Source organism: Cucurbita moschata, unplaced genomic scaffold (assembly GCF_002738365.1).
Source record: "Cucurbita moschata cultivar Rifu unplaced genomic scaffold, Cmos_1.0 Cmo_Scf00013, whole genome shotgun sequence".
NCBI classification, from domain to species: Eukaryota; Viridiplantae; Streptophyta; class Magnoliopsida; order Cucurbitales; family Cucurbitaceae; genus Cucurbita; species Cucurbita moschata.
Genome location: NW_019268529.1, coordinates 2610916 through 2681360, shown reverse-complemented (window position 1 = coordinate 2681360; position 70445 = coordinate 2610916). Strand labels below are relative to the sequence as shown.

At 36.8% G+C, this 70445-nt stretch overlaps 9 protein-coding genes and 1 pseudogene across 10 annotated transcripts; 1 reads left to right on the top strand and 9 right to left on the bottom strand.

The window, feature by feature from the left end:
- Window positions 1-4489: 4489 nt before the first annotated feature.
- On the bottom strand, window positions 4490-6211 carry LOC111451020 (benzyl alcohol O-benzoyltransferase-like). The gene is made up of 2 exons (XM_023091249.1): window positions 5594-6211; window positions 4490-5514 (listed from the first exon to the last, which is right to left on the bottom strand). Exons 1-2 carry the CDS (start codon window positions 6161-6163, stop codon window positions 4585-4587), a joined length of 1500 nt encoding a protein of 499 aa, XP_022947017.1. The 5' UTR covers window positions 6164-6211; the 3' UTR covers window positions 4490-4584.
- A 5465-nt stretch (window positions 6212-11676) lies between these two features.
- On the bottom strand, window positions 11677-13140 carry LOC111451613 (benzyl alcohol O-benzoyltransferase-like). Its single transcript, XM_023092086.1, has 2 exons — window positions 12691-13140; window positions 11677-12612 (listed from the first exon to the last, which is right to left on the bottom strand). Exons 1-2 carry the CDS (start codon window positions 13138-13140, stop codon window positions 11677-11679), a joined length of 1386 nt encoding a protein of 461 aa, XP_022947854.1.
- Window positions 13141-24704: 11564 nt separating this feature from the next.
- LOC111451647 lies at window positions 24705-26248 on the bottom strand (annotated as a pseudogene).
- Window positions 26249-30544: 4296 nt separating this feature from the next.
- Window positions 30545-37157, bottom strand: LOC111451250 (SUMO-conjugating enzyme SCE1-like). The gene is made up of 5 exons (XM_023091596.1): window positions 36801-37157; window positions 36624-36707; window positions 31647-31799; window positions 31449-31562; window positions 30545-30906 (listed from the first exon to the last, which is right to left on the bottom strand). The coding sequence occupies exons 1-5, from the start codon at window positions 36867-36869 to the stop codon at window positions 30844-30846; spliced, it is 483 nt and encodes a 160-aa protein (XP_022947364.1). The 5' UTR covers window positions 36870-37157; the 3' UTR covers window positions 30545-30843.
- Window positions 37158-39244: 2087 nt separating this feature from the next.
- On the bottom strand, window positions 39245-39895 carry LOC111451612 (E3 ubiquitin-protein ligase MBR2-like). Its single transcript, XM_023092085.1, has one exon. The coding sequence runs from the start codon at window positions 39893-39895 to the stop codon at window positions 39245-39247; it is 651 nt and encodes a 216-aa protein (XP_022947853.1).
- A 3103-nt stretch (window positions 39896-42998) lies between these two features.
- LOC111451249 (probable 2-oxoglutarate-dependent dioxygenase At3g50210) lies at window positions 42999-47398 on the top strand. The gene is made up of 12 exons (XM_023091595.1): window positions 42999-43180; window positions 43271-43386; window positions 45335-45453; window positions 45532-45595; window positions 45709-45776; window positions 45922-45980; window positions 46067-46232; window positions 46359-46378; window positions 46473-46519; window positions 46630-46710; window positions 46784-46873; window positions 46950-47398. The coding sequence occupies exons 1-12, from the start codon at window positions 43147-43149 to the stop codon at window positions 47073-47075; spliced, it is 990 nt and encodes a 329-aa protein (XP_022947363.1). The 5' UTR covers window positions 42999-43146; the 3' UTR covers window positions 47076-47398.
- A 467-nt stretch (window positions 47399-47865) lies between these two features.
- LOC111451248 (tRNA-dihydrouridine(16/17) synthase [NAD(P)(+)]-like) lies at window positions 47866-51743 on the bottom strand. Its single transcript, XM_023091593.1, has 3 exons — window positions 51199-51743; window positions 50999-51105; window positions 47866-48844 (listed from the first exon to the last, which is right to left on the bottom strand). Exons 1-3 carry the CDS (start codon window positions 51619-51621, stop codon window positions 48112-48114), a joined length of 1263 nt encoding a protein of 420 aa, XP_022947361.1. The 5' UTR covers window positions 51622-51743; the 3' UTR covers window positions 47866-48111.
- Window positions 51744-54514: 2771 nt separating this feature from the next.
- On the bottom strand, window positions 54515-55937 carry LOC111451003 (probable WRKY transcription factor 15). 2 transcript variants are annotated; one of them, XM_023091218.1, is made up of 3 exons: window positions 55330-55937; window positions 55015-55143; window positions 54515-54918 (listed from the first exon to the last, which is right to left on the bottom strand). In XM_023091218.1, the coding sequence occupies exons 1-3, from the start codon at window positions 55878-55880 to the stop codon at window positions 54759-54761; spliced, it is 840 nt and encodes a 279-aa protein (XP_022946986.1). In that variant the 5' UTR covers window positions 55881-55937; the 3' UTR covers window positions 54515-54758. The 2 variants fall into 2 exon arrangements, with proteins under 2 accessions (XP_022946986.1, XP_022946987.1); XM_023091219.1 differs by having other exon boundaries at window positions 55015-55140; window positions 55330-55936.
- Window positions 55938-60725: 4788 nt separating this feature from the next.
- Window positions 60726-61967, bottom strand: LOC111451572. Its single transcript, XM_023092045.1, has 2 exons — window positions 61851-61967; window positions 60726-61058 (listed from the first exon to the last, which is right to left on the bottom strand). The coding sequence occupies exons 1-2, from the start codon at window positions 61869-61871 to the stop codon at window positions 60831-60833; spliced, it is 249 nt and encodes an 82-aa protein (XP_022947813.1). The 5' UTR covers window positions 61872-61967; the 3' UTR covers window positions 60726-60830.
- Window positions 61968-65274: 3307 nt separating this feature from the next.
- Window positions 65275-68454, bottom strand: LOC111451570 (probable LRR receptor-like serine/threonine-protein kinase At4g37250). The gene is made up of 2 exons (XM_023092044.1): window positions 66552-68454; window positions 65275-66103 (listed from the first exon to the last, which is right to left on the bottom strand). Exons 1-2 carry the CDS (start codon window positions 68131-68133, stop codon window positions 65418-65420), a joined length of 2268 nt encoding a protein of 755 aa, XP_022947812.1. The 5' UTR covers window positions 68134-68454; the 3' UTR covers window positions 65275-65417.
- Between the last annotated feature and the right edge of the window lie 1991 nt (window positions 68455-70445).

Sequence of the window (70445 nt, the reverse complement as noted above, 5' to 3'; positions counted from 1 at the left end):
TCCCACATCGGCTAATTTAGGGAATGATCATGAATTTATAAGTGAGGAATACTAACTCTATTGGAATGAAACCTTTTGGGGAAGCCCAAAGCAAAGCTATGAGAGCTTATGCTCAAAGTGGACAATATCATACCATTGAGAAGAGTCGTGGAAGAGATGATCTACAAAATAAAGGAAACGGCATACAAGTGTAATACTTATTACACATATTCTAATGCTTCTTCTAATGTTTATTGGGTTATGGACATGCAGAATGTCATGGTCATGTTTGTTGAAAGCGTGTTGTCTATAGCCACATGTCAGACGTGCTAGTCATGCTTGTCCAGGACGTTTGTCTATGACATATGCCTGTTCCAAACCCTTTTTACATGGTTTAATCTTATATAGGTTTTTACTATATTATGTTGTGTCAATACGTAGGTAGGACGTTTGTCTATGACATATGCCTGTTCCAAACCCTTTTTACATGGTTTAATCTTATATAGGTTTTTACTATATTATGTTGTGTCAATACGTAGGTGTATGATTGTTCACCAAAATTATGTCTACATCCGTAAGGACTAAAATGTTCCAAAATGTAGCGAGATATGACTAGTTGTCACTTCTTTCCTATCCAAGTTATATGCTATCAAATGTCGTCATTGTTACCTAATCACTTTTAAATTGTAACATTACTTTCTTTTAGATTGTTTTTAACGTATTTGTATAAACTAGAAGAAAAAGAATGAAATAACATAAAATAAGAAAATAAATGAATCATCTGCCACCACAAATTTATGGTGTAAAACTATCTAGATATTTTAGACTTTATCAATAAAAATATCTAGATATTTTATAAATAAAAATATTTAGATGATTGGAAAGTAAAGGTTTTCATCGTAAGCAATTATAAGTGTACCATTATTTTACAAAGTGAAGTGTTTTCTAAGGAGAGGGGTGTCTTTATAAGTTGAGCCTTGTTACTCCATCTTTAGGGGTGTACTTGAAATTTTAGATGAACTTAGTCAATTAATTACTATTTTCATTAGTCTATCTTAGTCCTTACAATTTACGTAGAAAGAGCAAAGGTGCCCAAATCAATCTCGAGTTCTATGGTCATCTAACATATATGGATCATATCTCTCTCGATGTGACTCCATATTAATGTCTGCTACTAAAAGTTAATTAGTGCTCTTTCAATGTTGTTTAACAAACTCGCTACTTAGTACCATTTTAAACTCCCTCAATGTTACCTAATACACTCGCCCTTAAGCACAACTAAATCTCCTTCTAGCACCTTCTATTATGATATGGATCTGAAGTGGGTGACTTAACATCTGGGTAAATATTCACCGATTGAAGCCGTTCACAATTAGGGATTACAATTTATGTTGATTTATCATTTCTTAATTATTCTACTATTGTGTACATTTAATGTAATATCAAGAAAGAGAAATATAAATAGAAAAAAAGAAAAAAAATGAAAAGTCGAGAGGGGCAAAAATTTGCCCCTCCAACCACCTAAGGGGTCCAAACGAAACTCCATCCATAGTCCTGCAAAAGAGAGATAGTGAGAGAAAGGGGTAGAGAGAACCTAGAGAGAGGAGAAAGGATGAACCGCCGGAAGACTCATCGAAAACTACCGTCGGAGTCTATTCCGATGAAGATCATGATGCAAGGAGGTGAAGATCTTGCAGAGAGACTTTCTTGGAAGGGAAAAGAGAATGTGGGTGGCCGGAGTCCCATTTTTCGTCAAGAAGTCGGAAAGCCCGCAAGGTAAGGATCTTGAACGTTTTCTCAGATCTACGGTTTTCCTTTGTGAATCAAGATCTGAAATCTTGATATATTCATCTAGGAACAACTCTACGCAGGATCTGTGAAGAAGTTTGGCCGAGACCTCAACCCGAAGGCAGAGATCCGAGAGTCGTTCGAGAACGGTGAGCGAAATTCCGACCTTCTTAACTCGTCCGGTAGTTAAGCAAAAATTACGAAAAAAATACGAGGACGTAGCCCGTAACACGATCTAAAACTTTGCCGAAGGAATCATGTCGATCCAATCTACGGATCGAAAGATATGAAAATCGGAAAAGAGGGTTGTGTTTCGATTTTCAGAGGGCAGAGAAGAAAGAAGAAGAAGAAGAAAAAAAAAAAGAGTCAGTCGGCGAGCGGCGGACGGCGGCGACAGGCGCCGGACACGCGTCGACCATCGGCTGGAGCAACGCAGCTCCAGTGAGGCGTCGACACGTGTCGCCCGCAAGCCGGGCCGAACCGCGACTCGAGCCGAGCCGACTGGACCGACCGACCCGCGACTACGCGGAGGCGGGCGCGCGTGCAGCCTGCGACTGGCGCCTTCCCGCGCGCGTGGCCACGCATTCCTAGCGTGCTGCTGGAGCGTGAGCGCGCGTGGGACGGCCAATTTGGCCCGGTTGTTTTCTGTTTTCTCGATTTTTGTCCCAATTCCAGTTCTAATACTGTTTTTACGTGAATAGGGATCTAATTTAGAGAAATCAGTACTTTTGGACACCTCACGGACAAGGAAACGCTAGAAAAAGGGCACGCGTCAACCAGGTAAGTCACCACCCGGTATTTAGGAAGAATTACTTGTAGGATTCGCTTGGATTGCATGCATGCTAGTAGTTCTGCTTCAGATTAGCTCTCCATGTAAATTATTAGTCAGATTAACTGTTGTGTTTGTGTTGGGTAAATTACATGAGTGTGTTGTATGCTTTAAGCTTCCGTTGTATGTATGCATGCGTTAATTTATATTAGAATTGTGTATGCCGGGTTTCGGGTGCTTGATGGACGAATTTGCCCCATTGAGCGCGAACTTTGTGCTCTGGGTGCTTGATGGAGGTCATCGCCCCGTTGAGCCGGTGTGCCTAGTTTGCATGTATTACATACTATGGTGTTAGAAGAAGATTGCATGCCTCCTCTGTTAATTGCTAGGACCCATTTCTATGATAAGAGTAGGGAATTTCTGTTAGGAGCGATATGCCGCTCTAGACAGACTTAATTTTCCCCTAGAAACTTAGTGGTTTACCACGGCAAGAAAGTACCTAGGAGTGTTCATAAATTGCTAGCGTGAGAACGGTATCTATAACTTCGTGGGAGGACCAAGGGTTCCTGATCAGTCCTTACTGCTCTTAGCCATTTCGCATGGGAAATGTGTCCCCACGTCGTACAGCCCATTAGCTGCATGGGAACGGGTTGGGTCGCGCCCCCCATAGGAGGACTATATGGGCATAGGGGTATTCAGCACACCCCTAGGCTAGATACCATGTAGTCTTAGATAGCCATGTAGAGGTAGCGTCTCATAGATAGATACCGACCATATCAGCTTGGCATAAGGAACCTCTAGGTGACTAATGAAAGGACGATGAACCGGTGAAACCCAAGGGGCAAGCCTCAAGAGACTAAGGTTAGAACCCGACGTCCTAGAACCGAATTAGGAAACCATGGGAGTTCTGTTAAATTAAGATGCGAAGAGAGCCTACAAGTAGGTGGCTTACTGAGTATAATTTTTATACTCATCCCGTTCTCCTTTATTTTTCTCCGGTGTTCGCTGGCTGCTGGTCGGGGTAGAGGAGCGTTCGAGAGCTGTACAGTCACAGAGGGGGTCGTTTCGGAGCGTCAGTTCCTTTTCGGTCTTTTAGAGTCTTTTGTATTTCATTTTATATTTGCAATTTCTTTGGTAAAAATTAACAAACAAAATTTCTCTCTTTTGTTTTAATTCAAAGTATTTTTATCTTTTTACTTTGATTTTCTTTTCTTTTATTTTCCTTTTGTTTGTTTTCGATTTCGTCTTTTTGGTCACGATTCGATTTTTCGAAGCCTCGAAAATCGGGTCGTGACATTTACATCGGGTTATTTCCCCATTTATGATCATCGAGTTATTTTCCCATTTATGATCATGAATATAGACGCATACATTATTATAATGATGATGATCATCATGTCTTGCATGATATTCGAGGGTTTGTTGACTTTCGGACATCTGGCTGCAAACAATTAGCCTGATTATGATAGGTTTAGGAGGTGCGAACAGTCTGAGGATTCACGCTTGCATGTGTAGGTCGTGTGTAAAGAAGTACTATATATCTAATTTTGTTCGAACTAGAGGTCACCTCTATAATAGTTTTAACGATAGGTCCCAAACATAAGTTGGATGTGTTTGCATTTCCTGACTCCAATAGTGGGATCACTTACTGAGTATTTCTTAATATACTCAAGCCGTATGCTACTTTTATTTCATGTAAAGGCAAGACACCCATATACGACATTGACGACGTTGCAAGTCAAGATCATGACACATGTATAAGATAGTGATATTTTATTTCTTAGACTTTACGTTAGGGTGTTTTTACCTTTCGTATTTTATTTGATTTATTCAATATTTAAATGTGTTCCTTTAAAAACTTTTTAAAACATATAAATCAATGGCAATATTCTACGATGATGTTTTAATGTTTATTTCCGCATAACATATCATATTATGATCATGGTTGCAGTATCAAACCAAATAATAGTTCAATATTATAACCAAATTATATATTACATAGCTACAAAATACAACCTTAAATTACAACATAACAAATTAAGATACTTTCATGTTTGTTTCTGACAAGTGTAGGAGTTTTTGGCTTCATTTGTTGGTATCATCTTGAACAAATCCTCAAGTTCTAACACAAATCTTTCCATAGCTGGAGCAGGCAACGAGAAAGGCACCACAATTCCCTCTTCCCCTTTGTTGTTCTTGAAACGCATATAAAAGCATGTCAAACCAGGGACTGTTGCAGCCCCTCCCATGGCAGGTCCTCCAAAAATGGCATTTCCCCATCCAAAATCAACCTCATCCATCCTAGCTTTTCTCACATCTGACACCGCGAGCGATCTCACTGCAGTTACGTTCGGTCGTCCTTTGATTACCATAAGATCTGCCACGGACTTCATGTACTCCTCCGTTCCCTCATTCTTAGCCTTCCTAACCAATTCTACAGCATAGCCTAATGGGTTCATGCAAAGATCACCTGCAGTGGCGAGCGCTGCAGGGCAAGAAAATGCATTGCCATAATATCCTAAGGGTAAAGATTTTGACTTGGTGCGTAAATTCACAGCGCAAAGCAAGCGCATTTCTTCATTTGGGTCGGGTTGAAGGGCTTTTGTACGAGTGCGCCAAAGGCAAGCTGTGATGAGGTCGAAGGAAGAGCAACAATGGAGGTGAGTGGGTAAGGTTTTGCGAATGCCAGAGATATCACTGGGACGAAAGATGGCCGAGCGATGAGCCATGTCCTTGAGAGGGACGACGATGCCTTCGGTATCAACAACCTGGTCGTATTCATGGTGGTTATGAGTGATTGTGGGAGGGTCCCTTGCAATTAAGAGAGCTCTTTGCCATACAGGAAGAATAGATGGTGCTACGGAACCTCGAGCTATTTCAGCTACGGCATTCATGAATTGAAACATACCAAAAGCATCAGCCATCGTATGATTTAAGCGAATGGCAAGGATGAAACCGCCACATTTAAGTCGTGTCACCTACATTGACCAGTCGTGCCACCTCCATGAATATTCAAATAATTTTTCAAAGTAAAAGAACACATGAACCTATACATACTTGAAAGAGACACAGTGGACAGTCAATGATCCCATCTGAATTTGGAACGTTGTACAAAACATCCTCCAAACATGCAAATGGAGGGTAAATTGCATCGCCGAACTGTTCCAAAGTAGCATCTGCATCTGCTTCAATAAATAAGACACCTTCGCCTGTACATTCAACAAATAGCTTCCGTCCCGGCCCTTCCCTCAATCTGCCTGCAAAAGGGTAGTAAAATACCAACGTTTCTGCAAGTGCCTTTCGGATCACATCCACGGGATCTCTTCCATCCGCGCCTGGATTATGTGGATAGAAAAATATCATTGGAACTTGAAATCTGAAGCCTTGTTGATCATCGATATCTGAAAGTTGTTTAAACACATATGGTGTCGGTTTTGCTGGAGCAACCAATTCCGGTTGACATCTTCGTACCTGGAACACAAAATCATTCTTAGACGACATAGCCATTAGAAAGAAACGAGTGAGTAAGAACTCTTGTTTGAGAGCGTTAATATTTTGAGCGGTGGGAGGGAAATTGTTGTATTTATAGCAAAAGGACGTATGATTAAAAAGTAGGTGTCCTTTCATGGTTCAAGGCGGTTAGTTGTTTCCAAATTGAAAGTCTCTTCAAATATGTTCACGTGTAAAATAAAAAACCTTGTTTAAATTTTTTTTTTTTTTTGTTTATTTTTTATTTAAACAGTTAAAATTATAAATTTAATTCATATAACTCTTAAAATTTTATTAAATTCATGGAATCAATTAAATTTAAAATTCAAAATTTAGAATTTTATTGACCATAAATTTATATTTACTAGATAATTTATATTTATTTTTAGAATATTTAAAATTTTCATTAGAAAAAAAAAATTATAATAGATGTTTAATAAATTATTAAATATTTGGGTCATCAGGTAAGAACTTTAAGCTCTACCAATAAAAAAAATAGTAGGAATAAATATACAAAAATATTCCATAAGTAATTAGCTTCCATTCTCGATTGTATTTATTTGTTGAGTAAACATGTTCCACAATTATCGTGGGAACACAAGTGGATAAGAACAGTTGAAAGGGACCTAAAATACAAATACGTGTTACCAAGTGGTTCTATGGTCCCTCCCATCTCTCTTTCTAAAATCATGATTTTTTTAATAAATTTCATGATTTTGGATAATCAAGATAACCCATCAAAATCGTCTGAAGTTGAAGCTAGCTTGAACTCGTGTGTCTTCTAAATTAGGGGTGTTTTATCCTATTACGTACGATTAGTCAGCATTGTCGTAATTTTTTTGGGGTGATAATAGAAAAGTTGACAAATAAATCACCCTTTAAGCAAACTCTCATCTTGGACGAGCACATGACTTTTTTTTGCAATGAACAACCTTGATTTTAGCATTAGATTAATCAACACGTAATTATGGTATGACCCTATGATTGGCCTCGACTAGGTATAACTCTATGTCCGGCCTTCAACCATGTCTTGCTTCTGCCTTCAAAAACATTACCTTCCGTTGTCGTTATGACCCATAATTGGGTTTGACCCTATGGTTAGTAATGATATTTTTAACACTCTCCCTCACCACTAATTCTCATTCAACGCATCATGTTGAGCTGACATTGAAGGCCATCATATTTACCATTATTCAACCATTTTTAAACAAATCTACCACTTGATCATCCATCTTTTTTCTTCCAGCTTTCTCTCTAATTAAATAATTAAATGGTAGTGCACCTCCACACGATTTGTTCTAGCAAGAAATAGATTTTTTTACTAGGCAAACCACATATTAGTTGTCACAATGAAGTGGGATTGGATAGTCAATTTTCTGGTGCAAATCATCCATTAAGAGTTTTAGCCACGTTGTTTCAAGCGTTGCTCTATACTCTATTTCTATAGTTGCAATGATATTGTTGGTTGTTTTTGCTGCACCAAGAAATTATTCCAAAACCAAACTTAAACACATATTCCGTGGTTAAACTTTTGGTATCGTGATCTCTTACATAGTCAGCATCACAGTATCCAACTAGCTTGCAATCTAATATCATAATCGATTGTACTTTTGACGTATCTTAGGATTTGTTGAGCCGCATTCATATGAGGCTTCTTTGGACTTTGCATGCACCAACTAATGATACTAACTACATTCTTAAAGCCCTTTGGTTGAGTCATGTAGATCTCCCCGTCCAACTTTTCGTGCAAGAAAGCATTCTTTACATCCATCTGCCATAATTTCTAATATTTACGTGCCACGAGCACTAGTGGAACCTCATACGGTAGTGATTTTTGCATTGGACTAAACATTTTATCATAATCTAGTTGATATTATTGAGCGAACCCTCGAGTTAAAAGTTGACCTTTGTATTTCTCGATTCATCCATTCGGAGGACGCTTTAATTTGTAAACCCACTTGCAAAAGATGGATTTGACATCTCCTAATCTTGACATTAGTTTCTAGTTTTGATTTTGCTTTAAGGCTACAATTTTTTCCTCCATCGTCTTTTGCCAACCCGAGTTTCGTGGTGTTTCTCCATGTCTCTAACTTTTTAACTTCGTTTTCTCTAATAACTGTATTGACATACGTAGAATTTGACGTTCGGATTCTTTGTGATCATCGAAGTTGTTAATTTGTCATTTTTGCACCGAGTTCACTTTGTTGAGTCACTTCTTGCTCACCAATATTAATATCATTTGGATCTTCAGGTGCATCAACACATGACTAAATGTGTGCAGATGGCTCTCCTGTCTTCTATTGTAGAATTTCTTTAATGTTGTTGTATGGTAAGACTTTCTTCTCTGAGAACTACCATGTTTTTGTTGTGCCACTCTGATCGTGAGGCATGTGGGTTGAGCACCCTGAATCATTAATCCAATCATTCTCTTGTAAGCTCACATACTATCACCGTGAGTGCTAGCTCGTCTTCTTCTAAGACACCTAGTACATTTGCATCTCGTTCATCTTCCATCTTCTTTTCGGAGATTGCCACATTCCTTTTTACTGATTTTTTCTTGGACATGTAACTTTTTACAATTGTAGCAGATGCCTTCAAATCTCTTTCATTGAGAACTCCTATTCGTTCTTCTGAGCTCTCCCATGTATTGTTCCTTGTTGACATCTTCCTTTGTCACTATTTATGTATCCACATAGCTTATTATTGCTCCAACTCTTACTTGTGTAGAGCGCTTCTTTACTTTAGTGTGATGTTTCTCATTTCCTTAGTCATAGCTTCTCAGCAAACTAACAAATTTTTCAAACTACAGGAGTGATGGTTGAGGGAGCCATCCTGAGCGACAGTAACTAAGCATCTACTAAGAAAAATGTTAAAAAATACCCTTAAATTTTTAAAATAGTATTGAAGCTTCTAAAGTTTAGTTAATACCTTTATTTTTTTTTTTTTTAAATGTGAAAAGATCTACCATGTGTATATGGTCGAAACTTTAGGAAGATGGAAGATGATCCATAAGATATAGATAGATAAAAATAATTTTTTAAGACTTTTTTTTTTTAAAAAAAAGTTAAGGATATTAATGTTATTTTTAAAAGTCCATATGTATATACAATATTTAAGGAGTTTTTTTTTTATTTTTAACCAGACTTAAGAGTATTAATGAAAGTTTTTAAAGATTAAGGATATTTTTTAAACAAAACATCAATTAGTTCCATCCAAAATTAATGATTTAATGAAACTTTTAAGCACGGTAGTGATAAGAGATATATACTTTTTAAAAAGGTACCAACTGTAAATATATTTTTTTAATTTCTTTTAAAATTTAAAAGCATTATAAATTTTTTAAAAAATTTAAGAGTATTTTTTTTACATTTTTTTAAGTTGCACTTTTTTACACTTTTTACACTTTTTAAGTTAATATATATATATATATTATTATTTATTTATTAATATAGCGTTTTAAAAGAATTTAAATTCTTTCTATTAGAATCTTAATTTAGTATATTTTCAACCGATTGAAGTAAAGTAAGGTTTTGAAGGGTAATTTACATAATTCATATTTATATATAGTTTCAATTAAAATTTTATGACTTTTTTATGTTTGTTTCAAATTCGTACCTATTATTAACTCATTTCAATTTAGTCCTTACCATTTTAAAAGAGTTTAAATTTGATAAAAAAAAATTAAAAAAAAGTTCAATAAATCATAGTTAGGGCTAAAATTCAATTGATCGATTCTAAACCAACCCATCGCACACCAAAATAATAAGGCTCCAATACAATCAAGCCTAAGCCGAAGCTCAATCTCACATATAGAGTATGCTTAAACTCATGAGGGGTAGACTATAACAACTCAAAACATAAGGCTTTTTAAAAGAAGCGTTTCAGTCCACAAATCATATATATATGAGAGAAAGTGTCAAAGGATCATATATGTAGTTTTATTTTTAGTTCCATCCAAATAGTTTCATTACTGAGATATTGTCCCTTCTTATACAAGTTATGTGTGATCTTTGTTTGCGTTTTTGGTACAATTATATCACTATGGATAATAGTTTAATATATTATCAAATTATAGATTACATGCTTCACAATACAACTATCAAAGCTGTTGTTGTGACACGGCGTACACGCCCATATAAGCTCTGCAAAAATTAAGGTGAGCTTTCGATCTTTTGACCTAATAACATCTTGACTTGGGTCAAATATTTGAGCTCATAAACGAGTTTTTGTTTGACTCTTAATTATTCTATATCACTTTAGGTATGATCTTGTTATCCAAAATCAACCATATAAAATTTAAATTGAAAAATAGTGTCTTAAATTGTTTAAAATAAAAATGTAATTGATTCGTAGAATTACATTTAAACTAGAAGAAAAAAAAAATGAAATAACATAAAATAAGAAAATAAATGAATCGTGTGGTGAAGAAAGAAAGTGATAAAACTGAGCGATCACATGGAAGTTGACGTGATGGGACATGAATTTAATTATGGGTGAGAGTGTACAAAATAATGTCCTTTCGGAACTATGTGGAAGATTGGTGTCCAATATTGTTCAAATAATTAAAACGTGGAAGAAAATTTGAGTTCAATAATTGTATGAATCTATTATTTATGTATTTTTAAAAATAAAAATATTTAGATGTTCTGGTAACTCGAAACTTAGCCAATTAATTACTATTTTCATTAGTCCATCTTAGTCTTTACGCGATTTGCGTAGGACGAGCAAAGGTGCCCAATTCAATCTGGAGTTCTATGGTCATCTAACATATATGGATCAAATTTCTGACAACGTGACTCTATATTAATGTCTACTACTTAAAGACTAGTTGGTGCTTAACTTAAGTATCATTTTAAACTCCCTCAATATTACTTGACACACTTGCCACGAAGTATAATTAGGGATTACAATTTATGTTGTTTTATTGTTTCTTAATTATTTTATTATTGTGTATGTTTACATTGGGTTGCTTACACATTTATGATGATGAATACGGACGCTTACATTATTATAACAATGATGATCATCATGCCTTGCATGATATTCAAGGATTTGCTGACTTTCGGACGTCTGGCTACGGACAAGTAGCCTGACTATGATGGGTTCAGGTGTGCGAAGCCCCTGAAAACTCACGCTCATCATCATAAATGAGTATATTAAAAAATACTCAGCAAGTGACCCCACTATCAGGGGTATTGAATGAAAACACATACAACTCATGTTTTGGGACCTATAGTTAAAACCATCATAGATGTGGTCTCTAATTCGGATAAATTAGATGGGTAGTACTTATTTGATTTATTTCGTAAAGTCAAGTCACACTTGTATGTTAGTGGTGACGTTGCAAGTCAAGATCATGACACATGCATAGGAAAGGAGTGATATTTTATTTCAGAGACTTTATGTTAGTATAGGGTGTTTTTACGTTTAGTATTTTATTTGATTTATTTAATATTTCGATGGTTCCTTTAAAAACTTTTTGAAACATGTAAATCCATGACAATGTTCTACGATGATATTTTTTAATTTTTAGGAGAAATGTAGGATCCTTACAATATATCAAACTAGATAATAGTTCAATATATTACCAAATTATACATAACCATAAATTATAACATAACATATTATGATACTTGCATATTTTTTTCCGATTACAAAGCAGATGAAATGAACTTACGTTGAGAGTTTTTCGCTTCATTTGTTGATATCGTCTTAAACAAATCCTCAAGTTCTAACACAAATCTTTCCATAGCTGGAGCAGGCAAGGATAAGGGCACCACAATTCCCTCTTCCCCTTTGTTGTTCTTGAAACGTATATAAAAGCTTGTCAAACCAGGGACTGTTGCAGCCCCTCCCATGGCAGGTCCTCCAAAAATGGCATTTCCCCATCCAAAATCAACCTCATCCATCCTAATTTTCCTCGCATCCGACACCGCCAACGATCTCACCGCAGTTAAGTTCGGTCGTCCTTTGATTACCATAAGATCTGCCACCGACTTCATGTACTCTTCTGTTACCTCATTCTTAGCCTTCCTAACCAATTCTACCGCATAGCTTAATGAGTTCATGCGAAGCTCACCTGCAGTGGCGAGCACTGCAGGGCAAGCAAATGCATTGCCATAATATCCTAAGGGTAAAGATTTTGATTTGGTGCGTAAATTCACAACGCAAAGCAAGCGCATTTCTTCATTTGAGTCGGGTTGAAGGGCTATTGTACGAGTGCGCCAAAGGCAAGCTGTGATGAGGTCGAAGGAAGTGCAACAATGGAGGTGAGCGGGTAAGGTTTTGCGGATGGCAGAGATATCACTCGGACGGAAGATTACCGAGCGATGAGCCATGTCCTTGAGAGGGACGACGTTGCCTTTGGTATCAACAACTTGGTCGTATTCATGGTGGTTATGAGTGATTGTGGGAGGGTCTCTTGCATTTAAGAGAGCTCTTTGCCACACAGGAAGAATAGATGGTGCTACGGCACTGCGGGCTATTTCAGCTATGGCATTCATGAATTGAAACATACCAAAAGCATCGGTTATCGTATGATTTAAGCGAAAGGCAAGGATGAAACCGCCACATTTAAGTCGTGTCACCTACATTGACCAATCATGTCACCTCCATAAATATTCATATAATTTTTCAAGTAAAAGAACACATCGACCTATACATACTTGAAAGAGCCACAATGGACAGTCAATGATCCCATCTGAATCTGGAACGTTGTATAAAACATCCTCCAAACATGCAAATGGAGGGTAAATTGCATCGCCGAACTGTTCCAAAGTAGCATCTGCGTCTGCTTCAATAAATAAGACACCTTCACCTGTACATTCAACAAATAGCTTCCGTCCCGGCCCTTCCCTCAATCTACCTGCAAAAGGGTAGTAAAATACCAAGGTCTCTGCAAGTGCCTTTCGGATCACATCCACGGGATCTCTTCCATCCATGCTTGGATTATGTGGATAGAAAAATATTCCTGGAATTTGAAATCTGAAACCTTCTTGATCATCTATGTCTGAAAGTTTTTTAAATTCATAGGGTGTAGGTTTTGCTGGAGCAACCAATTCTGGTTGACATCTTCGTACCTCGAACACAAAATCATTCTCAAACGACATAGCCATTAGAAAAAAAAACTTGTGAATTTGATATTGAAATATTTTGAGTGGTGGGAGGGAAATTGTAGTATTTATAGCAAAAGGACGTATGATTTTTGAGTGATGTCCTTTCATAGTTCAATATGTGAAGCATCTTTAAATATGTTCACGTGTAAAATAAAAAACATTTTTTAAATTTGATTTTTGTGTTTATTTTGTATTTAAACTGTTAAAATTATAAATTTAATTCATAAAACTTTTAAAATTTTATTAAATTCATGGAATCAATTAAATTTAGAATTTAGAATTTAGAATTTTATTGACCATAAATTTATATTTACTAGATAATTTATTTTTATTTTTAGAATATTTAAAATTTTCATTAGAAAAAAAAATTATAATAGAAGTTTAATAAATTATTATATATTTGGGTCATCAGCTAAGAACTTGAAGTTCTACCAATAAAAAAAAAATAGTAGGAATAAATATATAAAAATATTCCTTAAGTAGCTAGTGCCCATTCTCAATTATATTTATTTGTTGAGTAAATATGTTCCACAATATTGTGGGGGACAAGTGGATAAGAGCAGTTGAAAGTGAGAATCAATCGAGTGGTTCTATAGTTCCTCCCATCTCTCTTTCTAAATTCATGATTTTTCAATAATTTGCGATGACTTTGGATAATCAAGCTAACCCATCAAAATCGTCTGAATCGTCTGAAGCTGAAGCTAATTCGAACTTGTGTACCTTCTAAAATTAGGGGATTTTTAGCCTATTACGTGCGATTATTTTTTTTTTTATTTTTTTTTTTTGTGATAATAGAAAAGTTTACAAATAAGTCACCCTTTAAGCAAACTCTCTTCTTGGACTAGCACAAGACTTTTTTTTGCAATGAATAACTTTGATTTTAGCATTAGATTAATCAACACGTTATTACGGTATGTAATCGCTTGTGGATGTATATAATAAAATGACGTAAAATTCACAAGAATAAGTGCAAGTATAAACTATCACAAGTAGCAAGTAATAAGTAAATTATCGATTCTACCGGGAACCTATCTTTTTGGTTAATTTTATAGCTAAAATTTGAGTGAATTTTTGGGTAACATTCAAATGAGTATTGGAGATTTTAACTATTTAGACAAAACTAAAACAGAGTGTCACTGCTGTCGAAAAACAGAAAATGATGAGAAAATCAACTATAATGAGGAAGGTTCGGCTAAGAGAGATTAAATAGATAAGTTGTTGAGTTTTGTGGTAGATTTTAGTTCCTTTTAATAGATTCTCAAGCCCACTCTCGAGAGTCATGAATGATGATTATTTCTATAATCGTTGTAATTTCTATTAACAAGGCTCTAGGAGAAGAATTATTTCTAACCCTTCTATTACCCTTAAAGTCTCCTTGCTATGGAACTAGAGTATTAAAGAGGATTTCATTGCTCCCTCTCTTCTCCCAAATAAGAGAACAACTATGTATGTAAAGTAGCTAATTAAACATACATGTAAATCATTAACAACAACTCTTTAATAAACTAAAATCATACCGTCAACATATTTAAACTATATAAAACTCTCTCGCCTCCCCTATTAAGTTTAGCTCTCCATACAAACTGAATTAAATAGAGGAATCTGCATCTTCATCATGTAAAATTGATGGAATAAGGAAATAGAGAGTTATCCCGGTTTGTTGTCGTTCGTCAATGGAAGTTCTCTTCTCTTGAGCTCTCATGTCCACCTCTTTGCCCTAATCAATCCTTGTTGGTCTCTTTTTCCTTCTGTTGTCAACCGCTGCTGGATTAGGGTTTTCTTCTTCTCTGGTTTCACAGCAGTTCACTACAGCAGAAGCTGCTGCTGTGTAATTCGATTTTCTCCCCAAAAATGTGTCTCATCTCCTCTTGGTCTTCCTTTTCCTTTTATATTGAGCATGAGTTCCCTTTGGGGCTGAAAAGGAATAAGTTGTCCACTCCCTCATTGGGCGTTTAGGGCTGAAAAGGAATAAGATGTCCACATAGGTGTTCATCAATGATCCACTTGGACGGCTGATGTGGATTTATCATTTCCATGTCATCCCCCATTTGTTTCCAAATTCGCTACTCTCACATGGTTTAGCATAAATGTCTGAAATTTTACCACATAACTCAATTAAATATACAATTAAGATCGATTTATGCCAAATCATATTTTTTTCACGTTGGACCGCAATAAACGATTTCATGCTCACTAAGTAGAATAAATGGGGTTATAAATGAGAAAATGGTGAATAAGAGTGCACTATTAACTCCAAAAAGACTTAATATGACTCTACTTTTAGATAGTTATCAGTATGACCCTATGATTGGCCTCGACACCTTCAACCATGCCTTGCTTCGACCTTCAAAAACATTACCTTCAGTTGCCTTCATGACCCATAATTGGGTTTGACCCTATGGTTAGTAAGGATATTTTAACACTCTCCCTCAGCACTAATTCTCATATTCACTGTACCATGTTGAGTTGACATTGAAATCCCTCGTATTTACTATTATTCAACCATCTGCCACTTGACCATCTATTTTTTTCTTCAGACTTTCTCTTTAATTAAATAGTAGTGCACCTCTACATGATTTGTTTGAGCAAGAAATAGATTTTTTTACTAGGAAAACCACATATTGGTTGTCACGATGAAGTGGGATCGGATAGTTAATTTTCTGGTGCAAATCATCCATTAAGAGTTTCAACCACGTACTTTCCTAAGTTGCTTCAAGCACTGCTCTGTACTCTATTTCTATAGTTGCAATGATATTGTTGGTTGTTTTTGCTGCACTGAGCAATTATTTCAGAACTAAACTTGAATACATACCTAGCGGTTAAACTTTTGGTATCGTGATCTCTTGCATAGTCAGCATCACAATATCCAACTAACTTGCAATCTTTGCTTCCTTTGTACAAAATATCGTACTCAATTGTACTTTTGACATATCTTAGGATCTGTTGAGCCGCCTTCATATGAGGCTTCTTTGGACTTTGCATGCACCAACTAATGATACCAACTACATTCTTAAAGCCCTTTGGTTGGGTCATGTAGATCTCTCAGTCCAACTCTTCGTGCAAGAAAGCATTCTTTACCTCCATCTGCCATAATTTCTAATATTTACTTGCCATGAGCGCTAGTGGAACCCATACAGTAGTGATTTTCGCCACTAGACTAAACATTTCATCATAGTCTAGTTGATATTATTGAGCGAACCCTCGAGCTACAGGTTGTCCCTTGTATCTCTCGATTCATCCATTTGAAGGACGATTTAATTTGTAAACCTACTTGCAAAAGATAGGTTTGACATCTCCTAATCTTTGCATTAGTTTCTAGTTTTGATTTTGGTTTAAGGCAATAATTTTTTTCCTCCATCCTCTTTTATCAAACGGAGTTTCGTGGTATTTTAAAATTTAAGAATATTTTTTTACACTTTTTTAAGTAATTTACATAGTTCATATATATATATATAATAGGTTCAATTAAAATTTTATGCCTTTCTGGTTTTCGGTTTCAAATTCATACCTATAATCAACTCATTTCAATTTAGTCCTTATATTTTTAAAAGAATTTAAATTTGATCCAAAAAATTTTTTAAAAAAAGTTCGATAAATAATAGTTAGGGCTAAAACTCAATTGGTTGATTTAAGACCAACAAATCTCACACCGAACGAGTAAGGCCCAAATACAATCAAGCCCAAGCTCACATATAGAGTATGTTTGAACTCATGAGGGGTAGACTATAATAACTCAAAACTTAACGCTTTTTAAAAGAAGCGTTTTAGTCCACGAGTCAAATATACATATGAGAGAAAGTATCATAGGATCATACACGTATGGTTGAGTTTAGTACTTAAGATCGATAAAAAGGACCATGTCAATTTGAATAGTTCTAAAATTCTCGTCGTTTTATTTTTTAGTTCCATCCAAAAAGTTTCATATTAATGGAATATTGTCTCTTCTTATATGCTTATAATTTTTTCTTATCAAACTGGATAATAGGTCGAAGGAAGAGCAACAACCAAGGTGAGTGGGTAAGGTTTGGTGGATGATAGAGATATTAGTGGGGTAGAAAGCTTTGGTGGATGATAGAGCAACAACGATGTTGTATTTCATGGTGGTGATGAGTGATTATGGGAGGGTCATTTTTTGTAAGCTATCGTATCCATTAGTTTTTGTAGTAATTCATGGTGGTGATGAGTGATTGTAGGAGGGTCCCTTGCACGCAGAGAGCTCTTTGCCACCTTGGAAGAATTGATGGTGCAAGGCACCACAAGCTATTTCAACTATGGAATTCATGAATTGCAACAAACCAAAAGCATCGTATGATCTAAGTCGTGTCACCTACATTGGCCAATAAAAATAATCTATAAATATTCATATACTTTTTCAAAGTAAAAGGACACATCGACCTATATATACCTGAAAGAGAAACAATAGACCGTCAATGATCCCATCCGAGTCTGGAATGGTGTATAAAACGTCCTCCAAACATGCAAATGAAGGATAAATTGCATCATCAAACTGTTGCTTCAATAAATAAAACACTTTCACCTATACATTCTAACAAATATTTTTTTCTCAATTTGCGTGCAAAAGGATAGTAAAATACCAACGTCTCTGCAAGTGCCTTCCTTATCACATCCACCCGATCTCTTTCCACCCTTCTTCAATTATATGGATAGAAAAATATTGATAGAATTTGAAATTTAAAGCCTCTTGATCATCGATATTGGAAAGTTATTTAAACTCATAGGAGGTAGATTTTGCTGGAACAACTAATTCTGGTTGGCATCTTCGCACCTCGAACACAAAATCATTCTTAAACGACATAGTCATTAGAAAGAAACAATTGAGTAAGAACCGTTGTTTGACAATGCTAACGTTAAGGCACTTGGACTCCAAGGGCAGCTGGTACTTATACAAAAACTATACCAATTAATGTTCTTCCCTCAAAATGTGAGGCTATAAATTGTTTTCAAAATATTCCAATTAGTTTTTTTAATTAACTATTGAGAAATATATTAAATTCAAAATTAGCTTTATTATACATTAATTTTAAAGTTTAATAAAGTCAAAAAAAAAAATATTTTAAAAAAATTTAATGCAAACTTGTATCGACCACTAGAAATGTATGGAGAAAACAATTCACACGTTTTTTAAATGATTTTTAAATTTATTTTGGTTTGTGGATTTTAAACCTTATATCTATTTTTATAAATAATTAACGACTTAACTATTAACCATAGCTAAAATGGCTGCTTTTTAAAAGTTTAAACCATTTTAGAAATTTAATAGTAATAAAAATAAAATAAAATTCAATTTCTACGTTTTACCTCCTTTTGAATTTTTTTTTCCTTGAGTAAATAGAGTCTAATTTCAAATTAAAATTATAACATAATTTAATTTGATTTTGGGTGATGCACAAATTCGAACCAAGTGCACCTGACGTGCACGCGATTGGATTTGTTATTTGAGTGAAAGAGGTGGTAACAATGTATCGATGTAATGTTGCTAAACACATTCTGATGCTTCACCCAATGTTTGTCGGGATATGGACATGTAGAGTGTCATGGTCATGTTTGTCTAAGGCATGTTATCTATGGTCACATGTCAGACGTCCTCATCATGCTTATTCAGGACATGTTGTACATAACCAAATGCCCGTTCCAAACCTCTTTTGCATGCTTTCATCTTAGATAGGTTTTTACTATTTCATGTTAGTGTCAATACTGGGTATATGATTGGTCACCAAAATCATGTCTACACTCACCATACTAAAATGTCCCAAAATGTAATATATGGTGTTATGACTAGTTATCACTTAATCCTACCCAAGTTATATGTTATCAAAGTCGTCGTTGCCTAATCGCTTTTATCTTATAACATTGTTTTTTTTTTCAAATCGTTTTCAACGTATTTCCTTACTCACGTTTTCTAAAACATTTCTTTTAAACGTAACTCGAGACTCGAGCATACCCCGACGTTGCCCGAAAAGTTTGAATTGCTCATGGCTGACTTATTCGCTGGATAAAAACAAGTGCCGCATAATTGCAATCTGACTATCGTAAAAGTGTGATAGTGACACGGAGTACACGCCCATATAAGCTCTGCCAAAATTAAGGTGGCTTTTCAGTCTTTTGACCTAATAGCATCTTGACGTAGATCTAATACTTGAACTTATAATCTAGTTTTTTGTTTGACTCTTAATTATCCTATATCGAACCCAAATAAAAATGTAATTGAGTTGTAGCATTACATCCGTATAACCTAGAAGAAAAAAAATGAAGTAACATAAAATAAGAAAATAATTGAATCATTTGCAACCACAAATTTATGGTGAAGAATGTGATCACATGGAGTTGACATGACGGGACATGAATTAATGTCTTTTGGGTACTATGTTGAAAATTGGTGTCCAACATTGTTTAAATAATTAAAACATGGAAGAAAATTTGAGTTGACATGACGGGACATGAATTAATGTCCTTTGGGTACTATGTTGAAAATTGGTGTCCAACATTGTTTAAATAATTAAAACATGGAAGAAAATTTGAGTTTAGATATTTTAAAAATAAAAATATTTAAATATTCGGGTAACTTGAAATTTTAGGTGCACTTAGCCAGTTAATTACTATTTTCATTAGTCTATCTTAGTCCTTACGTGAATTGCGTAGGAAGAGCAAAGGTGCCCAAATCAATCTCGAGTTCTATGGTCATCTAACATATATGGATCATATCTCTGACAACGTGACTTCATATTAATGTCTAGTACTAAAGGCTAGTTGGTGCTTAACAAACTCGCTACTTAGTGTCATTTTAAACTCCCTCAATATTACTTGACACACTCGCCACTAAGCGGCTAAGTGTCACAACCTTACTATGAAGAGAGTAGGTTGTGACCCTCACGCCATGACAAGCAAAGGGGCGTCCCTCAAGAGACGCCCATCCGGCCATATGCGGGCCAACGTAGAAGAATGCCATGATGCGATCGAGGAGGACGATGCATCATCCAACACACCACCACGCAAAGTGGGCATTGAAGACATGTTGAGACACAAGCATAACAGAGACATCAGCATAGACATGAAGGACAAGATAGGCTTGTTGAAGGGCCGGGTAGGGCCCCGGGCCTTAACCTCAAAAGTCGAGGTTTCGGAAGGAATTTGGTCATGCGGTTCGGGAGTAAGTCCGTCCATATGAAATATGAATGCTCGCCAAGTTTGGTGTCAATCGGACATTGGACGGACAATGCACGACACCGTATGACACCTCACGAAAATCATGTCTACTCCTGGTAGAATGAAAATGGCTCAAAATGTACTATAGGGGGTACCATGGTGTTAGCTCTCCACCACCCCTGGGCCCTGTGGCCTAAGTGAGCTACCCTGTGGCACATACGTGTGTCACAGTGTGGGCGAGCGTGCCGAGACGAGTGTCTCGGGGCGACTTCCTTTGAAATGGGTTTTTGAAGGACAGTACCGGACGGCACGGGTGTGCCGGTATTGCGCCCCAGCCCGCGTGTCGGAGGTTGCTACATACACCCGCTATCCGGTACGGTATCCGCAAATGACTCGGCATGGGCACAGGAGGGCCTATGCCTCGATAGAACCCGGATGGATGGATGTTCGGGAAGTCCCGATGAGATGAACGACACGGGGGCCCATTTTCGATGGCATGACCGAACGAGTTATGATGAGCGACGACATCCCGAGACTCGGGATGGCGTCAAGACATATGGACCCTGTCGATGGGGATCGAGGTGGCAAGATGAGATGCGACGTTGTATTGAGAGACCTTGGCCCGAGCAGAGGCAAGGTCGAGCCGAATGCGTTGGCCTAGCGTAGAGGCAAGTCGGATGTGTCGCAGATGATTGAACATACACGCACAGGCGGCGTGTGTGGTTGAACAAGCTTGAATTCCGCACAAGCGATGTTCGATTGGCGAAGGCAAACCTCGCCTAAGGTCCGACGAAGCCACAAAGCCGGGGCGAAAAATATAATGGGGCTTAATTCCCCTTAAGGCTGGTCGTGAGCATGTATAGATCACGACGCCGCACGGTCAAGAATGTAGAACCGTGACAGTTGGTATCAGAGCCACACTTTGTGTGTCTAGTCGGGCAAGACAGTCAAGAGAAACAAACCCAAGAGTTGATCGAAGACCTTGCAAGTGTGTCAAGAGTGCCGTAATGGGCAGGACAGTTGCCGGTCAGAATTATAATCAGTTGGGGGTTGAAGCCAAGACTACCCGAAATTCATTAGTGTCGTGTGTCGACACCTCAATATGGGAAGATCTACCCGTCAAGCAAAAACCAAGCTCACCTGAGAAGAGCTTGCAGTTTCGAAGTAGACAAGACAGATGAAACAGAAAGCACCATGACGGTGCCTTCCAAAGAACCATTCACATTGGAGGAATAATGTCAGTGGTTGCAAGCAGAGAAGCCGAGAGCCAAGAAAAGACAAACGTCGGCCGAGTGCAAGAGCCGTATACAATGTGAGTCCTTATGGGGGGACGACCTTGCTGCAAAGAGGCAGCTGAGTTCGAGCGGGGAAGAGCAACATCAATAAGTCTCTCACCCCGTAAAGGTGCTCGGACGTACGAGCACACGTGTATTCCTTGAGTCACCACCTTGTGCCTAGGGTGGATGACTCCACCAACAGATGTCAAGACCAGTATCCGCTCGGGAAGTGAGCAACAAGCTGGAAGTTCACACACAACAATAGTCACACGATGTGACAAAATACAAAGAGTTGGCCGAAAGTTAGCGCCAACAACGGAAGAGACTGTCAAAGAGTTGACTTTGCTCAATAGGAGGAGTGGTCGCAACCAAAGAGTGTCGCGGCTGGGCTTGCGAGCCCCACCCCGAGGGGTGCACTAGTTTATGTGATCCAAAGAGGATGCACACACTGGGGCCAAGTTGGCCAAAATAGGGCAAAAGTGCCCTCTGAAGTCCATACTTGTCTGGTGAGTGTCTGCAAAGAGAGTCAGCCTCACCCACAACTATGGCAAACGCTGAAGAGTCACGTCTACGTTGCGAGTCTCGGTGGCCGAGTCCAAGATGGGCGAACAACAGAAATAGGTCCGAATGGGGATAGCTGTAGATAAAGGAACAAGCCTAAGTGAGGACAAGTTCACCCAACAACTGACCAAGTCAAGAGTCAGAACGTGGTGCCACCTGACAAAAGAGAAGTCAGAAGCATCCACTCGAACTTGTCCCAAGTTGGCATAAGACGTCAGCAGGGAGAGCATTATGACAAAAGATCGTCAGGTGCTCGACAATAGAAGATTTTTCTGAAGCACAACCAAATCCAGCGAGTCAAGTCGCCAACAGACAAAGAGTCGGATCATCATCGGGACGATGCCGAGATTGAGTGGGGGAGAACTTCACAATAGGTGGGGCGAACGCGCCCGAGAAAGTCATCGAGGACGATGACTAAATCAAGTAGAGGAGAATGTCACAATCCGCAATATGATTGTGACCCGAGTAAGTCATCGAGGACGATGACTAAGTTAAGTGGGGGAGAATGTCACAACCTTACTATGAAGAGAGTAGGTTGTGACCCTCACGCCATGACAAGCAAAGGGGCGTCCCTCAAGAGACGCCCATCCGGCCATATGCGGGCCAACGTAGAAGAATGCCATGATGCGATCGAGGAGGACGATGCATCATCCAACACACCACCACGCAAAGTGGGCATTGAAGACATGTTGAGACACAAGCATAACAGAGACATCAGCATAGACATGAAGGACAAGATAGGCTTGTTGAAGGGCCGGGTAGGGCCCCGGGCCTTAACCTCAAAAGTCGAGGTTTCGGAAGGAATTTGGTCATGCGGTTCGGGAGTAAGTCCGTCCATATGAAATATGAATGCTCGCCAAGTTTGGTGTCAATCGGACATTGGACGGACAATGCACGACACCGTATGACACCTCACGAAAATCATGTCTACTCCTGGTAGAATGAAAATGACTCAAAATGTACTATAGGGGGTACCATGGTGTTAGCTCTCTACCACCCCTGGGCCCTGTGGCCTAAGTGAGCTACCCTGTGGCACATACGTGTGTCACAGTGTGGGCGAGCGTGCCGAGACGAGTGTCTCGGGGCGACTTCCTTTGAAATGGGTTTTTGAAGGACAGTACCGGACGGCACGGGTGTGCCGGTATTGCGCCCCAGCCCGCGTGTCGGAGGTTGCTACATACACCCGCTATCCGGTACGGTATCCGCAAATGACTCGGCATGGGCACAGGAGGGCCTATGCCTCGATAGAACCCGGATGGATGGATGTTCGGGAAGTCCCGATGAGATGAACGACACGGGGGCCCATTCTCGATGGCATGACCGAACGAGTTATGATGAGCGACGACATCCCGAGACTCGGGATGGCGTCAAGACATATGAACCCTGTCGATGGGGATCGAGGTGGCAAGATGAGATGCGACGTTGTATTGAGAGACCTTGGCCCGAGCAGAGGCAAGGTCGAGCCGAATGGGTTGGCCTAGCGTAGAGGCAAGTCGGATGTGTCGCAGATGATGGAACATACACGCACAGGCGGCGTGTGTGGTTGAACAAGCTTGGATTCCGCACAAGCGATGTTCGATTGGCGAAGGCAAACCTCGCCTAAGGTCCGACGAAGCCACAAAGCCGGGGCGAAAAATATAATGGGGCTTAATTCCCCTTAAGGCTGGTCGTGAGCATGTATAGATCACGACGCCGCACGGTCAAGAATGTAGGACCGTGACACTAAGCACAACAGAATCTCCTTCTAGCTCCCTCGACTATGAGATAGGTTTGAAGTGGGTGACTTCACATCTTTTTATGCTAGGTAAACATTCACCAAATTGATGCAATTCACAATTAGGGATTACAATTTATATTGTTTTATTATTTCTTAATTATTTTATTGTTGTATACATTTAAATCGGATTACTTCCACATTTATGATGATGAATTCGGATGCGTACATTATTATAACGATGATGATCATCATGTCTTGCATGATATTCAAGGATTTGCTGACTTTCGGACGTCACACTACAAAAAATTATGATGGGTCAGGGGGGTGCGAACCGCCTGAAAACTCATGCTCGCACATGTTGGTCGTGTGTAAGAAAGTACTACACATCTAATTTATCCGAATTACATGCCACATCTATGATGATTTTAATTACAGGTTCCTAAATATGAGTGACATGTTTGCATTCCCTAACCCAATAGTAGTGTCACTTAGTGAGTATTTCTTAATATACTCAGCCATGTGCCACTTCTATTTCAAGAAAAGGCAAGGCACACCTCTACGTCAGCGAGGACATTGCAAGTCAAGGCCATGTCACATGCATAAGATAGTGGTATTTTAGTTTTTAGATTTTATGTTAGTAGAGGGTACCTCTAGTATGTTATTTTATTTAATTAATATTTCTATAGATTCCTTTAAATACTTTTTGAAATATGTAAATCCATGACCATGTTTTACGATGATATTTTTTTATGTTTAGCAGAAATCTAGGATCGTTACAATATCAAAGTAGATAACAGTTCAATATATTACCAAATTATAGATTACATGCTTGAAAGTACAACTATAAATTACAACATAACATAACATATTACGATACTTTCATGTTTGTTTCTCATAAGTTTTTTTTCGATTACAAAGTCGATGAAACGAACTTATTCTTTGAGTTTTTGGCTTCATTTGTTGGTATGGTCTTAAACAAATCCTCAAGTTCTAACACAAATCTTTCCATAGCTGGAGCAGGCAAGGAGAAAGGCACCACAATTCCCTCTTCCCCTTTGTTGTTCTTGAAACGCATATAAAAGCTTGTCAAACCAGGGACGGTTGCAGCCCCTCCCATGGCAGGTCCTCCAAAAATGGCATTTCCCCATCCAAAATCAACCTCATCCATCCTAGCTTTCCTCATCCGACACCGCCAACGATCTCACCGCTGTTAAGTTCGGTCGTCTTTTGATTACCATAAGATCTGCCACCGACTTCATGTACTCCTCTGTTAACTCATTCTTAACCTTCGTAACCAATTCTACAGCATAACCTAATGGATTCATGCAAAGCTTACCTGCAGTGGCAAGCGCGGCAGGGCAAGCAATTGCATTGCCATAATATCCCAAGGGTAAAGATTTTGACTTGGTGCGTAAATTCACAATGCAAAGCAAGCGCATTTCTTCATTTGGGTCAGGTTGAAGGGCTATTGTACGAGTGCGCCAAATGCAAGCCGTGATGAGGTCGAAGGAAGAGCAATAGTGGAGATGAGTGGGTAAGGTTTTGCGGATGGCAGAGATATCACTCGGACGGAAGATGACCAAGCGATGAGCCATGTCCTTGAGACGGACAAGGATGCCTTTAGTATCAACAACTTGGTCGTATTCATGGTGGTTATGAGTGATTGTATGGTGGTTATGAGTGATTGTGGGAGGGTCTCTTGCATTTAAGAGAGCTCTTTGCCACACAGGAAGAATAGATGGTACTACGGCACCTCGAGCTATTTCAGCTATGGCATTTAGGAATTGAAACATACCAAAAGCATCAGCCATCGTATGATTTAAGCGAATGGCAAGGATGAAACCGCTACATTTAAGTCGTGTCACCTACATTAACCAGTCGTGTCACCTCCATGAATATTCATATAATTTTTCAAAGTAAAAGAACACATCGAACCTATACAGACTTGAAAGAGCCACAATGGACAGTCAATGATTCCATCTGAATCTGGAACGTTGTATAAAACATCCTCCAAACATGCAAATAGAGGGTAAATTGCATCGCCAAACTGTTCCAAAGTAACATTTGCATCTGCTTCAATGAATAAGACACCTTCGCCTGTACATTCAACAAATAGCTTCCGTCCCGGCCCTTCCCTCAATCTGCCTGCAAAAAGGTAGTAAGATACCAACGTCTCTGCAAGTGCCTTTCGTATCACATCCACAGGATCTCTTCCCTCCATGCTTGGATTATGTGGATAGAAAAATATCATTGGAACTTGAAATCTGAAGCCTTGTTGATCATCGATATCTGAAAGTTGTTTAAACTCATATGGTGTCGGTTTTGCTGGAGCAACCAATTCCGGTTGACATCTTCGTACCTGGAACACAAAATCAGTCTCCGATGACATAGCGATTAGAAAGAAACAGCAACAATTGTTTGAGAGCGTTAATATTTTGAGTGGTGGGAGGGAAATTGTTGTATTTATAGCAAAATGACATGATTTAAAACCAGGTGGCCTTTCATAATTCAATATGTTTGAATTCACTTAGTTGTTTCCAAATTGAAAGTCTCTTTAAATATGTTCACGTTTAAAATAAAAAACATTTTCAAATTTTATTTTTGAATTTATTTTGTTTTTCAACTCTTAAAGTTATAAATTTAATTCATAAAACTTTCAAAATTTTATTAAATTCATGGAATTTAGAATTTTTTTTACCATACATTTATATTTACTAAATAATTTATTTTTAGAATATTTAAAATTTTCATTAGAAAAAAAAAATTAAGATATAATAGAAGTTTAATAAATTATTAAATATTTAGGTCATCAACTAACAACTTTAAATTACACCGACAAGAAAAAAAAAGTAACATCAATAAATATATAAAAATTGTTCAATAAGTATCTTGCTTCGAGACTCCGATAATATTTATTTGTTGATTAAATATGTTCCGCAATTATTGTGGAGAAACAAATCATATCTCAATGAAGAGTGCCTAGAAGAACAGCTGAAAAGGACCTCTCCCAATGAGAAACAACAGAGTGGTTCTATAGTCCCTCCCTATCTTTGTTCCTAAAATCGTGAATTTTCAATAATTTGCACGATTTTGAATGATCAACCAAAACGTATCAGAATCATCTGAAGCTAAAGTTAGATCGGGAATTGAAGGTTCTTTAGCCTATTAAGTACGATTAGTTAGCATTTCGGTGATTTTTTTAGGTGATAAAAGAAAAGTTGTCAAATAAGAAAACTCCCTTCTTTAACGAGCACGGACTTATTAAAAAAAATGATAGAGTTCCAAACTTAAATAAACATCCAAATTATTCATAAATCTAATGGAACAATATGCTTTTAATCATTGCGGTATGACAATAGGTTTGTCTTTGGGCATTTTTATTCTTAAAAAAGTTTCCTATTTGTACGAGGAATGATCTGGTATACATGTATTAAATGTTTCTTCATATAAGGTATGCTATAGAATCGACTTCGACCATATCTTATCTTTAGAAAGCCCTATCTTTTTGCAATGAACAGTCTTGATTTTAACATAAGATTAATCAACACGCTATTGCAGTATGACCCTATGATCGGCCTCAACTAAGTATAACTCTGTGTTTCGCCTTCAATCATGCCTTGCTTCAGCCTTCAAAAACATTACCTTCACTTGCCTCGTGTGACTAATAATTGGGTAAACCTATTGGACAAGTAATTATATTTTAACATTCCAGCTTAGCACTAGTTCTCATTTGTCGCATCATGTTGGGCTGACTGTGAAAACCCTCATATTAACCAATATACAACCCTTTCGTAAACAAATCTCCCACATGATCATCCGTCTTCTTCCTTCGAGACTTTCTCTCTAATTAAATGGTAGTTCACCTCCACATGATTTGTTCTAGCACGAAACATCATATATTTTACTGGGTAAATCACACATTGGTTGTCACAATGAAGTGACATCGGATAGTCAGCTTTCTGGTAAAAATCGTCCATTAAAAGTTTCAGCCACTTACTTTCTTAAGCGGCTTTAGTCGCTGCTCTATTTATTTCTGTAGTTGCAATGATATTTTTTTTTTCTTCACTAAGAAATTATTTTGGAACTCAACTTGAACACATACGCAATGGTTAAACTTCTCGTGGTCTCCTTCATAGTTAGTGTCATAATATCCAATTAGCTTACAATCTTTGCTTCTTTTGTCAAAAAAACAATGTAACATTGACATATATCAGGATCCGTTAAACTGAATCCAAATGAGAATTCTTTGGACTTTGCATGTACCAACTAATGATACCAACTATATTTTTAAAGTCCTTTGGTTGGTTCACGTACATCTCTCAGTCCAACTTATCATGCAAGAAAACATTTTTCCCATTCATTTGCCACAATTTCTAATATTTACTTGTTGCAAGCTCTAGCGAAGCCCATACGATAGTGATCTTCACCAATGGACTAAACATTTTATCATAGTCTAGTCCATATTATTTAGAGAACCCTCGAACTACAGGTTGAGCCTTGTATCTCTAGATTCATCTATTTGATAGACGCTTTATTTTGTAAACCCACCTGCAAAAGATGGGTTTCATATCTCCTAATCTTGGCACTAGTTTTCTAGGTTTGATTTTGATCTAAATCTATAATTTTTTCATCCATCACCTTTTGTTCGGCCGAAATTTTGTGGTGCTTTTCTATGAACTTTTTAACTGTCTTCTGTAATAGCTATATTGGCATTACTTAAGATTTGACGTTCAGATTCTTTCTCATCATCAAAGTTGTTACTTTGTTGTTTTCTTTTCACCGGGTTCACTTTGTTGAGTCACTTCTTGCTCACCAATGTTAATATCACTCGGAACTTCAGGTGCATCAACACTTGACCAAATATGTGCAGTTTGCTCTTCTGTCTTAAATTTTAGAATTTCTTCAATGCTCAGTATGTTAAGCTTTTCTTCTCTAAGAACTATCATGCTTCTGTTGTGCCACTTTGATCGCCAGACATGTGATTTGAGCACCCTAAATCAATGATCCAATCATTTTCATAAATGGTAAGCTCACCTACTATCACCACGAGGGTTAACTCAGTCTTCTTCTAAGGCACCTAGTACCTTTGCATCTTATTCATCCTTCATCTGTTTTTTTAGAGTTTGCCACATTCCTTTCGACGGACTTTTTCTTGGATGCATTCAAATCTCTTTCCTTGAGAACTCCTGCTCATTCTTCTAAGCTCTCACAGGTTGTATTGTTCTTTGATGACTTCTTCCTTTGTCACTATTTTTGTATCCGCGCAACTTATTGTTGCTCAAACTTTCAGTTGCGTAGAGCACTTCTTCATTAATCTTCAGTGTTATATTTCTCATTTGCTTAGTCGTGACTTCTTCGCAAGCTAGCAAATTTTCAAACTCTACAGGTGATGGTTGAGCAATCAATGTGATGTTTCTCATTTGCAAACTCTACAGGTGATGGTTGAGCAATCAATGTGATGTTTCTCATTTGCTTAGCCATGGCTTCTTCGCAAGCTAGCAAGGTTGAGCGATCAGTGTGATGTTTCTTATTTGCTTAGTCATGGCTCCTTCACAAGCTAGCAAATTTTCAAATTCTACAAGTGATAGTTGAGCGAGTCATCATTGAATAACAATAATGAAACTTTTATATTCTGATCGCAATTTGTTGATAATAGTCATTTTCATTCAAGTTTCTCCAATGATGAACTTCGAATCTAGTTCAGTAATATCCCAACAGATCGACTTGATCCTATGAAAGTACTAAGCAATTGTTATGTCATGTTGTGAGATTGATAACAACTCATCGGCTTGACCCCATAGAAGTACTAAGCAATTGTTATGTCATGTTGTGAGATTGATAACAACTCATCCGCTTGATCCCATAGAAGTACTAAGCAATTGTTATGTCATGCTATGAGATTGATAACAACTCATTCTCCAAAAATTGTAATCTTGTATCGTTCTTCGTTTAGAAAAGTGCCACGAACATGTCTCATGCTTCTTTTTGTGTCTTATTATCTCGAATGCACTCCAACATTTCTTGTTCGACAATGTCTTCAAAGCAAACATTACTCAGCCACAAGGTAAACATTACACAAGTTTCACCTATTGAAGTTCTTGTTGTAGTACGACATGCCCATACTAACCCTTTCAATCCTTCCAACATTCATTCTTCAGATATTAATTGATTCTGAGCTAGAAAAGAACATAGATGGTCATGGTTAAGATTTGGACTTGATTTCCTAAAACTTGCATTGTCAAACTTCATTCCATTGGCTGATATAAATAATAACATTAAGAATTCCAAAATGAAACAATTTAGAATGTGATATGCTCAAAACAGGTCCAACTCTCAAAACAGGTCCAACTAATCAATGTAACGTATTGTGTAGCTTCTAAAAAGCAAACCCATCTTCCAAACCACAAGTGATTCGTTTGGGCTTGCGAGCATGTAGTTGTTTGAATTTAGAACAGAGAAGTGCCACATCAATGATTTACCATGTCCAATCTCAGGGAACTCCCCCATGAGATCTTCAAAAGGCCACAACTCTTGAGCTGCTGCTCCTAGGAGTTAGAAGCATCCCAGCTTTTAACCATACCCATACCCAAACTCAAATACACTCGACATTGCCTCGTTCGATCACTCACGAGAAAATTTCAAATCTCCTACAGAAAAATGGCATTCCATACATGAGCATGTAGAATTCAATCCACAACCTAAGAGAAAACCCTTCATTCTTACATATTTTAGAGCAGGAAACCATGAGGTTCACAATATGAACACGATGCAACATCAGGCTGTTGACATGTTTACCAATAAATATCGACATACGCGGGTCTATATCTGGGAAACATGAAAGTTTCAGAGATTATGACAATTGAAATGTGCACCACATACCAACCAATCTATAAAAACAAGTCAGTTTTAAATGTTGATTTAATCAGTGGCAACTGGTTTGCTAATATCATAGTATCAAGAAGTCTAATGCGACTCAGATTCGGCTTACACCAGAGGAGGATACTGCTTGGCTTGTTGGCGAACCCTCTTCTTGTACTCAACGGCATCCTGCACAAGGACACATTCTTGCATTTAACAAAAGAAAATCATAAAGTCAGGTGGTTATCCAATTAACACCTGATTCAAGTACAAATCAAATGGTTGTAGGAACCAACATCATAACTCTCATCTAGAATAGTTAATATAAAGAATACATCAAATGTTTTCTCTTGAAAAGTGTTTTCAGACAGTTCAATCAAACCCACAAGACTATGCACAAAATCCATTTTAGATATATCTCTACATAATGAAGAGGAAATATACGAAGTAAGAGTGATAGCTAAATAATCTAATCAAGGTGAAGACAACACACCAGTAAGCGGGTCACAGGTCTACACATGAACATGTTGAATACCATTACAGAATACACAACACAACAGTAAGCGGGTCATAGGCCTACATGAACATGTTCAATACCACTACAGATTACACTTGGCCTACCTTCACAAGCAAGGATTGAGCTTCCACTTCCGTATTGAGGAAAATTATAGAGCACACGTGATCAGATTTACATTCAAAAGGAAAAAAAATGCATCTAGTGGTTGACGTACCTGGATGAAGAGATGATACCCTTCTGTCTGGGCGGGATCAGCAGGATTTGGTTGATCCAGCAAATCCTGGATTCCAACAAGAATTTGTTTAACAGTTATGGCTGGTCTCCACCCCTACACATGAACGGAGAAAGTTCAGGGGCAGATCAGGTGATATCCTGATAAACATACAGCCATAAGTTTCCATTTACTACTCACACTATCTTCATTGAGAATTGACAAGCAGACTGTTCCTGATGGGTACACGTTAGGATGGAAGAAACCCTGAGGAAATCTACACTTTGGTGGCTTACTTGGGTAGTCTTCACTGAAGTTGAGTGTAAGGGGAAAGAAACCACCCTCCCAGTCTGTCTGTAAAACAATAAGGACTATGTCAACTTTAAATAGTATAAAACTTCAGTGCATGGTAATACTGAGAAAGTCAAGAGAAAAAAGTCCACAGAACAATAGACATCAATGAAAAGAAGGTCTATTGGAAACATCTTAAAGAACAGCGAACCCAACCCGGAAATAGAGGGTTCGGTTGGATTGTGAAATTTTTCGGGTTGGGTTGGGTTAAGTTACCAATCCAACCAACCCGAACTTCTGGGTTGGGTCAAAAAAACCCCTCAACCCAACCTAACCCAACCCAGACAATGTACACCCCTACCCCTACCCCTACCCCTACCCCCTACCCCTTCCCCTAGGACTTGAAGAAATGATGAAAGCAGCTCAAAGAACAGAGGACAAAAATATGGCCAAACTTGCCAAATTTGGGTCAGGATCTGGCCCAAGTAAATTATTGAAACCCACGGAACACGTTGAAAAATCCAAGAGAAGCAACCAATCGTATTGTCTGTGTCAACTACCATTTAGCTAATAAGCCCGTGGATAACAAGGTTTCCAGAATGATACTTCCTGATATTGTATTTGAAGCAATTGTTCGAATATCTTAAGATATGATCGTGTCAAGGGCATATCGGTTGAAGTAGATTCTTCTTGAAGTGATTTTCGGAAGTAGGAAAAAAGATTAAGAGTTGAATCATACACGAAATCGGTTTATTGATATTGGATTTGATCAATGCAATGAATTGTTTCGAGCAAATTGTCAAACACGTTTAAAGTACCTATGAAAGCAATAGAAGCAAATCCTATCCACACAATTACCTGGGCAAACCCACAACCTACCCAACGTATGGAATTATGTTACATGGGGTTGACAAACACTGTACTACAGTCCCAAAAGAGAGTGGATTGTGTTACTGATGTGATGAGAAATTCTTCGTGGGGCATAAATGTAAAAGTTACAAATTAAGACTTAGTTGTAAGCCCGAAGAAGCCAAGATTGAAGAAAGAGCAAAAGGTGGATAATTTGACAAAGACAAGGGAGGAATTAATCGAGCTTTCGCAGAACACCATGATGCTCCACACCTAGTACAATCAAAGTAAAAGGCATAACCGAGAACTTTCCTACCTTGAATTGGATAGCATCGATATTATTTTGGGCATGCAATGATTACAACCTCTGGGGGGTGACTAAGGTCGACTAGAAATTATTTTGGGCATGCAATGGTTATGAACTCTAGGAGTGACCAAGGTCGACTAGAAAGCTCTCTCATACCATGGGTAGCGATGATAAAAAGGTGGTAATCCCTCTCTAACAAAAGCAAAAGTCTCATTGAAGCGTCTACATTGGTTATGAGAAAGGCAAGATGAGGAGTTTCTTGTGGGACTTCGAGCCCTCATTGCCCAAATGCAAAGGCTCGAGATAGTGGAGTCCGACCCAACCTCATCCCCACCTTGATCAATCCATTGGATGATAGATGAATACAAAGAAGTGTTCCTAGAACCTGCATATCTACCTCCCCCATGGGAACTAGATCATAAAACCAAACTGAAAAAAGGGACAAGAGCCCATTAACATGAGGCCTTATCGATACCGTTTTTGTTCAGAAAGAAGAGATCAAGAGGTTGATTAACGAGATGTTGAGGGCAAGCAACATTCGACCAAGTGTCAATCCCTATTTTAGCTTGGTGTTGTTGGTAAAGAAAAAGGATGGGAGTTGGCACTTTTGTGTCAATTATCATGTGTTTAACAATGTTATCATGCTAGATAAGTTTCCCATACTTGGGATGGAAGAATTGTTGGATGAACTACATGGATCTTAGGCATATTCAAGTTGGATTTACGCTTGAACTATCGCCAAATAAGGATGTTTGAAGATGGTAGTTCCAAAATGGCATTTCAAACACATGAAAGCCATTATGAATCCCTAATCACATCATTTGACCTCACCAATGCTCCATCAACCTTCCAAGCACTTATGAACCTAGTATTTCAACCTTTCTTACGCAAGTTTATTCTTGTAATCTATCAAGATAATCTCACTTACATTCCAAATTTGGATACTCAAATGGAACACTTGGTTGTTGTGTTGAATATTTTGCGAGAGAATTCATTGGCCACTAACCTTAAGAAATGTCAATTCACAAGGGATCGTAAGGAGTACTTGGAGCATTGGGTGTCTACTAAGGGAAATCTTATCTCAAAATTAACAACCCATCACTTTTTTCAATCACACATTATCAGCTCAAGCCCAAACTAAATCAATTTATGAGAGGGAATCGATGGCCATTGTCCTAGCAGAACAAAAATGACATCCTTACTTATTGGGTCAACGATTTGTAGTGCGCAGATACCAACAAACGCTTAAACAGTTGTAGGGGTATGGCTTTGAAAATCAGTATCGACTTGAGTTAGAAAATAAGGTCGTCAATGCTCCATGTTGAACATCACCCACATTGGACTTGGCCTTGGCCATGTTGACAACATCTGCTATACATGGTATTGAAATGGTTAGGAAAGAAGTTAATGAACTGAAGTTTTGAAACAAATTCAAGGAAGATTCGGAAAAAGACCCCACCAGTCACCCTAAATTCTCAATACACCAAGGAAACATGCTTTATAAGAATGATTTGGTTCAATCCTCAACCACTGAATTTTTACCAATTGAGTTGTATTCATTTCATGACTCCGTATAGGAGATTATTTCAAGTTCCTAAGGACCTGTAAATGGCTAATGGCAAAGTGTACTGGTCGGGCATGAAGGGACATGTAAAAAATATGTGGAGTGTCAAGTGTGCCAACGTATCTCTCACTTTATCTGGCATGACTTCTCCAACAGCTACCAAGATCTAATCAAGGGTTGGAGGATATTTCGATAAACTTAATTGAGGGTTTGCCACCGGCCAATCGCCATGACATGGTACTTGTAGTATTGAACAGATTTGAGTAAACATGCCACTTCTTAGCTTTAAATCACCCCCTACATTGCCAAACAATGGTTGCTTTGTTTGTGAAGGAGATTGTTCGTTCATACGACTTCCTCTTCTCCATTTTATCCAATCAGCAGCATGATTTTTATTAGTCACTTTTGGGCTGAATTATTCTGAGTTCAAGGTCCTCAGCTACACGTTGGAGCATAGCATACCACCCTGAGACTAACGGCCAGACCAAGATTGTTAACAAGTGTTTAAAGACATATCTTTGATGTTTTTGTAGAGAAAAACCGAAAAAGTGGCTGCAGTGTGGCTCTCATGGTCAGAATTTTAGCACAATACTACCTACAGAAGTAACACACCAACTAAGAACCAGCTAATTCTCTCTAATGACTTTGAATGGGCAGCCTTTCCTAGGATGTCAGCTTACCAACTGAACAATGAGATAAAGGAATGGAAACTTTAGGTTCAATGGAAAGGCTTACCTAGTTATGAAGCTACATGGGAAACGCTTGACATGTTTCACAACACAAAATTTCACCTTTAGGACAAGGTGTCTTTCAAGACGGTGGATACGTGAGGCCCCCAATCATGCATTTCTATGTTAGAAAGGGTAAAGATGGAACTAAACCATCCCCTAGTTAAGTGGATAGTCGTTAGTATATATTTTGGATTATGCCGAGTGTACTCTTCATACTTTTGAATAGTTGGTACAACCAGACTTGGTATGCAAGGGGAGTCCCATCCTCTCGAAAAGGTTGTTTGAATATCACTAAGCAAGCAGGATCCTTACAGTCATTTCCTACTACAATAATGAGCATGTATATCCTAGAAATTACTAATACTAGTATTTATATCTAAAAATTGAGAGATTCTCAAACGCCTATTGACCCTTGAATGAAAAAGTAGTTTCAGTGTAAAACTAAAAAAAAATGTTAAGTTTCAACCAAAGATCAGGAATAAACCGATAACAGAAAATAAATCTAAGTAGAAATCAAGTTGCGGTGGATCCATTTAGATAGACGAGAGATGCACTTCAACTAATCTTTTCACATACTCGAATCCAACAGATATAAAGCATAAAAATTTAAATGTTAATTTAGCATTGAAAACTCCCAACAATTGTTGCAAAGCAAGCTACAGCCACGTATAGCGCTAAAAATTACGCAATAGTAGACTTACTTCTACTGGCACGGGAATAAGGAATAAATAAAGAGTCCTTTCCACTTAGTAGTGGAATTTGGGAACTTATGAACTGCTACTTCCTGATGGGATTATATTACCAAATTAACTGCTTCTCGGCCTAGACAATTACTCGAGACTCCATTTCATCCGATTTTTCAATATTAACATCGTACAGCAACAAAATATTGTTATATTATATATTGAAGATGCTGGAATAGGGGCATAGGAATTTTCAGTTTGCTATCATAAGAATCTGCGTGATGGTATCAGCTGATCACCATATACTACTGAAAGAAAAAAGGCAATAATACCCAATAAACTTCGATCCTTTCATCACTGCCAGGTTCGAAAAGCTTAGTGATCAGAAATTTCATATAGGTGGCCCAAAGGATCTTGAGCCCTGAAATCAAGATAGTTTGTCATGGGAAAAGAAGGTTGTGTTTTAGCCACAATAAAAGTTGATTGCGGCTATGAGCTTCAAAAGATCAGCCAATTCATGATCCCAAGTTGAAAAGGAAATAAAAATGGATTAAGGAAGGAAAGAAGCAAAGAAACAAAGCAGATCAAATCACGAACTAAGAGGAGTTCAAAGCTTATCCTTCCTTAAAAACCAAGACAGAATTCCAGAGAGCAGAAGAAGAATTAGGGCGTGCAAGATGGAGAACAAATTCGGAATGAACTTCATAATTTCAAGAGAAAAAAAGACAATCAATCCAACAATTTCAAGCATACCCCAACTTTCCCAGGAATAATGCAATGCCAAACCATCAAATTCACCGTCCCATCAGGCAGAGTCTCCGGTTTCGCAACAAAACCCTAAAAACACAAAAATCATTAAAAAAAACAAAATCCTTCCGAAACAGAACACACAGCAAAACATGATGAAGACGAACAATAAGGAATACCCACATGCGGATGATTCTTCCGCCACGACTTCCGCTCCTCCGTCAGACGACCGCGTGCAATACCACCCGACATGCCTCTCTCTCTCTCTAGGAACTCAAAATTCCGACAACGAATCAGAAATCCAGAATCAGCGATCCGAACACAGCCAGAAGCAGAGGAAGACTCAAAAGTCTTTGGAGCCTTATAGGAACGGAGAGGGAGGAATTAGGAGCAGTCGCAGAGAGAGAGACTGCAGTTGAATCGAACGTACGGCTGAGATTGAATCGAGAGAAAGGGTAAAGGGGAAAATGGAGGCTGAAGCGGATGGAAGAACATATAAAAATTTGTCTCGATTATGTTCTGAAATTTGGATAAATATTGAGCGGAAATTAAATTGGGCGACAACCTCGCAAAAGTCAAATCAGAATCTGTCGAATTTTCTTTTCCAATTCCGAAATTTCGCTTCAGAATCACGCCAATTTTCGATTTGCCATGATGACGACGTAAGTTCTCTCCAATTTCAATTTTTTTTTTTTTCCTACAATTGCTTTTAGTTTAGTTTTGTTATAACAACTCAAGTCCATCCCTAGCCGGCATTGTCTTGTTTGTGTTCTCACTTTCAGGCTTTTCCTCAAGGTTTTTAAAACGTGTCTACTAGGAAGAGGTTTTCTCACCCTTATAAATAATGTTTTGTTCTCTCCTCCGACGGACGTAAAATCTCACAATCCACCCTTATTCAAGTTCCAACGTCCTTGTTGGAACTCGTTCCCTTCTCTAATCGATGTGAGACCCCCAATGCACCGTCCGTTGAGGCCAGCATTCTTGCTGGCACACTGCCTTGTGTCCACTCCCCTTTGGAGTTCAGTTTTCTCGCTGGCACATCGCCTAATGTCTGACTCTAATATCATTTGTAATCATCCCTAGCAAATTTTGTAGCCTTTAATATTTATTGTTGGGCTTTTATATTAAATTTTGAAAATACTAAATTAGTTTTTTTTAATTTGTAAGCTTATATTTAATAAATCTTAAAATTTTCCATTTAATTTGAATAAAATTTTAAAATATTTGATATTTTTTAAATTTAATATAGTTTGATATAAAATTGAAAGTTTATAATTATATTGGACAAAAATTGAATTTTATATAAAAATAAAATTAGTTAATTAAAAAAATATGTGTCAAGAATTTATTAAGCACAAAAGTACTCGGTCATTAATTTTCTCTTGATTTTATTTGAGCAAATTCTCAATAGTGAAAATTTTTAGTACAACACGTGCAGTGGTGATTGGATCATCAAACCTTTTGATCAGACATATAACGTCTTGATTAATTGTGACGTATACCGTCTTAATTACTTGTGTTCAACTCAAATTAACCGAACCTAGTTCATTAAATAAGCCCGATGATAATTTGATATCTCATTTTAATCATTGTTGAATATGAAAAAAAAAATATATTAAATCAAAAGTACAGAGATTATAAATTAAATAAACTCATTCACCATATTATTAATAAATTTAGGTTAAATTATAAACACGACCTTTAATATTAAAAATGAAAGAATTAACTTAATGTTATAAAATAGTCGAAGATTCTACTCTCAACTAATGTGGGATCTCACAATCCACTTTCTTAGGATCTACCATCCTTGCTAGCACATCGTCCGGTGTCTGGCTCTTATATCATTTGTAACAGTCCAAACCCACCGTTAGTAAATACTGTCCGTTTTGGCCCGTTACGTATCACCGTCAGTTTCATGGTTTTAAAATATGTTTGTTTAGGAGAAGTTTCCACACATTTATAAAAATTGGTCATTTCTTCACCGTAATTGTTTTTGGGAAAGAAGTTTCCACGCCCTTATAAAAAATGTTTGGCTATACAGATTTCGACATTCAGATAATTTAATCGACGTACGATCATACAGTTCAATATATAGTGATGTCGATGTGCGAAGCTCTAGGTCAAAGTTGAGTGTAGGTGGACGTTTAAAAACATAGTTGTCCTGCTTCCCTCAAATTCACCAACTTCTCAATTACTTTTCTCCCCTATTTTAATATTAATCCAAAAATTTTAAAATTGATAAATTTAGATAAATGATAAATTTCTAACGGATAATTATCAAAATAATTAATTATTTTTAAAATTCAAAATTAAAATATATATTAGGAAGGTTTAGATAACGTACAAAAATAAACTTAAAAAAAATAATATTCAGAGAATTAACTTCCCTTTATATTTGATATATTTTATCTTATTTTCCAGATTTGGTTAGCAGAATATTTTTTTAGGATTTTGTAGGTAGTTTGTATTATATTTAAATCATTAATGAAAATTAAACTTTTGATCACATTTATCAGACTTTCATTCTCACTCATGTTTCTTATTCTTAACATGATATCAGACCATCATTCTTAACAACATGTTTCTTGTTCTTTACATGATATCAGATCATCATTCTTAATAACATGTTATAATTTGGCTCTACACAGAGGACATGAATTGCTACATAGAAACCAGGTGAGGATGCATGATTTGTGAAACATATGACCGCATGGGATCTTAGCCACCTCCTTATCTCCGCCCTTCTCTTCATCGTAGCATTCGTAGCACACGCTGCACTCTTCTCCTCCCATCCCTTGTTTTCCGGCTGCCGATGTCGCCGCCACTCCAGCTTCCTCCAGAACCACCTTCTCCTCCACCATTACACCTCGCCGAACAGGACCTCGGCTCTCCTCCCTCCAAAACATTTGAATGTAGTCAATATCCGCTACCAATTGGAACTTCAAATCGTAGTCTACTGCAGCCCACTGTGTGACCAACGACGTGATCTTCTGAGCAATGGGGTTGCAGGATATGGAGTCGAGGTTCAAAGAGGACACCAATTCTACCAAGTAAGCATGGCAGAATAACGGATCCTCCAGCTCCCGTAGAGGCAGAGGAAACAGAGTATCCGCTATCAGAGTCGACGGAGTTTCTTCCAGGATGTCGTAGGGAAGCCCCGAATACGGCGATCGAGAGATCAGACGGCTGGAATAGCCCAGCCGGACTTGGAGGAGTTGGTCGGTGCCGTCTTTGCGGCGGAGAGAGTAGCGGAGGGTGGAGGAATTTGCAAAAAGCATTGTAATTGTGAGATTGTTGGATCGAAAAATAATAATATTAATAGGGAATTTGAAGTTTTAATTATCAAATTAGAATTTGTATTTGAAATAATTCTCAATAATTCATTTTCAACCGCTTATTTTATGGAAACTCTCAAAATTAAATATTTAATTCTTTATCTTTATTAATTTGACTTTCGTTACACTAAAATAAATCAATAAAATACAAAAAATTTTGTTATTCATTTAATTACTTTCCAAAAATACAATATTTTTTTAAACATTTCACGTGACATAAAATTGAAATTTTGACATTGTTACGTTAATATTTATTTAGTTGATCCACGTTTCAAAATGAGCGTTTTAAATTTTAGCTTTCGTCTCAATCTCAACTTGATCTTTTTGTTTTTGTTTTTTTTTTTTTTTCTCGACTAGGCATCGTAAGTCTGGTACCATCGTGTTGTCCTTCTAGGGTTTTGTACTCGAGGTATGCCCATAGTGTCACCCTTCGCACTTATTATGTAACGTTCCTACTTTTTCTTTTAAAATAAGATCGTTTAATATGTATGTTATGATTATTGTATGCGACAACTCGAGGTATGCTTTAAACGTCTCGTTTTAAATTTAATAATATCATCGTAAAAGTAACGGTTGAAAACTAGAAAAACATTTATTATCTAAGTTTAGAAATAGATGTGATCGACCTACCTTAATATAAAAATTGCGACTTAAATGCGCAAATCTAACTATTGTGACGTTTCATGGCTTCCTCAACTGACGACATTATCCGTACATGGGACCCTTACCTTTATATGGAAAAAAAATAAAACGTTAGTTGAGTATTGAAAAATACCTCAGTAAATGTCCCCACCGTGTGAATCGAGAAATGCAATCATATGAAAATATGGAACATGGTGGGACTTATTTTTCGTGACTATTCATTAGGCTCTATTTTCTGCCTTGAATATGGTTGGATGCAAGTACTTTGTTACACATTGTTCACGAACGCACGAACCCACTGAGCGTAGGGGTGTTCGTGGGTTGAGTTAGTTGGGTGGGGACATTTTTTTAACCCAACCTAATTATTGTTCGGGTTATAAAATTTTTCAAACAAAACAACCATTATTAAATATTGATCCTAACCTAACTCAACTATAATTTTTTGTGTTGGGTTGGTTCGGGTTGTTCGAGTCATTTATTTAATAACATACTCTCTTACGTGGAAATAGACATTTAAAACTTCATCATAAAATAAAACACTGTCATGGACTTACATATTTGAAAACATCTCTAAAACAACGCTACGAAATACTAAATAAAACAAATAAAACATTAAAAGTAAGAACACTCAATACTAGCCTAAGTCTAACAAAATGAAATATCACTATTCTATGCATGTGTCATGGTTTCTACTTGCGATGTCATTATCTTTACCTGAAATAGAAGTAGCCTCTTGTCTTTACCTAAAATAGAAGTAGCACATCTGTTGAGTATCTTAAGAAATACTCAGTAAGTGGCCCCACTATTTGGGTCACGGAATTCAAACACATGCAACCCATGATTAGGGATCTATCGTTAAAACCATCATAGGGGTGGCTTCTTGTATTTATAGTACTTTTCTACACACGACCCACACGTGTGAGCGTGAATCGCAGGCGGTTCGCACTCCTTGGACCCATCATAGTCGGGTTAGCTGTCCGTAGCCGGATGTCTAGAGGTCAGCAGACCCCCGAGTATCATTCAAGGCATGATGATGATTATCATCATAGTGTACGCGTCCGCACTCATCATCATAAATTGGGAAGTAAGACATAATCTCATCATCATATAACATAAAACATAAATCACACGTGCAAGGGCCACTGAGTACGTGTCATCATACACAAGTCAAGTCTTCCGACCGAGCCGATGGTAAAGCCACTTAGTTGGTTGGCCTTAGCCGACGTTCTCTCTAAAATAATCACTCGAGTTCGTTTGAATTCTGTCCCTTGAAGTTGCTCCAAGTACATTGGAAATAGTTTCCTATTAGAACGTCCATCTCGTTTCTTTAATAATTCACATTTCTAACTTCATTCAACTTAAACTTGGTAATATGACGTTATACTGACTTCAATTGCTTTAATTAAGGTCAAATTCAGCTCCGAAAAGGTAAAAATACCCTGGCCAGTGTCAAAAATGCCAAATCGAGCTAAATACACCATTTTTTAATCGAGCCACTACATGACGACGACATATAACTTTACACTTGTTCTCACGTAAAACCAAAATAATGTCAAAGTTTAGTTTAGTATTGATTAATTAGATAATCTAAGCTAAATCCAACCAATCAAATTATGTCACGTGGTGACCGAACTTAAAATAGTTAAGATCGAGATCAATTAATGAATATGAGCCAAATTTAAATATTTTTAATTTATTGAAAAAAGTTAAATTAAGCTCAAATAAATTGAATTAAATAAAAATACCTTCCGTGATTTATATTTTTACCATCGAGAAACTGTATCAAAACTTCATGGCTAATCTAGCTTTTTGAGCTTTTAAAACTTAACGAACCAACATCTCCCCTTAATCAAGGTTTGACTCCTTTTCTTTTGGAGTCTTAGTCATTATTTGACTATGTCTTCGAGGAGCCTCGACTCCTTTTCTTGTGGAGTCCTTTGTTCGACATTTGAGAATTCTATTGGCATGACTAAGTTTAGGGCACGAATCTGATACTATGTTAGACGAACACGACTCTCCACAATGGTACGATATTGTCTACTTTGAGCATAAACACTCATGACTTTGCTTTGGGCTTCCCAAAAAGTCTCGTACCAATGGAGATAGTATTTTTTTATTATAAACCCATGATCATTCCCTAAATTAGCAGACGTGGGACTTTCATCCACCAACAACGGGCGAGAGCGAATTGAGAGTTTGAGTAGTCGAGTTTCATTTGATTTGTTGTAGATTGGAGGATGGAAAAACCAACAACCCGTCATCCCTTATCCCCACACTCAAGACTAGCGAGAATAAGTTCGACATAAATTGAATGGATAAATAATTAAAAACAACAATAAAATGTAAATAATAAAATTTTAAAATATAAAGTGCAAAAAATTGTTTATTAATTGTAGAATAATTAAAAATAGCATTCAGTGGAGCAGGCGTAATTCCCCTCTCGGCGTTGTCACGACAAAAGCAGCCGTGCAGAGCCTCCGCCGTCTGTTAAGAGAAGTACCTGCGGAGCTTGAGAACAGCAAAAGTCACCTGTTCTTCTTCAATCCTTGCTCATGGCTACCGACTTCACGTCCTTTCCTATAATTGGTAATCGCACGGACGAATTCTAATTTCAAGTTTTCTGAATCATGGATTTGGTTTTGTTCTTCTAATTAACTCGAATCTTGTTTTGTTTAGATGTTGGTCCAATTATGGAAAAGAAAGATGACCCCCAAATGTGTGAGGATGCGAATGTGTTGGAAGTCGTGAAGCAATTAGATCAAGCTTGTAGACAGACTGGCTTCTTCTACGCGGTACATTTATTGTTCTCTCCCTCTCGGATTGATTTGTCACATTTTGTTGTGATTGTTAGCCATCTCTTTTTCGAAATGGATGTTCTAAGGAACTCATTCTACAAGTTCTTCGTACATGATTGAGTTGGTGTGTGAATTAATTTAGGAATCCCTTGATTCCACACAACAAAACAAGACGTTTCTTTCAAAACCCCAATAATTACTTTTGATCTTTGATTTATCTAATCTCTTGATTCAAGAAATCTATCTATTTGAGAGTGACTTTGGATTAACCAAAATCACTTATTCCGAGCATGGAAAAAATTATTTTGACCATTCCAAAACCACTCTAATAACAGTGTTGGACCTAAGAATGGACCAGGGAAATCTTCCATGGACCAAAGCGAGGTTTAATGAGGTCAGATCTTATATTTAATTTCTAAACGGCCTAAGTTGACTTGTAACTTTGCCACCATTAAATTTTCCCGAGGGAAACCTTGTTCATTAAAATCACTTGCCGTGACTTGTGAGTCAATTTGACAAGGTCTTGTGAGATACTAAAAAGGGTTATGTTGGAAACATTAGTAGGTTATCAATAAGGTTAGAGTGATAATTAGTTAGGGGTGTCTTAATTATAAATAAGGAGTGTTATTGTAACGGCCCAAGCACACCACTTGTTGTCTTTTTTGGGCTTTCCCTTTCGGGTTTTCCCGCAAGGCTTTAAAACGCGTCTGCTAGGGGAAGGTTTCCACACCCTTATAAAGGGTGTTTTGTTCTCCTCCCCAACCAATGTGCGACATCACAATCCACCCCCCTTCGGGGCCTAGCGTCCTTGCTGGCACTTGTTCCTTTCTCCAATCGATGTGGAACCGCCACCAAATCCACCCCATTCGCGGCCCAGCGTCCTTACTGGCACACTGCCTCATGTCTACCCCCCTTCGGTGAACAGCGAGAAAGCTAGCACATTGTCCGGTGTCTGGCTCTGATACCATTTGAAACGGCCCAAGCACACCGCTAGTGGATATTGTCCTCTTTGGGCTTTCCCTTTCGGGCTTCCCGTCAAGGCTTTAAAACTTGTCTGCTAGGGGAAGGTTTTCACACTCTTATAAAGGGGGTTTTGTTCTCCTCCCCAACTAATGTGGAACATCACAGTTATGTACCTTAGAAGGGGATCACATTAGTGGAGTAATAAATTGTGAGATTTTTTTTTTCTTTTTGATAATAGACAATTTCATTGATGATTGAGATTTACAAAAGGGATGTATAATCCATGGAGGTATAGCTATTGGAAGGAAAAATATTAGATAGTTTACACCAAGATATAGCTTGGAAAACAACATTGTCGAAAAGTTTTGTGTAGATATGTCTGCAAATATTCTCTAATTTCTTTCTTTCCACAGATTCCAAAAGAAAGCCATGATAAGGTTTTTCCATAATAGGGCCTTTGCATTCTTGAAAGGGTGGTACGTTAAGGCCATATCCAAAAGTTCATTTACCTCCCTAGGAAATGTGAGATGCCATCCGAGTATATTAAGAATCGTTGTCCAGAAATTCTCAACGTATGTGCATTGCATAAACAAGTGGCTTTGTGATTTGTTTTTTTTTCTTGCATAATGGACACCAATTTGGAGAAAGAGTGACGTAAGACATTCTTTTTTGAAGATCTTCACTTGTGCTTATGGCTTTATGCGCTATTATTTTTTTGAAGATGTAATCCATTGTGAGATTTGGGAGATAGTCCTATCATATTGGAAGTATTAGTAGGTTATCAATAGGCTAGCTGCATTGAGAGAAATTATCACAGGAAGTATTCTCCTTCAGTGCTAATGCCTTTTGGTATTGATGATATCCCTTCTTTTTACTTGCCTCCCATTTCTTTATGTTTCTGGCATAAATTTGTGTCTATTTTAAAAAAAGCATATATTTGTTACTATAATATTTGACAATAAAATATCTTGTGATTTATCAGAAGGGCCATGGTATTTCTGAATCCCTCCTTGGTGAGGTAAAGAAAGCAACACGCACGTTTTTCCAACATCCTTATGAAGAAAAAGTCAAGATCAAGTTGACTCCAGCTAGTGGATACAGGTTTGTTCTAGAGGATAGCAGGCTATGAGCCAAATGAAATATTCTCTTTATAATATGCATTTATAACTTTATATGCAGAGGATATCAAAGAGTGGGAGAAAACATAACCAAAGGAGTACCAGATATGCATGAAGCTATAGACGTGAGTTTGCCCTCATTTCTTGAATGAGTTGTTCATATCACTTTTGAGAAGTCATCTGTTCTTGTATTTTTGCATTGCTGAACTTCTGTGCTATCACGTTTGCAATTGGACAGTGCTATAGGGAATTTAAACCAGGGATGTATGGAACTCTTGGCAAAACTATGGAAGGGAGTAACCAATGGTAAGCATAGTTCATGCATTTCAAACATAGTTTTAAACAATTTGTCTTTAATTGCCTCTTTTGATCTATATTGTAAGAAAATGTTGGGAATTTGCGGTATTGAGATAAATTCAATCATGAAAGACATTGTTTTAATTTGTGTTAGGCCTCTTGATCCTCCCAACTTTAAGGAACTGATGGAAGAGTACATCAATCTCTGCACAGGCAAAGTTTCTTTATAAGCTTCCCTCTCCAACCCAAAAAAAATAATAAACCAAGATTTTTACTAGTGAAATTTAATGCGTTATTAGATGTTTCGAGAAATATTATGCGCGGAATTGCTTTAGCATTGGGTGGATCCCCATATGAATTCGAGGGGGATAGAGCCGGAAATTCATTTTGGGTTATGCGTCTTATTGGTTATCCGGGCGCCTCCTCTTTGAAGGCTTCTGATATCCCAGAAAATGACATTGGATGGTAATTTACAGCATTAGTGGTTTTCTGTACTTATAATGTTTCTGGCTCTAATGTTGTGTTTATTTGGCTCATCTTCTTCTTTGCTATCCCTTTGCTTTCAACTTTTCATCATTGAGCGACGTTCAGCGGGGCTCACACCGACTATGGTAAAAAGAACAGTAAAAAAGACAAATGTGTCTTTTAGATCATTAGTATCTGTTTAATCGATTGTATATTATACTAAGTGTCGGTCTTTGATAGGTCTGTTGACATTGGTTAATCAGGATGATGATATTACTGCACTTCAGGTAAAGGTCAAAACAATCATCAAAATGCTTTTGGTGTTGCTTTTTTCCTTTCCTCCATTCTTCTGCTGCTTTAGTTTTGTTTCATAAACTGATGGATAAGTTGGTGTAAGGTGAGAAACTTATCTGGAGAATGGATATCAGCTCCACCAATTCCTGGAGCTTTTGTTTGTAACATCGGCGACATGCTCGAGGTACATGATCACATCTGAATATCGTACTCTAGATTAGTCGATTATTTTCATCCATAAACTTCTGAATTTGTAGATCTACTCGAATGGGCTGTACAAGTCAACTTTACATCGAGTTATCAACAAGTCTCCAAAATATAGAGTCTGCGTCGCATTTTTCTACGAGGTCTTTCCCTCTCTCTTTCTCTTACTCTCTGTTATCCATTAATGTCTAATCAGCTTGCTATTGTTTGGAAGAGCAGACGAATTTCGACACGGCTGTGGAGCCTTTGGAAATTTGCAAGAAGAAAACAGGTGGAGAATCAAAATTCAAGAGAGCTGTTTATGGGGAGCATCTGGTTGGTAAAGTTCTCACAAATTTCGTTTGAAAGTTCAAAACTGTAACCCTCTTTGATCTGTTGTCTTTATATTTACACGTCTGTGTATTTTATGTTGGTTTATGTTGTAAACTTTCTTTTGTGTATTATAATAAAGAGAGCTTTGTGGGGAAGCATCTGGTTTGCAAATTCATTAAAATCAGTTGCTATGACTTGTGAGCCAATTGGGCATGGCATGGTGAGAGTACTAGCAAGGGTTATGTTGGGAGTATTAGTAGGTTCTCAAAAGGCTAAGTAATAATTAGCTAGGGTGTCTTGTACGAATTGTTATGTATCTTAAGAGAATCGTTTTAGTGGAATAATTCATTGTGGAATTTGGACTATTGTTATCTCGTAACTTCTCTTTGACATTCCAGGTCAAATTTATTACTCTGTTGTGTTTTTAGTCTTTGAATACCTAACAAGTCTACACCAACGAGCCTTGTAGGTTTGTTTCACTTCTGTAAGTTCGGATGACTTAATCTATCAATATTTTGAAGCTTATTTAGAAGGAAATTTTTTTGACTTGATAATGTCATTTTCGAAATGTAACAGTTAGAGCATCCATAAACATACAACGTTTGATATGAAATGGAAGTGAAGCATTTAGTTGATATCAATCGTTTCTAAACTACCAAATACCAAAATATGCCAAACAGTCTCGTCTCAATCCAAGTTCTAATCATGGTGAAAAGATGTTTATAGAAAGATTGACCTCGAATAATAAGGAGGTTAAAACACTACTACCAATCGAACTCTTTCAATACAAGAAACGTTTTTACCCAAGAATGGCGAACAAGATGGAACAAGAATAAATGAGCATAGCCAAAAATGTAGCTGTTCAATCTCTATATCGTCCTTAATCTAATCGATTAAGGCTACAATTTGCAACAATAAATACAAAATCTTATCTTCCTTGTGCAATTAAGGCTACGAGAATGATAATTTTGTGTGAATATTAGTGGTACAACAACAGAATGAATCTAGTTTTCGCAGAGAATCCTTCAAGTTAAAGACCAGTAAGCCTATCAATCAATCTGTAAAGCAGTCAACCATTGGCCAAAATTGCAGATGCAGGAGAAGAATCCTTGATATAAAGAGGAATTTTTACCTGCAACTCTCTCAAACGCTCCACCATATTATAAAGAAATTCAAAGGTGAGCTTGGATTGTGCATTGAAGTCTTCTCTAATGTGTGGATGAAGCTTGAACCAATCTCCCAACAACTTGTGCACGTGCGAACGAATTATTCGCCACGGGACGGGGTATTTTTCACAAAGCTTCAAGTAATCCACCAGCAGATCGGCTTGATCCAGGTTTCCGTCCCTGGTGCTTTCTTCACAGCCCTCTACCCATTCTGCTGTTCGAAACCCAGCAAAAAGTGCAGGATTCTCAAGAAGGGTTTCGGCTGAAAGAACGCCCTCGACCCTGGTCTCTTTCAAACAGTCGTAAACATCTTCCATGTGCCTTATATTCCCATTGGCAAGAACTGGAATTCGTACAGCATTTTTAACAGCAGTAATGGCACTCCAATTAGCCCGGAATTTCTTACCATCTTTTTCATCTCTTGTGCGGCCATGAACGGCTAAAAGAGAGCAACCAGCTTCCTCTAACATTCTTGCGTAGTTAATTGTATCCTGTAAATTTGGGAAGATTCGAATTTTACATGATACAGGAACCTCAAGATTGGAAGCCAACTTCTCTACTATTGCTTTTACAAGAGGCAAGTTATCCATTAAAAACGCCCCATAATTTCCTCGCTTGGCGATACGCTGAGGACACCTGCATGAATTAGTACAGCGCTCAATTCAAGTTCAGAAACTGTAAGTAAACAATATGGATACAATGTGTAACATATTTGGCATGCAATACATTTGGAAAAACAGGTGACATTAGATTATCCTTAATGTTGTTTCTGTTAGTTTCAGACACATAATTGAGAGGGAGAACCATGTAGAAAATAGCACAAAAGGAATAAAATAAGCGGCATGAATTTCTTTAAGAAAAGTTTCATAATTTTAATTATTTGGTTAATTATGTAAGGGCCTAAACCCACCGCTAGCAGATATTGTCCTCTTTGAGTTTTCTCTTTTAGGCTTCCCTTCAAGGTTTTTAAAACATGTCTGCTAGGGAAAAGTTTCCTCACCCTTATAAAAAATGCTTTGTTTGCCTCCCCAACCGACGTGGGAACTCACAAATTAGAAGTTATATTAAAAGCTACTTTTATCATAATAAGGGTCTACAGTGTCTTGATCTCTTAATATCAATTAGATACCCAAATCCTACTTGAATTCAATGTACTTGATTAAGTCTAATAGAATTGTAAAGCATGATAGTGGTAAATATAGTTAGTCACAAAGACGAGTACCGTGACGTATAAATACCGAAGTTTTATTTGTCAATTTTGAAACCTTTTTGAGTTCTTGAGGTACTTTCAATTTTTCTCGTGATATCTACTGATATTGAAATTTCTACCCATTAATATTATAAATTTAAAATATAATCGACATGGGTTTATGCTAACCTTCCTCTTTGGTAGTGACTTGAGAACAATGGAAAGTTATACAAGGAGGGAAGCGCCTCTCAAACTAAGGAAGACAATAGAGAAGAAATTGAAATATAATCAAGTCTCCATAATTCCTTATTGAAGTTTTTTTCTAATCCGACTTTCCAAAGCTCCCATGGCCTTGGGTCTGATAACGAACTAATTGAACCTTCCAAATATGTATAAAGTATCAATTCTACGCGAGGAGACAGAGTATGAACAAACAAAAAAGAAGAGGAAACAAAATTAAATCCAAAGCTCCCAAGCCCTATTAGGATAACATTTTGCAAGGACACCTCTTACTTTGAAGAAATTTTTGATCGACTAACGATGACTCTAGACGCCTGTTCAAAATTTGATCCCCAAAGTTTAACATTCAAAATAATCTTGCAGAAGAGGAAATTCCTTTAACCAATGAGCCCAGGCTACTCTTCTATAGAAATTCCCATGAACAGCTAAAAGAGAGCAACCAGCATAATTAATTGTATCCTGGAAATTCCTTAAACCAATGAGCCCAAGCTACTCTTTTATACAGCAATCAGCATTCTCTAACATTCCAAATCAAGAAATTCAATGGGTAATTTTCCTCAGTAATAGGAAAGCCACATTAAATAAGTTGGCAAGCTTCCTCAAATTAGGCTAGACAAAGTCAATTATTCACCTTAATACAGGCACAAGCTTTTTCATTTTCAAATTTTCCTTCAATTGCTCTCCAAAACTACACTTGGTTAGGATCTTCAACCAAGAGTGTCACACAAACCAAGAGTATAGAAATTTCTAACCAGTTACCACAAGCTATGCTCCTTGTAGCAAAACAGGGAGGATATATGTGTCTAGACTCAATATGGTTTCCTCACTGCACCCAAGGAAAACTAATAACATCACTGAACCATTGACACATCTTAACATCAAACCGATTAACAACCAAATGGATTTCAGGCTATCCCACGTAGTATCGAACCCGTCAATCAACCTATAATCAGGTATCAACTTTTCAGTCATGACGTTAGTTCACGTATATTCCTAGTTTCAAGTTAAACCGAAATACTCAGAGTTTGCAAGCCCTTATGCTAAGCAAGCAAGATAGCATTTTCCCATCGTTGGCTCTCAGTGAAACAAATTAGGATTTGACAAACATATAATGGTTTGCGAACACAATACCAATAGTCACCTTCAATTGATGTAACAAATTGAAGCTAATAATTAGAACTTGGGAACAGTTTCCCCAGTATTAATCAACAAAAAAATGTTTTGGTAAACAAATTCTGACTCCACCAATCCACGAGAAGCATAGCAGGTAAGCATTTGGCATATAAGATCATAAGGAATGCAAAAATTCGTATGAGTTGCCCAATAGAATACGAATTAGAGAGATGATTAATAGAGATTACCCAAGGTTAAGATCGACGTAATCACAATATGGCTCCACTCTTCTAGCAGCTTCCAACAAAACATCAGGATCATTGGCACAAAATTGAACAAACAATGGGCGGTCCTCCTATAAACCATTTCAAAATTTCAAAAACAAGGAAGAATGAACAGAAATACAGAAAGAAGGATAACATAAACTTGGATTGAACTTTTCATATACCTGACAAGTAGTAAATTCCACGTTCCTATACTTGTCGTTCTCGGTAAATATCCGTGAATGCAGCATAGGCGTATACGCCGCCTCGGCACCATATTTCCTGCAGAGCAAACGGAACGGTAGCTCCGAATTGTCCACCATAGGAGCTACAATCAACTTCGGCCGACCAAGCTTCGACCAATGAGCCCAGGCTCGCTCAATTCGCGACCCGCCATTCAAATATCCACTCCGCGAGACCACGAGAAGTGATGGGTCATCGGATTTACTTTCCTCTTGTTGATGTTGCTGTGGATCGGAGCAGAGAAGGTCATCGAGGTCTTGAGGAAAATCTGGTTTAAGGGTTTGGGTGACAGAGGAAGCCATGAGAGACTTATAGAGAGAAATTATGGCTTTGAGATGGAGGTTAGAAGTGGAAAGGGATCTCATAAGCTAACGATGACGATGGTTGCGCAGCCCATCGCCGCCGCCGGCTCTGTTCAGTTTTACTCAGCAAAAGACATGTATTTAGGGCTTACGGATTAGAATTAGTTTTTTCATTTTCGCACGAATTTTAAATTTTAAAATAGAGAATTATATTTAATAAAAAATACTATTTTATTTTTAAAATGCTCTTAAATTTAAAACATCCAATAATATCCTTAAAATAAAAAATAAAAAATAAAAATTTAAATAAAATTACGGATGATATATTTATTTTTTTTTAAAAAAAATCAAGAGATATAGTTATCATTTATTAAAAGAATAATTTTAAATACACTTTATTACATTTAGTATGGTACTGACTAAAGATACCGTAACACTCGAGCAACCTCTTCATTTTTTATTTCTCCATGGCAATGAGTTACAGGTTTCCTTATAGAGGCTACGATGGCATTTGGGTTGCGTTGAACCGTTTTTTGTTCGTTATTAATAAATCACAGAGTCTTGTAGACATAAATTTATGCTGAAGTTATTGATCTAAGTTGGTTTGATTTGATTAGTCTTGCAGTCCAGTTCAATTAAACTAGTTTGGTCCAAACACTTCTATGAAACGAAGGTTAATGTATTTCGATTTTTTCTTGTTTTAAGCTAGTATTGTTTTGGATAGGACTGATAGGTTGTTGACCAAGTGCTTTCTTATCGTATGCCTTTAGTAAGGACAAGAGCGTCGTGGGATCTATGTTTCATAATTTTTATTTTGCTTCTGCATTTCAAAGTTTTACTACTAGTTGAGATTTGAATTGTGAGTTTCCGCATTGGTTGGAAAGAGGAACGAAACATTCTTTATAAGGGCGTAGAAACTTCTCCCTAGTAGACGCGTTTTAAAACCGTGAGACTGACAACGATATGTAACAGAGCGAAGCGGACAATATCTACTAACAGTGGGCTTGAGCTGTTATCGAATTTATTTTTAAAATTTTACTATGAAACAACTTGTGATTTCTTGGTTTAATAATACATTTTGAAAGTTTACTTTCCATTTGTATTTCTGAAGTTTCTAACGAGGGACACCAAACAAACTTGATTGTTTCTTTCGTTATACATAAACATGTTTATAAACTTTTTATACTTCATTTTCTCAAGATTTAAAACGACGATAACATGCATTTAGTACATATTCTTCGTTATATGGATATAAAATATTATTAACACACTTACGTTTACAAACACCTATTTAGCTCGAATTTTATCTTCACAATAATGCATATTTGCTTTATCCCATAATATTTTTTTTATTAAGTCAAAGTGATATGAATTCAACTACTGACCCTTTGCATGTACTCGAAAGATCGATTACAAGAAGTAAAGTTAAGAATATTCAAGAGGCCTATATATTGCATGTTCAAAGGCCAGCTGAGTGTACAAGTTGAAACAAAGACTTTTGAGCCCAAAAATCTTTATGACATTGGAAATTGAACTACCAATTAAGACAACTTATGTATGTCTTATTTTCTTCGATTTGTATTTAATAGCTTTTATTGGTAGTTGTAGTTTGTAGTTGATAGATGAACTTCATTATGTTCGGGTTATGTTTTTGACCTATTTAAAAACATGTAATATTCACGCTTGAGTATCATTGTTGAATACAAACAAAACCTTTGTGTTTTCTTGATACATTTTTGGTGTTATTCTCTTTTCAAACCTTGCTTTAGGTTTGATATTTAAACCGATTCATTGAACTAGTTTTAATCAAGCTAATTATGGAATGAGTCGTCTTGGAATTTAAGAGTGACTATCATAGATTCCAAATTTGATCCAAGAGTCATTTATCTTCTAACCAGCTCTGGGTTGTAATCAATTTGTTAAGTTAACTTTCTTTGTGAATGTTTGCAACGATTCTAGAATGACCTCTAGCCTTCCAAAATCCACCATTGTTGGCGCTTATCACAAAGATTCAAACTTTTGACCTCTTGAAACGTAATATACATTAATTAGACTACGAATATTGACATTTCTTCGTTGTCGCTTAACGTCGAAAAGTTTGGTAGAACGTAAACAATATTAAGAAATAACATTATATATATATATTTGAAATCATTACTCTTTCTTGGAAATAATTATGTTGCAACTAATTAAAGTTAAAGTTCATTAGACGACAACTAAAAGTTGTTTTCAAAGACAGTTCGCCAGTCAAAATAAACCAAAGAAAAAGATTGCTAAATGGTAGAAAATCAAAGCAATGTAGGGTCCTAAGCCATAAAAGTCAAAGCTGTATGATTACAAATAATTGAATCCAGCATAGTTTGACCACTTTACCAACAGAATTTGTACGTTTCCTTAATCAAATCAAACCAAACAATCTAAGTAATCGTGTTACTTACGTTTGTCATAATATGAACGAGTATTATAAGATAAACACCTTCAGACAGTGTCGGACGATATGGGTATGTCGACTAAACACCCCAACCCATGAATTACAGGCTGGTACATAAAACCCCTCTCAAGTTCGATTTTCTTTACGTATTCTTAACTCTAGATTTTAGATAAGGCTAGTAACCTTATCCTTTGAACCGTTTCTACAAGTTTAGAACTATCTGCATAGACAGGACGTGGGGCTTCTCTATGTTGCCATGCCCACGTGTCAAGCACGATGGGTCGGGTATGGTCGTGGGCGTAGGCATATTCTTGCCCACCATTTTTGACTCTCCTCCATTACTTCTAGTGTGTGGCCTTAAATTCTTCATCTTTGAAAAGTTCCAATCTTTTCTTCAATACCAAACAAAACAAGATTCATTTCTCTCTTAGACTGCCCAACCCACTTCCAATTTGTTTCTTCAAGCCATTGACCAATTCCTCTTCTCAAGTTTTCTGTGTTCATATTAAAGAACAAACCCGAACAGAAAATCGAAACGTTTCGACCTCGTGGTCGAAGATATATGTCTAAAAAGAACAAAAAACGAAAGCAAACCCATGATCTTCTTCATTTCTCTTCTTCTAAGCTCAAAACTAAAAAATTAATTCATTTTTGGAGAGTTTCTCACAAGAACTAAGAACTATGATGTAAACAAATAACTATTTCTATTTCTGTATGAATCAAAAGAAAAACAGAGTGGTTTTTTTGGTTGTGATTCTGTTCTTTGTGTTCACCATGATTCAAGGATGAGACTTGAGGCCTCTGCCACTGATTGAGAGTGATTATGATCGCCTTCATATGTCACTATTAACATAGATGGATCATCTGAAGCTCTCTCCACATGTTTTCTAGCAGGGCATCCTCTTAAACTGCTGCATTTATAGTAACCTCTGCAAATCACAAACCCCCCCCCATTATTAATCTCCAAGAACTTGATGAATTTCAGCAACTTTGAGTGAATTTAATGAATGTTCTATGATCATTACCTTGGATATGGAGAACCCTTTATTGGCTTCTGTCCATACTTCCTCCATGAATAATCATCAGGAGGGATATCAGCGTTCTTTGAGCTAATAGCTGGAACTCTCACCACTCTTTTGAACCTCATTTTTCTGCTATTCATTGCATAACAAAACATGGGGTTTGTTTGTTTAGTTCATATCCATTGAAGATTAAACAGATAGCTACTTGAAATTCATACAAAACCCTAGAAATCTAAAGTTCTTGGCTATGTTATGTCATGATTCAACATGTTAGTATCAGATCCGAGGAATTAATGGATTTTAAGTTTAGAATTGTACCTCTTCTTGGAGCAATGGCATCGACCACCGGAGGATTCGCCGCACTTCCCAGAGCCCAAATTTTCAGAGCCGCACTTTCTCTTGGAGCCAGAAGAGGGCTTAGAGACAACAGAGGAAACCCTGGAGAGATCAGTGATTTGAAAAGAAGAGGAAGAGGGTTGGTGTTGGAGGTTAATTTCAGAGTCGGCGGCGGGAAACGAGGAATGAGAGAAATTAATGGTGGTGGCAGATTCAAGGGGCGGCGGAGGGATTTGCTGAATGGGGGTTGCGTTGTAAATTTGAGAGGAATCTAAAGGGGCGCGGCGGAATCGAGCGTGGCCGGTACGAGGGGAGTGGCCGAGGAGAGAAATGGCCTTTTTGAAATGGGAGACGGCGGCGTTAGCAACGGCTTGGCAATCGGAGTCCAGGTTAGAAGGGGGGGAGTGGGAGAGTAATGAGATGAGCTTTTTGAGGGTGTGGATACCGGAGGCCGCTTCATGGACGGCGGAGTCTTGGTCCATTGCGGCGGAGAGATGGGCGTTGGTGTAGGCTGAGAGAAGCTCCACCGCCATGGAAGGAGGTGGACGGAGAAGAAAAGGGTATTGGGAATAGAATTGATTGGATGAGGAATTAACGCATTAATATAAATAAATTTGTTTAAATAAATAAATAAAAATAAAAATAAAAAAACACTTCCATTCATCCTCTCTGTCTGGTCTTCTCATTTGACCATTGCCCTGCCGACTCCTGAACTCTTTTTATTTATTTAAATAAATAAATAAATAACACGACCCCTCCTATGACTGAAAACTATCTCCACAAACCAACACGAACATGAGTCCTTCCAACATGTTTTATTCTCACTCACGTAAAGGTCACTCAATTCTTATGATTGAGCTACTGAAAAATGAATGTACACCTTATTGTCATCCTATTTTCGAAATTCCTCTCATTTAGATGTGGTCTTAATTCATTCATTGAACCTCAGTAATTAAATTATATATTAATATATATTATTTTTATTCGTAATATTTTTAATTATTGTATTACTTTGGATATTCATAAATATAGTAGAAAGTTATGGGTATTTTAATAGAATTGTCACCATTTTTATTAAAAAAAAAAAACTTCATAATAAATCATCATAAATGCTAAAAAAATTATTTGGAAAAACTTTTATTTAATTATATTTTCCATTTATGTGAAATGACCTAAAAACCCTTTATTCTAAACTTGTTATAGAATTACAACATTGATTAATTCATGTTATGGTCAACAAGTTGCCATAAATATCATAAGAAAATAAAACTTTGAAGTTTATTAAATTAGTATTATGTAAAGATTGTATTAAATACTAATATTGTCACACGACTCATGTTCTAATTTGTTAGGTTTATAAATACAGAACTTATGTATAACATGCAAATTTCCCTCCCGTTCCTTCTAGAAAGTAAACTTAAATAAATTAGTTAAAACATATATTTTTAACCAAAGGGTTAAAAGTTTGATTTTTCACTGTCATGAATTAGAACTATAAGAAAATTAACCTCGAGACAATCTGTGTGGGGTCATAAGTCAAGGGAGTTCTAGCATGTTTATTTATGATAATATATTTAATACCGAATTGATTTTGTAATTTTGATTAAAAAATTAGTAAATACGTCAGTAATTATAATAATAAATTAAAATATTTTGTCGTTAATATTATATTATAAGATCGAAAAAAGAAAAAATATTATTTATTTATTTTTGAATAAAATATGTGGGGGGAAAATACCATGAAACCTAAGAATAAAAAATGGGACATTTGATTGAGATTAGGTCAAAAGATTGGACTTTTCCAAACGTCCCAACTACGGCAAAGGAAAAATAATGGTTGAATAGGCTAAGCCGAGCCGAGCCGAGCCAGCATGATTCAGTTGACTTTCTTCTGTCCTCTTCCTTACCCTTGTCTTGTTCTTATCCATCATTTTACATTAAATTTACCAAAAATTAAAAACATTATTTATTAAATTATAATGTTTGATGATTTTAACATTATAACGTGTAAATTAATGATTTTGAATCTACCACCCATAATAATTTATTTTTTGCTCTCACTTATTTATCATTATTTATTATTTTATTTAAATAAATGTGGAGGCAAAGAATATTTGGTTATATATATATAATGGGACAAGATTTTGAATGTCACATGAGCATAACAACTTGCAACATGAATATATAAATTTGTATGTCAGCCAATAATTGAGGCATAATTTTATGATTTAATTTTAGTTTTAAATTTTTTTTTTAATGATTTTTAAAATTTTTAAGAAAAACTTAAAATTTATGAGCTCGATCAACTCATTTTGTCGTAGATCCAATCCAAAAGCTGAACCTAAGCCTTGGCAAGCCTTCTTACAAACCACGAATCTGAACTCGAAGCAATGTAGGTTCGGGGAACCCAATCGCATGTCCAACCCATTCCACGCACAGCCTGCATGTCCATCCCACGTACATAAGTATATTTTGTTGATATCATTGGATGATTTGAATTGTACATTATACCTTAACTCAATGTTGTAGGCTCACACAAGTGAAATTGGACTTAGAAGAGCAGATCCAAGTTAGATCCAATGATGGTAACACTGTCTTAGACTAGTCAAGTAATTGGCCTTACTTTTGGTTGGTTGGATGAATTGAATGACATATGAACGCCCTTCATATTTCATATTTTATGACTTTATGTAATAACCTAAACCCACCGCTAGCCGATATTGTCCTCTTTGGGGTTTTCCTTTGGGCTTCCCTCAAGGTTTTTAAAACACGTCTACTAGGGAGAGATTTCTACACCCTTATAAATAGTGTTTCGTTCTTCTCTCCAATCAATGTGAGACTCTCCAATCTACCCCCTTCGGAGCCAACATCCTTACTGGCACACCATCTCGTGTTCACCCTGTTAAGGATATTTAATACTAAATCATATTTGATATTTTATTATAGGCAAATATCTCGATATTTACCTTCTTACCGTAGGTATCTTTTCGTATATTGTTTTTTCTATTTATTACTATTTCCATAACCTTGGGGAATTTATTTGATTATAAATAGAGAACTTTCACACACCTTAAGTGGGTGGTTTTAGCAAATATTCTCATGGTATTAGAGTCATTTCGGTTTAACAACCTCGATCCTTTCTTTTCAATGGCTTTTGAATGTTTTACGGTTCTTCTCCACCACCACTGCTGGCTTTGACGCCGTAGGGGCAGTCACCATGGCTGCCACAAGCAGAGTCGATTGATTACTCTTCGGCTCCACCTTTTTGACCTCCAAATCACCCTTCGCCATAGTCTATACATACAACCTTACCTTTTCCAACACAATTGGTTTTCCTTTAGTCAACATAACCTCTTTCATTTTCTTCTCAATCTTCCCTTAGCCAAAGAACGAAGGTACGAACTCCATCATACATTTATGTCATGATTTAAAGTTATAGGACCTCATGCATTTTTATATGTCACCTGCATCAAGATATTTATTATGATAAGTACGAATACGTATATTACGACATGTATGTACGTTATGATATTATGCAAACTCCTTTCTCTTCTTGGCTCCGACAGCGTGAGTGCATGCTAGCTGAAGGGCAGACTTAGGAGGCATGTATATGCCCACCTTATGGGTCCATATAAGCATACATGGGTCATGTCTAGAGAAGTATTACACATCAAATTTTTGCCCCGAATGGAAAGCAGAGATCAATTCCATGAAATGTTTTTATGAAAGAATAGGTTCTACCATGTTTGCTTGTGTATGCATTTTTCAACCCTAATAGTGGGGTTACTTTTGAATATTTTTTAAAATACTTAAGCCACGTGCTAATTCTATTTTTTAGGTAAAATGTATGACACCCCTTACGAATGACGGCGTCGCGATGAAGGCCATAGAACTGGAGTTAAGGCAGTTACATTCATGTCTGTTTTAATAGCCCCTAAGTTAGGTCGGAACATTATTTTTATTTTTATTTGAATTCTTGTTATTTATTTTTCCACGGTTGTTGATAACATTATTGTTTAAAAATAATCTCTCATGAACATTTACGTCCATGACACCATTTATGAAATGTTTTCAAAAACTTTTTCGCACATATTAGGCATGTTATGCATGTGTAACGTCTCTATCCTATTAGGAAAATAAGATCCTTACCAAAAGAAGTGAAGGTTGGTGTGATTCTAAGCCACCCTACACTATGATGCTCAAAATGGTAATTGAGTTTATGAAACATTTGAGCTGGCATTTGACTTACCTTACATTTGAATATTTCATTGATATTTATGACGAAAAACGTTACGTTTTAATTGGTAAAACTTTGAACTTTCCAAATAATTTAGATACGAAAGTCAAAAGTTTTTATCCAAATCAATGGACTAAGCGTTCATACATACATGTATATAAATAATATGCTACAAAATTTTTAAAAAATAATAATTACAAATTTTTAAATCTAATCCAATTTTAAATGTTTTAAAATTTTAAAATAATAATATAAAGTGATCGAAATATCTAAATATAACAGCCAACTTATTAAAAGTTATTATCATTATAATTACTATTATTTAAAAGTTATATCTAAAGTAAATAGATGTGATTGAAAAGATATGAAAGGAATAATTTAGTTGACCCATTCCTATAGGAAAGAACAAAATGTAAATGGTTCCTACGCGGCATAAAAGGAAGAAGACAAGCATTGACCTTACTCTCTAAGCTATCTAAGTCAACAATGAAGAACTTTATGTCAACTGTTGAAAATGCTTGTATCGCGATTCTGCTTTGTGGGACGGATGAAAATATTAATTATCATTTTAAAAATAGATGATTTAATCTTTTAGTCACTATATTCAGTAATTTATACACTAGAAATTTTGTGTTTATTCGATTTTGATTAATTGGACATTACTCAAAATCCTAAATGACCAAATATAAAAACAAATATTGACACTCCGGGACAACTCTCACTATGATCGCGTAACTCGTTCCCTATCTTGATCAACAACTTGCAAAAACCTAAAAAAGAAAGGAGAGAATGGTGATTATAAAAATACTCAGTAAACAACTTACTTGTAAACCCTCATCGTATCCAACTCCTAATGGGTTACCATGAATTTTTCTGTAGGAAGTTTGAACCTAGTTCACCTATCTTAATTTCTCGGGAGGCCTTGAAGGTCCAAGCGACTCTGATGATCATTACAAACCCACTTGACCTTACATGCAAACTCATACTTGCTTAGTTTAAATTCGACTTCCAATTTGCTATTTACATCAAATCGAGCTCGTTTTTTAGCCAATAAAAAATTATTATATTTTTGTTCTTTTAAAAAGAACCAATGTATAAATTTGAAAAGATTAATAAACAATTGTTTTTATAAATTATAAAATTTAAAATAGTCACAAACCACGAAGAAGAAACTATAATATGTTGTTATTTGATTACATAGCAGAATTTGCAATAGAAATGAAATGTTCTTCAAGTGGTCGGGGTTTTATTTGCGAGAGATGGCTTCCTTTGCAGACTGGAGGGTGTTTGCAACCGCTGCGGCGGCTCCAGCCAGCACGCCGCCGCTAGTGGCGAAATTTTGCGGCGTAGAATGAACCTGGTGGACAACCTGCACGTTCTTCTTTTCTAACCCTTGCCCTGCTGACGATCGGTACTCTACTGTCTCTACTTTTTTCTCCATTAACTCACCTTGTGCATTTCTACGTTCTACTTCCTGCAAATCCATTTCACTTGTTATTCGGATATATTAAATATATGTTATATAGTTGTAATGTAATATTCGATGTTGGTTGAAGAGAAGAACGAAACACCCTTTCCCAGTAGACGCGTTTTAAAGCCTTGAGAGGAAGCCCGAAAGGAAAAGTTCAAAGAAGACAATATCTGCTAGCAATAGATTTGAGCCGTTATAAATGGTATCAGAGCCATACACCGGACTATGTGACAGCGAGGAGGCTGTTCTCCGAAGGGGGTAGACACGAAGTGGTGTGCCAGTAAGGATGCTAGGTTACGAAGGGGGGTGGATTTGGTGCCAGCGAGGTGGTTGTTCCCCGAAGGAGGTAGACACGAGGCGGTGTGCCAGTAAGTACGATGAACCTCGAAGGAGGGTGGATTGTGATATCCCACATTGATTGGAGAAAAGAATGAAACACCCTTTAGATGGGTGTGAAAGGCTTTTAAAGTCTTAAGGGAAAAGCCTAAAATAGACAATATCCAATAGCTTTACCAGAATTTTATATTTGATATATTGATGGGTTGAATATTTTGTTTCATTTTTAGGATTTAGTTTGTAGTTTGAATTCCATTTAAAAGTTATGAAAATCAAACTTTCGATTCCACTTATTTTTCTCATTCTTAACATGATATCAGAGTTCTTCGTTTTTAACACTTATACTCATATTTAACATGTCTGAGGTGACGGATTCAAATCGAAAAAACTGAAATACCAAGCCATGCAATGAATAAAAGGATTGAAACACGATAATTTTTAAAAAAGTACCAGAGATACCTTGGTTGCTTGCATGTTCATCTTGATTTTCTCTATTCCAAAAAAAAAGACAAGGAAATTAGCTCAATCCTTCCTTGTAATATGAAGCAATTTTGTCTCCCTCCCTCTCTCACCATATCTCTGTCAAAACATTTTAAGATTAAGACTAAAACTTTTGGGTCAAATTTAGTGGCTATTTTGTTGGTTTGAATCACCACATAATGAAGTTCTCTGACCCATAAATTATGGCGAACGACAAGAATGGCCTAGTGATATCTTCAATACCATCATCCTAAATTTGGTCCCACACTTTGAAATATTAGCCATATGTTTAGTTTCTTCAAAACTTTTGTTAACATTTCGGCCCATATCTTAAATCAATTTGGACTTAGCTTATGTGCACGTCAACAATAATCATAAAACAACCATTTGCCTCTATAATCTTTGGTTCTTAACGAAAATATTCATTATACCATCGGCTCTTTCTTGTTTATATTACCTTTTCATAATTATAGATTAAAGATCTATTGAATGTATAATTGAAAGTTTAATAACGTAAAATTGGATTGAGAGACTCATTAGACGGTTAAAACTTTTTGCTTTTACTTGACAGCTCATACTCTAACAACGACCAAAGTATGTAGCATTTCAATTTCATGCAACTATGGAATTGAATTACCAAGTTTTGTAAAGAAGTTATCTCCTTAGAGAAAATTGAGGTCGTTGTGTAAGCATTGAATTCTTGGCTTTGCAAATTTCTCTTCTTTCTAGAGCGTTATAACTGGACAAGAAACATAAAGACCCATGTTTGGGATTTAGATTAGAATTCAAAATTTGGATTCCATACTTGATGGTCTAGACATACATAGTTATGTTACTTACTCCTCCCTTCTAAGAGTTAATATTAGCCCCACAGATCAACACTCGATGGCCTCTAACATTTTTATACATCCCTTGCGACATAGTTACGTTACTTACTCATCACTTCTAAAAGGTATTATCTCCACAAACCGACACATTCAACACCTGATGGTCCCAACATTCCCCTGCGACATGGTTATGTTACTTAATCCTCGTTTATAACTCATTCACATGCATCTTAATTTCCAGGAGGTCACTCAACAAAGAATTTTTCTAAGCAAAACACACTTAACTATGAAGTTCTTATAATTGAGCTAACGGAAAAAAATGCAGGTAGTAACTTCATTTCCTCTAATGTAAAGACCCTATTTTTCTACCATAATAAAGTCATTACCTTATGCATGATGTGACCCTTTTATGCAGAAACCTTCATTTTAAATAGTTCATAAACGATGCCATGGACTTAAATATTAAACATAAAATCCTTAAATCAAAACAACAACATTTAAGAAATGAAAAATAAACAAATTAACGAAGACTAGGAAATAAATCAATGTCATATACTAACTTAAGACTAATAAGCAAAATAAAAATGCAGCTACCCTAGTACCAATTCTATGGTCTCCAATGTGATGTTGTCGTCATCCATACAAAGGTGTCTTACCTTTACCTGAAATGTAAGAGTAGCATGTGACTTGAGTATTTTAAGAAATATTCAATAAGTGACTCCACTATTGAAGCCAGAGAATGCAAACACATGTAACATGGGGGATCTATCCTTTTATCGTAGCATATCACGACCTTAGGCAGCTTTTCCATTCGGACAAGATTGGATGTGTAGTACTTCTTTACACATGACCCACATGTGCGAGCTTGGGTCCACCAGGCAGACTCGCACACCCCCTCGGTCTGGCTTATCGGACCAAAACTCGCTAACATCACATAGGGCGAAAGGGCCAACAATATATCATGGAAAACATAATGTCATAAATCATCTATCATATTGTACGCGTCTATACACATCATAGTGGGGAAGTATCCCATTGCATGTGTCACACAAAAAATGCATGAGGTCCCCCTAGCTTATAATCATGACATAATTTGTGATACAAAACAAACCTCTCCCTAGTAGACGCGTTTAAAAATCGTGAGGTTGACAGTGATATGTAATGAGCTAAAACATATAATATCTTCTAGCGGTGGGCTTGAGTTGTTACATTTTTTCATCATATTCGTCCAAATTTCATATCACTTTTATACATCATCGCATGATCATGACATAACACGCTTGCCATGGTGTAACACCACATAATATGACATAACAAGGCATATTATAGCCTAACATAGCATAACATGATTGTATAGTATAGCATAGCATATTCTAGCCTAACATCTATGGTATAACATAACATATCCTAGCATAACATCACATAACATACCGTAACATAATATAACATTCAAGCATATGACAAATGCACGGGCCACGGGCCACATGTCATCATACATAAGACAATTCTTCCAATCGAACCAATAATAAAGTCTCTTACTTGGTTGGTCTAAAACAAAGTCACTCAATAATCCTAAAGCTGATTTAAGGTGCTCCTTATCGTTCACTTTAACCTATATTTTCCACGATATCATATCAAGACATGACATGAGCATACTTAGTTAAAAGTATTCCTTAATTCAAATTTCTAGCTTAAAATAACTTAATTTGAGCAATTTAGGGTTAAACTTACCTTAAACGCCTCAAATGAAATGAAAAACAGCTCTGAAAGGATATAAAACATAGGAAACTTATAAAATGCCCTATACCAAGCCGAATAAGCCGCCAAGTTAAACCACGCACAAAGTTGTTTGGTTACTGGCTCAACACTTGCTCTTTACGAGAAGGGAGCTTGGGTGACTAGAGCAACTTAGGTCAAGTACGCGAGTCGCATGTTGGCCTGTGTCTACCGTTTTTTGTGTGCCGAGCTAGTTCTCGTATTGGGTCGATAATTTCAGACCTGAAAACTCAACTCAACTCGAGGCATAAATATACGTATTTAAAGAGAGGAATTGAAAAAAATGAGTGCATCCTCGTGCCATGTATAGAACTTTGAAACCTCCCACAAATAAATGGTATTATATTTTAATAACATTTTATACAGCTAGAAACTGAAACATCATCCAATGTCATCACTTAATTTAATACATAAATTAAAATGATTGATTCCTTTTGTTACATCTCCCACAGTAAAGAGTGGTTGGATGTTCTTGAAATTCCCATTATTATCTCCCAATTCTCAAACCATTTGTCTTTTCCAATCTTATTTTATTATTTTCTTTCTCAAAATTGTCAAAATCTTTTCAATCAATTTCAAAACCAATTAACAATAAAATAAAATAAAACGAATATTTAAAAACATTTCTATTATATCGACCGTCAGTATTATATTTCTATTATATCTTCAAATAACTTAATCACATTTTGATTTATTAAATGTTCGAATTACCGAAACAAGTTCATTTCTTTATAATGTCATTATTGAAACGAACACATTTGTCACATCAGAAAAAAATCGAGATGATAGACAAACTAGGGTAGGAACAAAAATGTCATTTAACTAAAAAATCAGTGGGTCATAAGTTCATAGAACAAACGCTAATCTAATCAAAAACATCAAATCATACGCACGATTATAAACATGGAACTTAGTCAACATTATTTTCACTTGTTTTTATCCTCTAGAGACCATAATAGTGTGATGACGTGGATATAGTTGGAAATTTCTCCAAAACTTGTAGGGCTTCCTTCATGGATGGTCTCTTTTGTGGGGTTGGAGATGCACAAGTATAACCTAATTTAAAGAATGATAATAATGCATCTTCTCTCCCCTCCACGTCAGCTCGAATTGCCATGTCAGCCATTCTTAAAGCTCGACTTTTATCGTCGACTGCAAGCTCAAGCCCTTGACCCAACTCATCCAATACAATGATCTTTCCAGTTAGTAGCTCGAGTAGTATCACTCCAAAAGAGTACACATCCCACTTTGGAGTAGGTTTTAAGCTTCGAAGCGATTCTGGTGCTAGGTATGGTGACACTCCACTGATCGAGCTAGGACTTGGACTCGGTCCAGGGCTAGGTCCAGTAACGAAGTCTTGGAAGCTATCACGAGATGCAGTTGACCTCTTACTTCCAAAATTTCGAGTCGAGCTACCCGTTTTGTAAGTTGAATCGCCAAATAAAACCTTCTCGAGACCGAAGTCGCCTATCTTGGGCTCCATATTGTAGCCCAAAAGAATGTTGCTAGGTCTTAAGTTGGCATGGACGTGCTTCTTGTCATGGAGATAAGAAAGGCCACGGGCTACTCCTTTTGCTATTCTCAATCGGGCCTCCCATGGAAGATGACAAGGTGAAGAGCCCACTTTCCCTGAGAAAATTTAAAGGAAAAGAATGAACATGATTTTCCCGGGAAAGTGACGGGGTATTACGTGTTCTAATTTAATGCTCTCTTCTATCAATGGTAAATGCAAACGACCATAAAAAATGGGTTGACTTCCCAAATAGCCATTAAAAATTAACACTTTCCTCAGTTGCACCTACTCCACTGTCACCTATTTACTTCATCCATCCAATGCCCTAGATGTCAAGTTTCCATGCCGTAGATGTCAAGTTTCGTATTGCACGAACTCAGAAGCTTGGGATGATTGGGAGGGAGCCTCATGTTGACTAAATTAGGAATGATCATGAGTTTACGAGGCTTTTTGGACTAAGCCACAGGGCTTATTCTCAAAATAGACAATGTTATACTACCGTGAAGAGGAGTAATTTCTAACCTACTCAACATGAAAATAAGTAATTGGGAGAAAGAAACTCACTGTGACGGGCATTGGCAAGGCTACCATTGGGAACGAATTCATAAATGATGAGCTTCTCATCAACGCCCCAGTAGAACCCACGAACACGAACCAAATTTGGATGAACCAATTTAGCTACAACTCTAATCTGATTCTCGAAATCCTTATACTTTTCAACTCCGCCGTCGCCGATTCTCCGCACTGCAAATGCAGTGCCATCTTCCAGCACTGCCTTGTACGTTATGCTCGATCCGGTAGCGCCGAGAATGTACGCCGACGCTTTCAATAGTGTCTCAAGTTCCAACTCTTTCTCTCCGCCGTCTACTGTCACTAAAGTTCCCCTTTTGTTCCCTTCCCCGCCCTCCTCCGTTGTGTCGCGGCGGCCGGAGATGGAACCGATACTAACCTGCTCGGAATTTCCCTCTTCTGGATACTCTTTTTTTCTCAGGCAGGACCATCGCGAAAATCCTCTGGATTCCGATGAAGATGTGGACCAGCTGTCTTTCGCCAAATTGGATTCGTTTTTCAAATGGGTTTCGTCGGTTTTGTTTTTTTTCTTCAAGTGGTAGACATAGAAGAAGAGGAGGCACAGAATTGCTAATCCGACGACGTCGCCGAGTACAATCGCGACTATAGTTGAGGATTTTAGCCCTGTTCCGCTCTCTTTTTCCGGCGAGGTGGTTTCTGGGGTACTTGGGTCAATTGGCATGGCGGCGATTGCCGGTGGGAGAGACGCCGGCGACGAAGGAATTGGGCATGCAGTTTTCGTTATCTCGCCGCAGAGTTGGCGGTTTCCGGCGAAGGAGTTTGCTTCTTGGTTCATGAACACGTCGGAAACAGGGACTTCACCGGTGAAATTGTTGAATGAGAGATCAATCGTGGCGTTGGCTGGGATTTTGTGGGCGAAATCCGGCGGGATTTCGCCGGAAAGTCTATTATACGAGATGTTGAAGTAACGTAAACTGTCGCCACCAAAATCGAACGGCAAAGACCCATTAATCAAATTAGAAGACAGATCTAAAACCTCAACCGTTCGGAACCGACCAGGAAGTTCCCCGGAAATGTAATTGTTCTTAAGAGATATAACCGTGAGATTACCCAAATTCGCAAGATCGCTCGGAAACTCCCCGAACAGAGCATTGCCGGAGAGGTTAAGAACTTGCAGATTCCCAAGTCGACTCACCGCCGCCGGAACCTCATCGGAAATCAAATTCTCCGACAAATCAAGAAACCGAAGCATGGAATTGTTGAACAGAGACAAAGGGAGAGACCCATTAAAGGAATTGTTCGAAAGATCAACAAATTGAAGGCTTTGAATCAAACCCAGATCAGAAGAAACAGAGCCCATAAGCAGAGAATCCGGTAGCGATAAAGCTGTAACCGTAGCACCATCACCGCCGCAGGTGACACCCCGCCAAGAACACGGCGTGTCATCGGAGTAATTCCAGTTCTGAAGCACAAAAAGAGGGTCGTCCAAAACGCCATACTTAAAGGAAAGCAAGAAAACTCCATCAGAATTCAAGCCATCACAACAACATTGAAGAAGAAGAAGAAGAAGAAGAAGAAGCAGAGCAAGAACTCTGCAGCTCCAATGGCAGCTCATGATTAAACACTACAAAAGAAATCCGACATCTCTGAAACTGGAACATAGGAAAGAGAAAGTTAGAGAGAGAAAGGGCATGTGAAGAAAGAATATTAAGAGAAAAGAAAGGGAAGTAGGTGACCGATATGCGCTTACTGGATCTCTGCAGAAAGCTATAAATTCTATGCTTCACAATGATTCATAAGGCACGTTATCTGCTCCCATTTCAATAATTTATATGGAAATTATATACCTAATTCATCATCGTTACTCAGATTCAAGAAACATATGAGGAGAAGAATACGCATCTTTTGGCTACGTGACATATGATAAACTCCAAACAGGTTGCAGAGGACCTGTTTTTTACCCACAAATTAAATTCTACCATCCCTCAAGTTTGGAACATTAATTAGCATTAACCCAACTCATCAAATAATGGTACTAAGTTAGTTAGATTGAATTGAATTCATCCTTCATCTTTTGAACACTTGTACTAGTTGTTAATCTAGTTTTTGTTTGGAGTTCAAGCAGAATACCCTGAAGATTAATCAATCAAAAGAACTTAGGCCGGTAGAATAGCTCTTTATAAGTAAAAAGAGATCATAAATTTTCAAAAATTTCAATAATACTTTCGGACAGTTAATTTTTAAAAAATTAATATTTTATTTCACAAATTAAAAAAATATCAGGTAAATTAATACTAATGTTTAAAATTTCTTTATTATTTTTTGAAAGTAACTGTAATTTTGAATTTTTTTAAAAAAAACTTTAATAATATTAATAAAAAGAATTTAAATAAAATGTTAACCATTTTTCATCTAACAATAAATATATTTTTAATTTTTTTTGAAAAGTTCAGATTATATATATTTTTTTTTCTAAAAGTTCAAGAGTATTTTAGAGGTAAAGTACAAAGTTTAAGTATATTTTAATTAATTTAAGTAATCTATTATTTTATATAATCATGGTGTACATTGGTTGGGTTAGGTTAATTGGACCAGCCAATATTTTTGCTGATCGTTTAAAAGATGAAATTAGTGGTGATGTGGCGTGCAATAGCCTGTGGCTAGAGTGGAAACTAAAAGATGAGCCTTAAGTGAAGAGTCGTCTCATATGTCAAGAGTGCAAACTAATGAAATTATCATTGCCACGTGATGCTTAGAGGTGGAGCATGACGAGAGCCAGAAGAACAAAAAAACCCTTAAAATTAATGAAAACTCTAAACCCTAAACCAAACAAAACTGAATATAATTTGGATTGGATAAGTAATAATCAATTAAAGATTTAGATACTACATGAATTTTGATTATGACATTAAAATCTCGCTATAAGAACTAAGAACTATAATAATTTTTCATTATTATCCTCAAGCAAATAAATAATAAATAAAGTAGAAAATAAAAAGAATGAGAGACATTACATGTGATTTAAAAAACCATTCATATGATATACATAGTTGAGGATTTGGATGCTTAATGATAATGCAAAATTATGATGTAATTACTAATTTATTTCAATAATATATTTGTCATATTTATTATTATCATTTAATTCAATAAATCAAAATTTCAACTTATTTTAATCCTCTAAATAACTTGCATTAATTATCATTTAACAATAATTGGTTTCATATTAGGACATATAATTGAATTGATGGGCCAATAATGATTGATCAAATCAATTTTAAATCCAAAATTATCATCCCAAAAGGGTTAAGAATGTAATTTCATAGTACCTTTAAATAATAAAGTACTCCATTTACTATTTGGACTTTAGGGTCCATTTCAAAGTTCAATATTTGTTAACCCAAACTTTAAGTTATAAAAAGAAAATTAAAAAATTTAGTAGGTAAGCTTTGGATCTATGAAATTAGGTTTTAAATATATTTTTTTATATTCTTCGACATCTTGTATTTATATATATAAATCATTCATTCCCTATCACGTGATCATTAATTTTTTAGGTTAATCTCAGTTTAGTCAAACATCTTCAAAATTATCGATTAAGTCATTTCATTTAACACGTACTAGTCAAGACTGATTAGAATCTCAAAAAATGATATTGTTCTCTCTCGGTTTTCCATTTCGAGCTTCCCCTTGAAGCTTTAAAACGCGTCTGCTAGGAGAAGGTTTCCACACCCTTATAAAGGGTGTTTCATTCTCCTCCTCCTCAACCAATGTGAGATATCACAATCCACACCCCTTTACGGCCCAGCATCTGCGCTGGCACTCATTCCTTTCTCCAATCGATGTGGGACCTCCACAAAATCCACCCCCTTTCAGGACCCAGTGTTCTAACTGGCACATCGCCCGGTAACTTGACTAGATATTATT

Bases quoted from the DNA above. Each gene is read 5' to 3' on its own strand.
- LOC111451003 (XM_023091218.1), bottom strand. From the start codon at position 55,880: ATGGCGGTGGAGCTTCTCTCAGCCTACACCAACGCCCATCTCTCCGCC. The intron at 55,144-55,329 runs GTACAATTCTAA...TGCAATGAATAG, and splicing joins TGCCATTGCTCCAAGAAGAG to CAGAAAAATGAGGTTCAAAA. The intron at 54,919-55,014 runs GTAATGATCATA...TGTGATTTGCAG, and splicing joins AAGGGTTCTCCATATCCAAG to AGGTTACTATAAATGCAGCA.
- LOC111451572 (XM_023092045.1), bottom strand. From the start codon at position 61,871: ATGAACATGCAAGCAACCAAG. The intron at 61,059-61,850 runs GTATCTCTGGTA...ATGGATTTGCAG, and splicing joins TGAACATGCAAGCAACCAAG to GAAGTAGAACGTAGAAATGC.
- LOC111451249 (XM_023091595.1), top strand. From the start codon at position 43,147: ATGGCTACCGACTTCACGTCCTTTCCTATAATTG. The intron at 43,181-43,270 runs GTAATCGCACGG...TGTTTTGTTTAG, and splicing joins CACGTCCTTTCCTATAATTG to ATGTTGGTCCAATTATGGAA. The intron at 46,233-46,358 runs GTAATTTACAGC...AGCGACGTTCAG, and splicing joins CCAGAAAATGACATTGGATG to CGGGGCTCACACCGACTATG.
- LOC111451570 (XM_023092044.1), bottom strand. From the start codon at position 68,133: ATGAGCTGCCATTGGAGCTGCAGAGTTCTTGCTCTGCTTCTTCTTCTT. The intron at 66,104-66,551 runs GTGAGTTTCTTT...AAATTTTCTCAG, and splicing joins CCTTGCCAATGCCCGTCACA to GGAAAGTGGGCTCTTCACCT.
- LOC111451248 (XM_023091593.1), bottom strand. From the start codon at position 51,621: ATGAGATCCCTTTCCACTTCTAACCTCCATCTCAAAGCCATAATTTCT. The intron at 51,106-51,198 runs GTATATGAAAAG...AATGGTTTATAG, and splicing joins TGGAATTTACTACTTGTCAG to GAGGACCGCCCATTGTTTGT. The intron at 48,845-50,998 runs GTAATCTCTATT...TAATTCATGCAG, and splicing joins TACGTCGATCTTAACCTTGG to GTGTCCTCAGCGTATCGCCA.
- LOC111451613 (XM_023092086.1), bottom strand. From the start codon at position 13,140: ATGGCTATGTCGTTTGAGAATGATTTTGTGTTCGAGGTACGAAGATGT. The intron at 12,613-12,690 runs GTATGTATAGGT...TGGTCAATGTAG, and splicing joins GTCCATTGTGGCTCTTTCAA to GTGACACGACTTAAATGTGG.
- LOC111451020 (XM_023091249.1), bottom strand. From the start codon at position 6,163: ATGAAAGGACACCTACTTTTTAATCATACGTCCTTTTGCTATAAATAC. The intron at 5,515-5,593 runs GTATGTATAGGT...TGGTCAATGTAG, and splicing joins GTCCACTGTGTCTCTTTCAA to GTGACACGACTTAAATGTGG.
- LOC111451612 (XM_023092085.1), bottom strand. From the start codon at position 39,895: ATGCTTTTTGCAAATTCCTCCACCCTCCGCTACTCTCTCCGCCGCAAA.
- LOC111451250 (XM_023091596.1), bottom strand. From the start codon at position 36,869: ATGTCGGGTGGTATTGCACGCGGTCGTCTGACGGAGGAGCGGAAGTCG. The intron at 31,800-36,623 runs GTATGCTTGAAA...ATTGTTTTACAG, and splicing joins TTATTCCTGGGAAAGTTGGG to ACAGACTGGGAGGGTGGTTT. The intron at 31,563-31,646 runs GTGAGTAGTAAA...GTTCATGTGTAG, and splicing joins CAATTCTCAATGAAGATAGT to GGGTGGAGACCAGCCATAAC.